This window comes from Eptesicus fuscus, chromosome 7 (genome assembly GCF_027574615.1).
Source record: "Eptesicus fuscus isolate TK198812 chromosome 7, DD_ASM_mEF_20220401, whole genome shotgun sequence".
Classification (NCBI taxonomy): domain Eukaryota; kingdom Metazoa; phylum Chordata; class Mammalia; order Chiroptera; family Vespertilionidae; genus Eptesicus; species Eptesicus fuscus.
Genome location: NC_072479.1, coordinates 55548299 through 55609246, shown reverse-complemented (window position 1 = coordinate 55609246; position 60948 = coordinate 55548299). Strand labels below are relative to the sequence as shown.

At 55.2% G+C, this 60948-nt stretch overlaps 2 protein-coding genes and 1 long non-coding RNA gene across 8 annotated transcripts in view; 1 reads left to right on the top strand and 2 right to left on the bottom strand.

Annotated features, from left to right (window-relative positions):
- Positions 1 to 570: 570 nt before the first annotated feature.
- ZNF385A (zinc finger protein 385A) lies at positions 571 to 21251 on the bottom strand. Of its 6 annotated transcripts, none has more exons than XM_054718992.1 (8): positions 21195 to 21251; positions 14882 to 15014; positions 6788 to 6898; positions 5007 to 5169; positions 2863 to 3105; positions 2330 to 2499; positions 2011 to 2106; positions 571 to 1872 (listed from the first exon to the last, which is right to left on the bottom strand). In XM_054718992.1, the coding sequence occupies exons 2-8, from the start codon at positions 14966 to 14968 to the stop codon at positions 1642 to 1644; spliced, it is 1101 nt and encodes a 366-aa protein (XP_054574967.1). In that variant the 5' UTR covers positions 14969 to 15014; positions 21195 to 21251; the 3' UTR covers positions 571 to 1641. The 6 variants fall into 6 exon arrangements, with proteins under 6 accessions (XP_054574967.1, XP_008139023.2, XP_028000342.2 ...); XM_008140801.3 differs by having other exon boundaries at positions 14882 to 15018; positions 21195 to 21250; XM_028144541.2 differs by lacking the exon at positions 6788 to 6898 and having other exon boundaries at positions 14882 to 15018; positions 21195 to 21250.
- A 3369-nt stretch (positions 21252 to 24620) lies between these two features.
- Positions 24621 to 47686, bottom strand: ITGA5 (integrin subunit alpha 5). Its single transcript, XM_008140803.3, has 30 exons — positions 47227 to 47686; positions 39957 to 40087; positions 38542 to 38654; positions 38280 to 38400; positions 38022 to 38083; positions 37887 to 37932; positions 37501 to 37626; positions 37223 to 37267; positions 37063 to 37106; positions 34699 to 34755; positions 34471 to 34523; positions 33757 to 33965; positions 33329 to 33520; positions 33058 to 33103; positions 32785 to 32886; positions 32536 to 32591; positions 32246 to 32400; positions 31821 to 31958; positions 31626 to 31693; positions 31148 to 31298; positions 30950 to 31042; positions 30722 to 30801; positions 30516 to 30596; positions 30295 to 30400; positions 29755 to 29907; positions 28373 to 28456; positions 28159 to 28272; positions 27447 to 27548; positions 26780 to 26902; positions 24621 to 26136 (listed from the first exon to the last, which is right to left on the bottom strand). Exons 1-30 carry the CDS (start codon positions 47598 to 47600, stop codon positions 26053 to 26055), a joined length of 3309 nt encoding a protein of 1102 aa, XP_008139025.3. The 5' UTR covers positions 47601 to 47686; the 3' UTR covers positions 24621 to 26052.
- Positions 47687 to 60459: 12773 nt separating this feature from the next.
- LOC129149754 (uncharacterized) overlaps positions 60460 to 60948 on the top strand; it is a 4235-nt gene continuing 3746 nt past the window's right edge. Inside the window, exon 1 of the long non-coding RNA XR_008556565.1 lies at positions 60460 to 60477. This is a non-coding gene — a long non-coding RNA (uncharacterized LOC129149754). The remainder of the gene's footprint in view (positions 60478 to 60948) is intronic.

Sequence of the window (60948 nt, the reverse complement as noted above, 5' to 3'; positions counted from 1 at the left end):
TGCAGTTAGGGAAATTGGGGTCCAGAGAGGGGAAGGACTAACACAAGGAAACGATTTATATGGGGCCAAGCAGAGCATAGAGCTCAGATTCCCATTCCCTGCCCCCATTTCTCATGCCTCGCGTGTCTCTGGCGTGGGTTTCTCACCAGAGGCACAAAATCTTGATTCTTTCCTTTGTCTGAGACTGGGTCTAGATCTGTCTCCCTAGATTCCTGAGACACACTGCAGGAGAGTCTTAGACTAGGGGAGACTCCTTTTTCATGTGGTTGGCGCCGCCTGGTGGAGCTGCAGAGAATTCGCAACAGCCGTGGCTGCAATCTGAGACCCGGGCTCAGAATGATTCCCCAAGACCAGGTTTACACTTGAGCTGGACCCAAGGGGGAGGAGGAGTGGGATGGGGAACCCCTGCTCGCTTTGCACAAGCCTCAGATCTTGCCTCCTTCCACCCCCATTTCCCGTCCTTCTGATCCCATTTCCTGTGTGCCAGTCTCCGTCACCTTACAGATACATATCCCGGTGTTGTTGCTCCCCAAAACAGCGGGCAAAGATTGAGAGTCTGAGTCTGGAGAACAGAGGGCAACGAATCCAGACTTTATTGTCAGGGAGAAGGAAAAGGGAAAGAAGACATGGGTGGGGGAGAGAGTTGCTACATTATCAAGCAGAAAGAGTTGAAGGCCAGTGGGGGGCCGTCCCCCTCCCGGGTCAGTGTTTGGACGGGCTGACAATACGGAAATCACAGGGGGTTGGGGGAGGCCACGCCCCCGCCCAAGTCGTACTGTGGTGCCTGGTGGGAGGGGACAGCTATTAGGTCTAGGGACTGGGGTGGGGGAGGCTACAGACTGCAAATCCTGCGGAGAGGGAGGGGGGCGGGGGCGAGGCTTCTATTGCTTTTTGCTCACAGTTTTGCGGAAGGCGAGGCGGGGGTGGGCTTGGACTGGACACCCCTTGCCCCCCTCAGTACCCCTTGGGCGATGGGTGCTGGTGAAAAGAATGGAACCCGGACTGGGGAGGAAGGCGAGGGAAGGGTCTATAGGGGCATCTACTTGGTCCCACCCAAGTGCCAGAGATGCCTCCAAGTGCTGCACCCTGCGACGGGCCCAGCTAGACCCGGGCGGGAGCACGGGCGGGCGGGCACAGTGAGGTTGCAGGCGGTAAAACCAAAGTGCTTATGAGGGATCCCGCCTATTCCCCTCCCCCTGTGGAGGACGAGGGTGTTCACGGAAGCGCTTCAATTTTGGGGTAGGGGGCCGGAGTCCCGGAGTCCGCTTATTGCCAAGAAAATCCATTTCTGCCCCCCGGACCCCGACCATGGCTTGTGAACCCCGTTTTGTGCTAGGTTTGGGGGGAAGGGCTGGATGGACATGGCTTTTGGGAGGGGGGGTGTCTCCAAGGGGGCTCCGGGTGAGACGGCCCCCCCTTTTCTAGGGGAGAGGGAAGGGCAGGGGGCGGGGTTCCCTGAGATCTGGGGTGTTCCCCCCCTTCTGAAGCCCCCCCTCCCCCACCACCCCTCCCCTTTCCTGGAACCCCGTACCTCGGGGTGGGGGGGGGAGGAGGAGAGAGATCATTCAGGGAGTGCCAGGAGGAGGCCTGGGTCCCGGCTGTAGGTGGGGGCATTGAGCGGGAGGGGGTTCAGGGTTCCGGTCAGTAGGGGGAGAACAGAATGGGTCCGTGCGCCGTTCGGATGGGCCCGGGGGCCGGGTGGAGCAAGGGGTGGGTGATGGGCGGTCCCTGGAGAAGAGGAGCTGCTGGAGCTGGGCGCAGGGACAGCGGGGAGCCTGCTGCCGCTGCCATTACCGCAGCCACCGCCAGGGGGCTGGGGAGCAGGCCGCCGGCCAGGGACTTGGGCAGCTCCTTGGAGAAAGTCAGCGTGCTCTGCAGGGGTGGGGGAGGAGGCGGGAAGAGAGGGAGAAGTCATTCTTTGGCCCAGTAAACCCCACCTTTCCCTGGGTGCCCCTTCTTCTCCCGGCACCGGTTCCCCAGTGCCGAATGTTGCAGCCCCCAGGGCCTTACCGCCAGCTCCGCGGCGCCCCTAGGCTTCTTGTGGCGGCTCAGTAGCGGGTTGGGCTTCCCGGCCACGCCATCTCGGTGCCGGCGGCTGGAAATGTGCTGCAGGGGTGAGTGGGTAGGGGGCAGTGAGCCCCCAGGAAAGGAGCAACTACCGAGAGGCAGGGCCATAAGACCCGTAGTCACAGCCCACGTGCCTGGCCCCGCCCCTTCTGCAGCACCCAGGGCAGACCCTGTACAGGAGCCCTCACTCAAATTCCCGATTCTCCCTTCCCTCTTAGAGGATGGAACTCCCCAGAATTCCTGGGAAGGGCCTTGGACCCACCTGTTTCAGTTGGACCTCCGAGTTGACCTTGACATTGCAGATCTCACAGTGGAAGGTTCGGTCCTGGGCAGGGGCCTCTGGTTCCCCAGGAGTGGTAGGGCCCAGTCGAGGGTAAGCTTTGATGGGGCCCAGCCCACTTCGGGCCTCCAGAATTGTCTTGTGCTTAGTACCTGAAACCCACAGAGAGCAGAAAGTAAGGAGCGAAGGGAAAGTTCTCTGGGACTCCTAGGCCTCAAATACCCACATTCCCAATACAATATGGGAGCATCAAGTGTACGTGGAGGGGTGGGGGGGCAACTCCCTTGGGATCCTCCTACCCAAGCAATCAAAGGGTGGGTCAGGGGAGAGTCGTAGGTGAAGGAAGTAAGGTGGGGAGGAGGACTGAGGAATGGTGGAGATGATTTGGGAGGGAGGGAGGGAGGCTGGTAGATCTTAGAGGGTACGTGGGTATTCAAAGCTAGGAGAGTTAGGATGTAGGGAGCGGGAGTGGGCTGCGGACAGGGGACCTGGGGTGGGGGCAGGGGAGTCCATACCTTTGTTATGTGCCTCAAGCTGGGACAGGGAGTTCACTGCCACCTTGCACAGAGCACAGTAGAGCAGCCGCTTGGCCTTTTCCTCCTCTTCCTTGCTGCCCCCAGGCAGGGAGGCTGAAGCTGGAGGCCCCGCTTCACCTTTGGTTGCACCCTGACCAGTCTCCGGAATGCTGGGAGGGGATGGGGAGCCAGGCTGTTTCTCTGGGGATCCTGGGGCTGGACCCTGTCCATTCTCCATGGAAACTGTTGTTGGGGGAGAGACATAGGGATCACTCCAGGTGGCTTTTGGAGAAGACTCTTTATGTGGAGGAGACCCACCCCATTTCCTGGAGGGCAAGAGCCCAGGAGTCCCCACCCTGTGACAACATGCATGCTCTCACGCCCTGGGCCAGAGCCAGATGTGGCCCAGCTGCTGCAGGCTGGGTGTGAGACTGTGAGGCCTGGCTCACTCTCCATAAGCTGGGAATCGTGGGGGGTCTAGCTCCACTGGTGTCCCCTTCAGGATGAAGCTGGTAGCCAGCCTCGCCAGGGGGAGAGGCATGGAACAAGGATTCACCCCTCAATGGCCTGCCAGCCAGCCTGGGCTTCCTGCCTGGCCAGTCCCCTTCCCAGAGTCCTGCCTGGTACCCAGGGAGGCATATGCCCAAGAACTCTAGGAAGGCACAGAGGCGGGATGAGCAAGGAGAGGTTGGGAGACAGACATAGACATAGCAAAAGGGAAACAGAAACAGCAGAACCGGAGAGGATAGAGACAAGGATGCGGGCTGCTCTATAATTCATGACTCGATTAAAGATGCACAGGCCTCGGCCTCAGCACTGGGTTCTGGCCTCGGTACAGGGGAAACTCTAGCACTCCCATTCTTGCTCCAGTAGCTGATCCAGTTTCCGGGTCACGAGGAGGCTGGCTCCTGAGGAGGCCGGCGATGGGGGTGGGAAGCTGATGGGAGGGGACCTCCTGACCCCTGCAGGTGTCCGTTTGCTAGTGCACAGTGTGGTATTTCCCTTTATTTCACTTATTCATTTCTGACATCCTTTATCTCAATCTCGATCCAAACAGCACATCTCAGTCTGGTTAGGACTTAATGGCTTACAAAAGCAGGGCAGGTATCCTGATCTCTTTAGAGAGATTACCATAGGAATTAAGTGAGGTAATATGCATAAAGCACCTAGAACAGTGCTATTGAAGAAATGTTACCTACCACCACCATCATCCCCACTTTACTGAGATGTTATCAAATTAACCCAAGATGATTAGGCTAAGAAGCAGCCAGAACATAGTTAAAACTCAGCTCACCTGCCCAACCCTATCTGTGCGTCCCCGAGGGGTGTGTATGTGTGTGCTCGCGCGTGAGCTTGCTGAGAGTGGGGGCCTGGTTCCCAAACTGGTGGTACAGATGCTTGTTTCTCATTCTGCTTAGTGGGGCAGGAAGGACAGGCAAGGAGAAGGAGGAAGTAGGCTGCTTGGTCTCTCTGGAGTTGGCCATGACTGACATCTGATGTGGTAATCCCAGGATGGGAGTGGCTCATATCATCCAGTCATGATATTCCTTCTTCCCAGTTTCTTGGCTGGGAATATGGTTGAAGATGGCCACTAGCCATGAGGGAGAAAGAATCTCAGAGTTGCCTTCTGTAAACCCAGAAAAGACTTCAAAGATCTTAATGTTTCACTCCCCTGTTTCCCAGGAAAGAAAACTCTGGCCCAGGGCGGTCAAAAGATCTACACAAGATCACCCATGAAGTTGCCTGGGGGTCCTGGACTTCCAGTCTTTCCCCTGAGGGCAGCCCTCGTGTGCAGGTGCTCAGATATCCTGACTCTCTCCCTGCCCCTCTTCCCAGGGCCTCTGATGGTTCCCTTTTCCTTGAGGAAGTTTGCTAGGTGGCCTCCCACTAGCCCCTCTCTGAGTCACTGGGCAGTGGGGAGGACAGACAGTGGGAACTCTGTTAGGAGGACCTGGGGTGAGGGGTGGGGTGACAGAATGGAAATTTTGCATCACTGTACTTGGCTCTAGGACTCACCTTGGGTGGGGGTGGGGGTGAGGTGGGGGCTGAGAAAGAGAGAGATGAAAGCAGAGGCGAGTTCTGGGAAGTGGGGAAAGAACAGGGGAGACAAGATCAGTTGAAGAATGCAGGAGAGTCAGACATACCTGGGCGGGGGGCTACACCCTCTCCATTTGGGGGGGTGCTGCCTGTGGGAGCTGTGTCGCCAGGTTCCCGGATGCCAGGCTCCCTGCCTCGGGTCTTGGCAGCCTCAATGCCTTTGACTCTTCGGGCGTGGCGATTACCCTTGTAGTGTGCCTCAGCCTGGCTCTGTAGGGATGGAGAAAGAAAATGGAAACTGAGATCACCTTTCATCTGACAATTCTCCCCACAGAGCTCTTTCAGGTCCTGGGGTGGTCTCAACAGGATGCAGGGAATCTCTCCCTACACCAGTGAGATATAAAGCCCCATGCCAAGGAGACCTGCTTACTCCTGGGGCTCTGACTAGCTTCTCAAGTTTGAGCTCAGACTCCACCCACTACCACACCCAGGGCCTGGTTGCTGATTCAAGCTTCCCACCTAGTCCTGAGGTGAGAGGGGAGGACATCACACCTACAGAATCCTAAATGGGAGGGGCCTAGCAATCAGGCCAGTTAGCATCCTCTTAGACCCTGGGCCTGTGTCCCCTGGTCCCAGGATCCAGCCTTTGCTGCTCCTACCCTCAGTCTGGGAATCCCAGAGGCTCTGGGGCCTGGGCTCTACACTGGCTACTGTCCCCTGGGTCTCATTTTCCCTGTAGCCTCTGCAGACACCCTGGAGGACCCTGGCCCCAAGCCCAGCTCTGGAGACAGAGAAAGCAGCAGAGACAGCTGTCAAAACAGAGCCTCTTGGTTGGGGAAGGATAGCGAGGGCAGAAAGAAGGGAGGGCTGCCTGCTATTGGCCCCCACCCCTCTGGTCTTTCACCTTCCACCAATGAGCGGAGCCTGCGTTGGGAGAGGGGATGCCTGGGGTTGAGGTGAAGCGGAGGCCTAAAGCTGGGTTGGTCCTGGCTCCCCCCACCCCCCTGTGTACCCCCTGCTAAGAGCACACAATCCTGGAGCTACAAGGTCACCCAGACAGGCATAAAGCAGAAATAAAAGGCGTGGATAGGCAGAAAAAAAGACCGACAGCCTAGGGGTGGGGCAGTGGTGTGCAGAGTCTGGCAGCATGGTGTGTACATGTGTGGGCTGGGTAGACAAACAGAATATGCTTTATTTCCCCAGACTCAGCAGAATGAGGCTCTGCTGTTTTTCTCCAAAAGCTCTTGGAACCTGCACCTCACAAAGCCCCCTCTAGACCCACCCAGAAGTCCCAAGGGAGCCTTGGAGGGAGGAAATCCGGGAGGCCAGACACCCCGGTTCTGAGTTCTTGGTGGCTTCTCCCCCTGGGAAAGTCCCATGGGAGGGAGTGGGGGCCAGGCTTTGTGTGTGATTTGGAGGGAGGAGGGGGAGAAAGGAGGAAGGAAGCCAGGAGGTTAGAGGGAAGTGGATGGGCCAGGGAAAGAGTTCAGCAGAGGCCAAGGAGGGCACAGGCTCGGCAGGGGAGCCAATAACCTAGCTCAGTTCTGCACCCAAGGACCAGTGGGCCAGAGGCCACATACCCACCCCGACACTGATGGCCACCTGTGTTCCAAGAAGTTCTGAGCCAGAGATACAGTAGTCCTCAAGGGAGGAGGGCTCAGCCTTAGCAGACTGCTCTACTTTATGTTGAACTATAGAGTCATCTCTGGGACATCTCAAGTGCCTTCTGTCATTTCATGCCCTCCTACAGTCCCCCATTCCCTGCTCTGTCCCTGAGAGCCCCTTAATCCCTGCCCCTTACCCACAGCTCCCAGCCTAGGTCCTCTCCCAAGATCCCCTGGCTGCTCCTGCTCCACCCATTGAGTGGGCAAGTGGCTGGGCTTCTTACCTGAGAATTGAAGCGGATCTGACAGACATTACAGGAAATGATGGGCCTCTTAGTCTTGAGCAAGGGTCCCCCAAAAGTGTGGGAAAGCACAGCCTTCTGTACAGGGTCCATCTGTGGAGGCAGGCTGGGGTGAGCCAGGAGCCCCAGCACAAGCTCATGTCCATCATCCCCCCAGTGGCAGGAGCTGGGTTGAACCAAAATCCCCAGGGCCTCTTCCTTATCCTTCAGTATCCCGGGGGTCTGAGTCTCAGTCCTCTGATGTCCTCCCAGCCCAATCTTCCCGGCACTGGAAGGGGCCTGAGGGATAGACTGGCCCAGGACTCCCATCTGACAAAAAGTGGAAGCAGTCTGCCTAAGGTCACACCATGAGTTAACAGGAGAGCTGGAACTTGAACCTGGACTCCTGTCTTGGTTCCTCATATGCTGAAGATCCAACTCTGTCACCCCGACCTCTCTCCTGCAGCTCGGCTGATCCGCCAGAGGCGCACGACAGGAAGTTTCAAAGCACCCCAGATCCTAGAGCCTTCGGTTAAGGCCCTTTTTACCTCCTCTCTGGGGCAAGACTGTCTACTAAGCTAAGCTCCTGGTGCCAGGAGACAGATGATCCCAGAGTCCATCTCTGGGCCCCAAGTTACCTTAACATACTCACTCCCTGGACCTCTTTAAGGCAACAGCTTCTAGAAGGAATAAACGCTCAGGAGAGAGTAGGGGGCTCTAGCAAATAATGGGGAATAAGTGGGGGACCCTAAGAAGCTGGGTTGGCCTGAGGCAGCCCACACATCTTCCGAACTCTCCCTGACCACAAGGCTCCTGGGGCAGGGCTGTGGGGCTGGGCGGGATTAGAAACAGGCTCTGCCCCCACCCTGGGTCAGCAGATGTCTTTGCAGTCTCCTGCCAACAGTTCACATGAGGAGGGGAGTTTCTCTCTGAGGCTTTCTGCTATCAGGGGATAAAGCCAGGGGCCTAGAGGCAAAAAACTGCCTCTCTGCACAGTCCTCCTCCCTTCGGGCCCCTGGCAGCCAGAGGAAGGGGAGACTGGAATGCAGCTGAGGCTGAGGAGGGCTGGGTGATCCTCTGGACTTCTCATAAAAAGGGAACCAAATTAGAGCTGAAACCTTATCTTCCAGGTGGAAGGATCAAGTGAAACACAGTTGCTGGGGACTTGGAAGGTCCTGAGCTCCTCAGCTGAGCCCCCCCTGGGGCCTAGGACTTCATGGTGCCAAGGAAGACACCAGAGAGAGGCAGGAATGTGAAGCCGAGGGAGGAAGGTGGTTCAAGTCTGGAAAGCCCACACATCCTGTCTTCCCTCTGCTCTCCCAGGAGTCTCCCCGGCTGTGTGGGTAATGTCAGGAAAGGGGCTCTAGCATCCCTGTGAAATGTGCTGCCCAGTTGGTAGTGGTAGAAGCAGGACCCTGACCAGGATCAGGCCACTGCTCTTACTGACAAGTGTCAATCTCTTGGCCTGCCTGCCATTGGCTGGAAGCAGCCTTTCGCACTGGCTCAGGTTCACCTCCTGAAAGCCCAGGAACAGCCAAATGGGAAGAATGTGTGTGTGTGTGTGTGTGTGTGTGTGTGTGTGTGTGTGTGTGTGTCTAGGCAGGCTGTGATCAATCTGTGCATGGGTGGAGTGTGAAGGAGTATCATGTGCTGTGTGTATATCATTTATGTATCAACATTCCTGTGTCGGGGGTTCTGCTGACGCCATGAGTGGCCAGGTTGTGTAATCTTCAGCTGGGCGTTTATCTGTGTGAACGTATGATGTGTTTGGCAGAAAGAAAGACAGACCAAACTGGAGATGGACTTTAATCAGAAAAAGGAGACAGATGACTGCGCTCAGCTCCCAGTCTCCAGGCTTCGGTCCTTCCTACCCAGAGACACCCCCTCCCCAACTCCGCCCCAGGGTTCTCCGTCCCTGGGCTTCCTCACATGCTGAGTGGGGAATGGAAGTCAGCCCAAACAGAAACCCAATCTGGGCTAGGAAACCTAAGTAGATTAAAATAATAGGGAGAGAGGAGTAGGATGGAGAGGGGAGAGGGGAGGCCCCTCGTTCTGTCTATGCCCCAACCCATCACCCCAGCCTGCTCCCCGGAGTGGCTGAGGACCCAGTGCCCTGAGGATGACTTGTGGGCTGATTATCCCAGCATCCATCCCCGGAGACTGGTGCCTGCCTTACTTGAGTCCTTCTTCCAGGGTCAGAGCCTTTTCTCTTGCACAACCCACTCCTCAGATACAAGTCCATAAATACCAGCTAGGGGTGGGCGCGGGCAGGGAAGAGGGCATCAACCAGTCAGGTGTGTCCTTGCCACCCTCTCCTCCAAGAACTGAGGAGACACCGGGCTGAAGATGAGGGCTGCTGGGCCCAATCCCTGTGCAGGTGGAATGTGAGCCACTGAAGTGCGGCTTCAGGCCAAGGTCAAGAGGCCTGGTGACCTAGATGAGGGCTCTCTGGGGAGGGGAGGAGGCCAACGTCTCCCAGAGCCCATTCCACTCCAGAGCCCCTTCCCTGGGATTTTGGCCCAGGAACTGCCCAGGAAGGTCCACAAAACGGTCCCCTCCCACCTGCCCTCCACCAGCTGGCATGAAGGGGAATTGCTCCCTGAAGCTGGGGCACAATGAATTGGGAAGGGCAAGGGGGAGGGGAGGGGGAAGCCAGATCAGGACACGAGGGGGGGCTGTGATTATATTTCCTTCCATTGCCCTTAATCGGCTGGTAACTGCTGCCCCTTGACTGACCACCCTACTTCCCCATCCCCCCCAGATAAAGGTGAAAAGGGAAGGGGGTGGAATCTTAGCGCTGGGAAGACCTGAGGGACAGGACAGATAGAAACAGGAAGGAGAAGGAGCTAGGGGGTGTCTGAAGAGCAGGTGGAAGCTGTGGGGGAGGGATGCGGGGAAGGAGAGACTGGATGGGGTCAGGCTGGGTAAGAGGGATCTGGATCTGAGCGGCATGGTAATTTTGGGGTAGGTGTAGGACCTGATGGGATGTTCGATGATCTGGGGGACTCCAAGGACCTGAAAAGCTGAGTCCGGGGTATCCAGGATGGTGGCAGCAGTCTGGGGGCACTAGCTGGGACCCAGAGATTGGTTGGGGCCGCGCCGCCGTTTGTGGGGGATGGGCCGGATAACCCGAGGACCAGGCGGAGGGAGAGGTAGCCAGCCCCGCAGGGGCGGGCGGGCGGGATGGGGTGGGGGTGGGGGGCGCTGCGGCAGCGGCGGGAGCCAGGGAGAGAGGAGGGGACGGGTGGCTTACCCTGCGGGACCCCGGGGGCCGCGGCTCCATGGCCCGGGGTGGCGGACCCGGGCGGGGGCCTCGAGCCGGGCCGGGCTGGGCAGCCCAGGGAAGCGGCTCTCGTTGCCCGGGTGGTTCGGGGCTGTGCGGCCGGGCGGGCCGGGAGAAGGGGAGGCGGCGCCGGTAGGGACCGGACCCGCCCCGGGGGCGGGGCCGAGGGCGGGCCGAGGGCGGGGCGGGAACTGGGAGTGTGAGAGGCATGAAGAGGGGCTGGGGCGGAGAGGAGGGAGAGTCCATGTGCTGACACTAATTCCAGAGAAGACCTAGTCGTGGTGTGAGGGGCCACTCGGCCTGGCGACGGGGCATTGGCCAGATGACCTTGGCTTTCCTCCACTGGGGACCCTTGCTGGGTCTAGTGTCCCCACCAGTCCCATGGACGACCCTGTGTCTCTAGCTCGGACATTTCTCCTTTTTTTTCATCCTATCCTCCCTGACCCTCTCCCCTCTGCTGACAGGCTCTCTTCCGAGTTCCCAGACGATCCTTCCTTGCTCCCCCTGCACAGGGGCCCTGTGCCCTTTTACATGCCACTTTCTCTGCTAGGGATGGGAAACGAGCCCAGGTGGCCAGGCGTCAGGCACTGCTCTCTCAGCGACTCCGAACGGCTGGAGCTGCGGGCACCCAGGGCAGGACCGGCCTCAGGCTGGGACCTCGGTCCTTACCTCTCCCTCCCTCCTTCCCTCGCCCGCCACCTGCTGGAGAACCAGGTTCCCTAAGAGTTTATGCTTCGTGCACTTGCTGCCCTCTGGCGGTCCAGTGGGGCAGCATTGGGTGTTGGGGGCGGGGGGGGGGCGGGGGTGTGTGTGGCAGGAGAAAGCAGCACACTCCCCTAGAAACCTCCTCATCCCCTCTGGACAGGTTCTAGGATTCCCTCTCTCACTTCTGGATCCCATTCCACCTAGGGCAGAGAGATTAGTGAAGCAGAGGACTGGAGAGAGAGAGAGAGAGAGAGAGAGAGAGAGAGAGAGAGAGAGAGAGAGAGAGAGAGAGAGAGAGAGAGAGAGGCTGTCTTTGGGAGACACGAGGGATGTCCAAGGGCAGAGGGACACATAATACAGGGAGGAGTCTAAGGGATAGGAACTGTCCAATTAGGAGATGGATCTGGAGGTATTAGTCCAGGAAGGGAGAGACTCTGCCATAAATAATAATAATTCCACTACCACCACCATCTGATGTTGGTTGAGCCCTTGGAATGTGCCAGCCTCTGTACTGTGAACTCTTTGCATGGATTATCTAATTTAATCTTCACAACCACTATTCTAAGTACTATTATTATCTTTATTTTACAGATGAGGGACCTGAGGTTAAATAATTTGCTCAAGGTCGTAAACTAGGAAGTGGCTGAACTGAGATTTGAATTTAAACCTGGGCAGCCTGACTGCAAAGCCATGTTCTTAACTGCTGCACAGAGCTGCCACAGGCCCGTCTGCAGCTCTTCTGCAGTCCTCGTTCCCTGCAGAAGCCGACACTATTGATGCAGCCCACCACACTCACTCTCTTGGCTTCTCCAACTCTACAGGAACCTGGTTCTCTCTCCACTCCACCCCCTTCAGTGGCTCCTCCATTTCTTTGGCTGTAGCCCCCTCCGGTTCCCACTACCTAATTCTGCTTATTCCCCAAGGCTGAGGCCTTGACCATACTATCTTTCTCTCTCTGATCCTCCCTTAAATAAAAAGAATAGCAATAACATAATAATCATAGCAGCTAATACTAATTGAATATTTACTTTGTGCTGGGCATTATGATTATATAATATGATCCTCACAACCTTGTGAGCTGGTACTATTACTATCTTATTTTACAGCTGGTAAAACTGAGGTTCAGAGTGGTTAAGTAATTTGCCTAAGGCCACACAGCCAGTGCTTTTATAACATCAATTCAAATCCTGCCAGTCAGATACAAAATACCCTGCTGCACTCTCCAAGCTCTGCTTCTGGCTTTATATTGCTATTCCTCACTCCCCACTAGAGGCAATGAAACTATGAGCCCTGAGAAGTCAGAAACTGGATTATTCACGGGAATCACTAAGTAGCTTTGTGATCTTGGACAAGTCATTTAACATCTCTTGATCATTATTTCCTTATCTATAAAATGGGAGAGCCCCGCCGGTGTGGTTCAGTGGTTGAGTGTCAACCTATGAACCAGGAGGTCACGGTTCAATTCCCAGTCAGGGAACATGCCACGGCTGCAGGCTCGATTCCCAGTGGGGGATGTGCTGGAGGCAGCTGATTAATGATTCACTCTCATCATTGATGTTTCTGTCTCTCTCTTCGTCTCCCTTCCTCTTTGAAATAAATAAAAATATATTAAAAAAATAAAATGGGGGAAATGATGGGTGATCTGAGGGTAAGTGAAAATCAGGTATTTACATGGGAGAAAGTATTCCCAGCACTTTCTGCTCTAATTACATACAATTGGTTGCACTTTCTCAAGTGCTCATTTCTAGACCTTGTTCATGCTATCTGCTTCTGTCTGAAATGTTCTCTGAGACTCCTGTTAAAATCCTACTACTAATTCTTCAAAGTTCAAATAATATGTCACCTGCTGCAAGTTTTTCCTCTTCTCTCTTTTTCTCCTGCTTAGCTCACGTTGGTCCCAGAGGGACCACCATAGCCAGCAAGTTTTTCTTGACACCCTCTTGGGCTAAATGCAAGCTAAATGCCTCTGGCACAGCTCTCCTCACACTATAGGGTAACTGTTAACTTGTTATCTTTCCTACTAAACTGTGAATCCCACAAGGGCGTGAACTGAGTCTTGTGTCCTCGACACCAGGCACAGTGCCTGGCACCTAGTAGATGCTCAAAATAAATTTATTTCTATAAACTTGGATTGTGAGTGTCTGTGTCATGATATTTATTAACGCTTCCTCTGGTTTGCATTGCAGATTGCTGCATTCATGTCTGTGTATCGCCGCTGAATATAAGCTCTTTCAAGATTGGACCATATCATTTCATCCTCATGTCTCCATCAAAACTAGAACATACCTTGCTTATAGTAATTACTCCGTTTTCTCATCTGTAAAATGAAAATAAAATCACAGCTACTCCTTAGGATTACTATCAAGATGGAGATATGAAAAACATTTTGTACACTTCAAAGTGCAATACAAATGTTGGTTTGGATTCTTTGGGAGAAGTTTGGAGGAGGCAGTTGGTATTAAGAGAACGCTATTTGGAGTCACAGGCTATGGGTTCAAATCATACCTTAGGCACATACTGTGTCAATTTAGAGAAATTACTAAACCCTTCTGAGCCATAGTTTCTGTTTTTCATATGTCTAACAGGAATAATAATGTCTACTTTGTTGGGTTGTGGTGAAGATTAAATGAGAGCATGTATAGAAACATCTACCACAGTGCCTGGTGCATAGTTGAAGCTCAATAGATGTTTATAGCTGAATATGGTTTGATGGTGGGTTATTTGAATTGAATAAAGCTGACTTCCCCTAAACCTTTAGCTCTAGCCCAGTCTCCAGGCCTCAAATTCTAAATGTTCGAATTTTTGGCTCCATGTCCTAAAGGGGGTCCAGCAGCCCCATGCGGGATCAGCTTCCTCCTTCAACCCCCTGCCCCTGTCAAGGTGAGTTCTTCCTCCCAATCACAGCGCCCCGAACCCTGGAGGCATTGTTGACTCATCCTCTCTCTTCTCCCCAATCCCCAAATACCAGTTGGTCACCATGGTCTGTCAATATTTCCTTGGAAATACCTTGCCCATCTCCCTCCCGCTCTCCTCACACTGCCACTGTCATTAAACACCCACTAGTCTGGCGCGCTAGGCTTCCCTGCAGGCCCACATTGCTGCGACAGCCTCCTAATCGGCCGTCCTCCTCTAGCCTTGCTCCCTTCCATCCAGCTGTTCCACTCACCTTCCTAAACACTGATCTTTATTGACAGACTAATTTGAGAGAGAGGGAGAGAGAGAGATTCATTGTTTCACTTATTTATGCATTCATTGATTGATTCTTGTATGTGCCCTGACAGGGGTTCCAACCCACAATCTTGGCGTATCAGGACGGCTGGGGCCTTAATCATTGCTCTTACCAAGTCATTCTCCTGCTCAACACTGGATAATGGCTGTTTCATATGGTATTAAATCTAGACAACTTAGCCAGCCCTCCAAGACCTACCCCACTGACCACACCCACCCAACTGTGGACTCCAGAGAGATGGAACTTACAAACAGGCGTGCTTTTGTCCCTGCTTATTTCCTCTTTCTGGATATTTCTGTCTTTATGGATAGCCTATCACCCCTCCCACCTCCTTGTAATCACTACCACCAATCTAAGTATTGATACTTCTCTAGATGGTAGACTAGATGAGATGAATCATATAAAACACCCCGCACAATGTCTGGCCCATAGCAAGACCTCAGCAAATATTAGCTATTAGTATAAATAATATACCAGATAGCCAACAATATTTGTAATAGACTAGAAGTAAGGGAGATGGGATCCTAATCCTCACCCAAGGATATTTTTTCCATTGCTTTTTAGAGAGAGTGGAAGAGAGAGGGAAAGACGGAGAGAAACATTGATATGAGAGAAACACATCAATGGGTTGCCCGGCCCTGGGAGGAGCCTGCAACCAAGGTATCTGTCCTTGACCAGAATCGAACCCGGAATCAAACCCGGGACCCTTCGGTCCATAGGCCAACACTCTATCCACTGAGCTAAACCGGCTAGGACAAGGGAGACGGGATTCTAAAAAGTTAAGGGATTGGATACAAGGGGAAGAAGAGAAAAGAGCAAGGGCGGGTGGAGGGAGAGCTGAGGTCACAGGAGCGTTGGGGGGCAGGCTGCTGCTACTCACGGTGCTGTAGTTGCCAAAGAGGCCCAGGGTGGGGGCCGGCTCCAGGGGGAAAGGCAGGATTTGCTTGAGGTCCAGCGGGGGCTGCATGATGGGGGTCTGCCGAAGCAGAGGGAGGGGCCCTGCCCGGCTCAGGCTGCCTGAAGGGCAGAGAAAACATTGTGTGAGGCGGGAAGATGGAAACCTGTCAGTCCCGCTCCCCAGCTGGGGCCCCCATACTCAGAAGTGTGACGCCCATGCACACACACTTCCCCTGCTTGCTGGCTCCAGAGCAATGGAGCACGGTCCCTGTGGGTCTGGGGGAGGGTGCAGACCAGTCCTTCCCTTCTGGGTGGTTTTCACTTCCCCTTTCTCTAGCCTCCCTCCTCCAAGACCATTCGGCATTGAACAGACCAGGGAGAGCACAGACCTGGGCAGACTGCCTGCTGGGCCAGCAAGCCTTGGGAACCCTGAGCCCCTGGCCACTCCCTTCTTCTGGTTTTGCTTTTCCCCAGGGAATCCCAAAAGCGAGTTTCACCTCAGGGAGAACAGTCCCGTGGGTGATTCATCCCACTGCCCAGAGGGGAATACTGAGGCCTAGATTTGGAGGAGGGCTACGGAATCTTTCCGGCGACCCAAACAGTTATGATTTTGTCCCAATCATAATTCTTAGTGAACTGTCGACACCCCCGGGGGGGATAGGTGCGTGGCATTGGCTCTGGGAGGTGGACCCCCTGGGGTCCTTCTCAGGGCCCCTTCTCCCAGCCGTCCTGTCTCCCCATGGCCCCCTGTCTAACCTGGAGTGTTCCGCTCCGCTCTGCAGGAGGAACTACAACCAGGCCTCTGGGAGGGGAATGCCTTGGTCTAACCCAAATGGGAAATGAAAGTCCAGGCCAGCCACTCCACTGGCCCCAGCCCCCACTCACACCTTCTCCTCCCTCCAGAGCCCTGGGAGGAACCCCGCCGGGCTCCAAAGGGGTGGCCCAAAGGCCCTCAGGACCCCTCTGGGCTTCCGCTGGCCCAGCTCCCTTCTTTGACCTCCCTGTCCACCAGTTGGGAAACTCCGGCTGCTCTTCGGTGCGTGAGCGAGCCCCTGTCAGCAGCAGGGGTTCCCAGCAACAAAGGCACACCCAGGAGGCTGCAAGCTTGGCCCTGTCCTCCCTTGACCTACGGGGCACAGGGTCCCTCAGATCCTTTCTTGCTCCCTCCATAGAGACTGCCCCTTTTCATACCTTCAGTTTCTGGTGCCCGCTGCCCCCAGGCAGTGGCCTGCCCCTGGCCCCCCAGGGGCCCGGGCCTGACAGCGTCCCCTTCACTTGGTTCTGCCCCCTGCCCTCTCCCTTGCCAGCACCCCCCCCAGTCCAGTCAGTAGAATCAGCCAATCAGAGTCCTGCAAAAGTGGGGCAGAGGGGAGGGCGGGGGAGCAGGGATTAGGGGAATCAGGAGGAAGAGAGGGAGGGGGTGGGGAGGGCTCAGGCACAGCTGGGGGCAGGGAGCTGGTCCAGAAAGGGCTGGAGGGGTCTGTCTTTCCACACACAGCTAGGACTGGGTAGCCATGGTGCCTGAGGCAGAGAGGGGTCAAGGCTGCGGGAAGCTTGGACTCCAGTGTCTAAAGGTTGAAGGAAAGGGCAGGATGCTTGGCTTTGGCCCTCGGGCATCTAGGGGTCTGTATACCCTGAGTCCATTTCCTCTTTTTCTCTACACCCTGTGTCCATTCCCTTGCAGTTGGGATGGGGTAGGAGGAGAGGAGGGAGGGAGAGAGGCAGACAGACATGAATGAGTAAGAGGGAATGGAAAAGACACAGAAGCAGGAATAAGTGACTGAGAAATGGAACATAGACACAGAAAAGGACCGAGAACAACGGAGAGATGGAAGAGAGGGAAATGAGAGAGAAAAACAGGGACACTGCTGGAAAGCTGGATACAGAGCTAGAGACCAGGAGAGAGAGACCGAAGAACAGAAAGCACAGCAAGACAGGGAGGGACAGACAGGGACAGACGGACTAATGGGGTAACTCAACCTTCTCCCCTTCCCAGTCTGTCCCCTCATAGCTTCTCTTCTCTATACCCCCCCTGCCTGGCACACAAGGCCAGGGCAGCCTTAACGAGCCCCGGGTGGCATCAGGAATGGTGAGAGAAACCTGAGCACTCCCAGAGTCCCAGCACCCAGCAGCCACCTTAGCAGCTGGGTTGGGGCTGGCACTTGCCCGCCCAGAGCACCAGCGGCAGCAGCTCAGCTCCTTGACCCTTTCTCCGGTTGAGTATTATCACATTGAGTCTCCGAGGGAGTGACAGTTCTGTAGAGGTAGTTGGTCCTATTTTTCCCGTTTTTCATAGGAGGTAACGGAGGATCAGAGAAGTTGAAAACTTGACTGATGTCACACAGCGTGTAAGTATCAGAGCTGGGATTTAAATCAAGATCTGTCGCGCTCTGTAAATTCTTTCCCTGCTACATAACCCCAAAGGACTTCGGTCTAACTCTGAGGCAGAGATCTGAGCGCTGCCTTCCATCTTGTTCAAGGAGAGGGAGGGGAGAGCCAATTCCATGCACTTGCTGGGATTGGAAGAAAACAGGTTGCAGCCACTCAGTTTCCTACAGCCGGCAACTCATCTTTCCCACTGACAAGAGCCCTGGGGGTAGGGAGTAGAGAGGGACGGGGAAGTGGGAGGAAGGGGTGAAATGAGGATGGAGTGAGGGAAGGACACAAGGTGGGCAGATGGCAGATGATAGGACGAACGGGCGGAAGCAGGGCCCTTGGTTTCAGGTAGTCCAAGACTCAGTTCCTCGCCCACCCCCTTTGGGAGAATAAGAATAGCTGCTTCTTTTGGAGGGACAGTGTTGCCACTTTATGCCTGACACTTTACGTATATAGTCTCTCTGTGATGGCGCCACTGCTCACTAGCTGGGTGACTAGCTAGTTTCTCGGACTCTCTTGGACTCATTTCTCATTTCTCAAATGAGAACAGCAGTACCTGCCTCATGGAGTTGTTGAGAGGATTGAACAAATTCATGTAAAGTACTGGCATGCCACAAGGGAGCTCAGTATATAAATGTTGGCTAAATCGATGAACCCTTATTTTGTAGATGATGACAAACAGCTCAGAGAAGGGGAGTTACTTGACTGAGGTCACACAGCTAGTGAGGGATTTGAATCTGTGTGTCTGGCTTTCAAGCACTACACATTTCTGGGTGGACTAGGGGTGGGAGGGGGGAAAGTAAGGACTGGGGAAGCAGGAAATGAGGTAGGAAATTTAGGTCTTCTGCTATTTGGCTAGGTGAGAGCTTCAGGCAGGTTTGGGGAAGGGGGTGGAGAGCAAATTGGTGTGTGTGTGTGTGTGTGTGTGTGTGTGTGTGTGTGTGTGTATGTGTCACACACCTCAGGCAGGGCAGGGAAGAACTGGGGCCTGGCTGGGGCAGGCCACTCCAGAGCCTCGCTCATTAGAGTACGTAATTACCTCCTGCGGATAGAGCCTCGCCCATCTCTGTGGGGAGCTGCCAAATGCCTTATTAAAGACAGTTCCCAATGAACTTTAGAGGGTGAACTCTCAGACCCTCGGACGGATGTCCATCTGTCCATTCCTGTGCCCTGCCTTGCCCTAGGCACTTGGATCCTGCTCAGGTATCCCCTCCAGCACCAAGCCACAGCTGACCCCTTCCGTCCCACTAAGGTCTCATCTTTTCCTTCCTCTGCTCCCCAGAAGTTCTGGCCTGGTCCGAGTCCCAGCGCCGTGGCTATCGTAGGTTGGGTCTGGGGCTTCAAGCCCTTGTGGTAAAGAATGGGAGTGTCCGCCCTGAGCTGGCGCAGGGAGTGGCTGCGTGGGAACAGGAGCCAGGAAGGCGCAGGGCCTGGGTTAGTGTTGGTCTGGAGAAGGGGCCAGGAGGAGACTCGGATTAGTCAGAGGCATCCGGGTTCCGGCTGCAGGTTGTGTTAGGGACCACGGTGGTGAAAAGCAGAGGAATTAGACGCTGGGGTCGAGGACAAGTTGGATTCGAGTCTGAATTAGGATTTTTTCTCTAATTCATCTCGTTTTCTCTCCAGGCCTTTTGGCCTCTTCTCCCTTCCCAGAAATGCCTAATATTGGGGATCGAGAGGAGAGCCTTGAAACCCTGGGTCTTGCCTTCTTGAGCAAGTCCCATGGAAATATCCCCCTTTGCCTCAATTTCCCCCACCTTGGCAAGAGGCAGGCTGAGGGCTGGAAAGGCTTTGAAGTTGAAGATGAAAGCAACAAGGGGATGGTTATGAACAATAACTCAAACATCAGCCCTAACAACCCCGGGGTAGATGTGGGTGGGGGCAGGGCCAAAGGGAGAAGGTGGCCGGGAAGGGAAGAGAGAAGAAACAACCCTGGGACATCCTCCCAATCGGACAGGAGAGGCCTCTTTCAATGGCGCCCCCTCTACCCCACGAGGGGCGCAGCTGGAGAGGACAGCGAGAGGGACCTGGACCAGGGAACTGAGCCCGGAACCACCACCTTAACCCTGGGCCCAGCAGGCCGGGCCTCAGCGGCTGCACTGACTCCACAGATCTCCGCACGCAGAACCTGCAAACCTCAGTACGGGCCCTGAGCCCAAGCCCCTTCTCTCCTCAAAGAGGGCGAAGATGCATGGGCCCAGGGCACCAGGCTTCCCGCCCCTCTGTGGGGTGGGCACAGGAGGGAGTTCATTACAGTGTGCTCCAGGGAGATGTGGGGGGGTCCCATCGGTGGGCCCAGGCATTCTTCCTGTGGTGGGCTCCTGTCCGGTTCGAGCAGGTCCCGGAAGCCCTCGTTAGGAACTATTGATCAGGGAGAGGATGGCTCACACTGGCCTGCTCTGGACAGACACCATGCTGCCCCTGGCCTCACACCTAGGGTGGGGCCCGCTGCCAGGGTGGGGCCAGGGCACAGGGATTGCACAGGACGGAGGAATGTGGAGCCTGTGCTCTGGGGACCTGAGTCCAGGCTGTGGTGGTGAGGGTCACTCCGGGGTAGTCTTCACAGATGGGTGGGACTCTCGTCCCCGCGGGGGACCCCCGAGGGAAGGAGGCAGGCAACCAGTCCACCGTGCCCTCTTTCCCTCGTTCATTTAATAGCATTTAATAGCCGCGACGGAGGGCCGGGGGGAGATGGTCAGACACAAAGTGGTGAGAGCGTGAGGAGATTCAGGAGGGGGCGAGAAAGAGATGGGGGAAGATGCAAAGCAGGAAATAAGGACAGTGAGTGGGAAGTCAACAGGGGTCAAATGAAAGAAGGAAAGCAAAGAGCCAAGGACACAAACAGCAGAGGGCTGAGGCCGAGCCTGGGGCACCAGCTTGGAGCCAGGTGTCCCCAGCGGCGGGCGGTGGGGCGACCACAGGTGTCTGGGCCTGGATAGTAGGGCTCCCACCCTCAGCAGGGCCCAGGAACTGCCTTAGCCAGGGCAGAGGGCAGAGGTCAGAGGTCGGAGGACAGAGCAGGCCTGCCGACTATTTGGAGGCAGGGGCCTGGAGCCCAGCTGATGAGGAGTCCAGCACACAGCTAGCTCATCCGCCCCTCTCCCCGCTCTCCGCCTCGGGGTTCCCTCCGATGTAGGTCATGAGGATGGGGTGGCTGTGGCTGAGGGCCGGCAGAGCCCCGCGGGAGCTCCCCTCCCCCATCCGTCCCCTTCCGTTGCCCCTTCCTCTCCGGGTCTCCCCAGCCCCCCGAGGCAGGTGCGGGTGGGGGTGGGGGAAGAGGGAAGAGGGAGCCGGGAGGGAAGGGCCCAGGCAGCCAGCGCAGGAGAGAGGGGGCAGGTCCTGGCGTGTTGGGGCAGGATGGCTGCGGAGGCAGGATCTGAACCGCAGGGGCCCCGGGATGGACAGTTTGCCGCCCCGTCTTCTCCCCGGCCCCCTGATCCCCACCGCCCACCACTCACACCTCGAAGCTACACCCACCATCTTCTCCCCTCGCCTGCCCCCTACTTCCTCCTTTTCCTCTAACCCTGGGCCCAGAAGGAGGCCGGAGGGCCAGGGCTGAGGGTGGGGGAGCCGGGTCAGAACCTTCCCTTCAACTCCCCCAGCGGGGCCCAGCCCCCTCCCCCAGCCGCCTGTAGACGGTCATATAATATTCATGAGCCTCATGAATACGCAATGTTTCATTATGGGGAGGGGTCTCACCTAACTGCCTGCTCCTTTCGCATTCCCTAGATTCCCGGGAGAAGCGGCAGCTTAGGGAAGAGGGGAAGAGGGGACCCCAGACATGGAGCCCGAAGAAGGGGGAGGGGGAGCCGGTCGCTGACGGGCGGCCGCAGTCACCGCGGTGCCGGGAGGTTGGGGGGGGGGGGGTGACCTACTGAGAGGGACCCAGGAGCCTGGAGCCTGGAGCTGCAGAGCCCACTCACCGAGGATCATGCTGGGGACCCAGGCGCCCGGGGTTCCGCGTCGCTCTGTCCCGGGGGCCGTTCTGGCCGGGCTGGGGGTACGGGGGGAGGAGTCGGGGGAGGAGCAGAGGCCGGTCTAGGCGGAGCGGGGGCGGAGCCCGCAGCAGGTGAAGACGGGAGGAGGGGGGATCCGGGCACCCAGGGCTCCGTGAGGGGGCGTCCTGGCGGCTCCTCTCTCCCTCCCGCTTTCCTTCCTATCTGCTGCCCCCGGGTCTCCTGGATTTGCGGTGTCACTGCAGCCAGGGCTGGGGAACAAGACATCTGGAAGGCGGGGTGAGGTGATGGAGGACGCTGGAAACGAAGATGCCCGAGTCCTTGGGAAGGGCTGAGTCGGAGGGCGGGAAGTGTGGTCACGGGGCTGCCCTGCGGTGGAGGATGGCTAAGTTCTCTGGGGAGGCACGGGCCCCGAGTTGGGTGGGTCACCTTGATCCTCTCCGAAATGATGGGCTGGGCGGGGGTGGGGGTGGGGCACAGAGAACCTTTGGGTCCTACTTGTTTCTCTCACCTCAGAGCAGGGTGCCTGGGCGCTGGGTCTCAGGTGAACTGTGGGGTTGAAGATGGTTGCCAAGTTGATCTGTGACTGGAATCCAAATGCCTAGGTCCTTAGGGAAGGTTCCAGTGAACAGACTGTAATCAATGGATCCAAAAAGGTGGACATAGAAGCTGGCAACTGAGATCATTAGGGAACCAGAAGATCCAGAACTGAGGCTCAGCCTTGTGGAGATGACATGGGTTGGGGTGGGGATAGGAGTATCTATCCAGGGCCTGAACTCGGGGCCCTCCCACTAAGGTGAATTGGATGGCAGACGACTGGTGGGAGGTGTTTGGTGAGGTGGAGGGGAGGATGGAGGATAGGACAGAATGTATGGGCTGGGGACACTGTCCAGGGAGGCGGGGCGGAGTATGGGACCCTGAATGTACCCTAAAGACCAACAAAGGGACTTGGCCGAAGGCAGACAACTGGGACGCCATCGTAAGACTGGAGTCTGTGAGTCTGTGAGGTGTCTGGGGAAGATGCAGCTGCTGCAGCCTGGACCTGTCTGTACCTGCCCCAAGAAGGAGGGTGCCAGGAGGCCTTCCCACAATGCCAAGCAGCCAGCATCAGGCCAACCCCAGACGGAGGGAAGGGAGGTGTGCCTGGGAATCGGAACACGTAAGGTTTAGGGAGGGTGGCAGCAGGAAGGAATAGGTCGGTGGGAAGGTGGGGGGACTGGAATCTTAGAAGACTGTAGCAAGGGAAGGAGAATGGGGACCAGCATTCCTGGGTTCTGCAGGGAAGCTGGGACTAGATGGCTAATTAAAGTACAGGAAGTTCAAGTTCCTGTTTCTGAGCCTTAGCAGTCTCGCGCCCTCACTGCGCTGATCTGGTTGGTTTGAAGGAAAGAGGTTTCTGCACCTGCCAAGATGCTCCAACTCAAGGGCACGAGAATACTGGGGTTGCCAATGCCTTGAGCTTGTTCTGATCTAGAGGCCAGAGGCCTTAGGGTACTGTGGCCCTGCTGCTCAAGGCGGCCTTGGGGGAGAATGTGGGGTCTCTGAGCCCATCAGAGGAGGTCCTCTTGCTCTGGATCTGACCTCCCACTATGCCATCCAACCCTAGCATCACAAAGCCTGCTTCTCACCCCCCACATCTACCCCTCCTTGTCCCTTCCCACTCTTTCTCCTCCTGCGTGGACGCCTAGAACCAGGCGTGGCTGATTGGTGATAGAGACCCCTTTGCCTTGTCCACCTTCCCACTGTCCTAGGGACTCTGAGTTAGGGAGGTCTCTGTGGGGTGGGGGTGGGGGGTGGCTTAGCTTACCAAGGGCAGGCAGCTGGTAAAGGGCGGGGTGACCTTGCAGGCAGCTGGGGGTTGGGGGGGGGGTGTAGTGTGTGGGGTGAATTCATTATTGATGAGCCCTGCACCCCGGGCTACTAATGAGCCCAGGCCGGCTGCTCTAATTGATGTCAAGAAACTTGAGACCCCCAGATCAGCTTCCCGCCTGCCAGCTGCCTCTCCTGGGCCCCTCCCCCTCCCTGCACCCCCAGCTGCTCTGTTCCCTTCCCAGGGCCTCCTTCCCATCTCTACCAACAGACAAGGAAAGGACTCAGGCCTCCCAGTCCCCCACCCTGGTCCCTCTGGATCACTCAAGTCTCAACGGTGGGAGGCAGACAGAGCTGGAGGGGCTGGGGGATTGGGAGGCGGAAGCCGACCAGAGCCTGAGAATGACAGTCCAGGGACAGAGAGGCTGGTGCTCGATTACATCTGCAGCGTTTCTGAGCCTGAGGAATCGCTTTCTTATATTGTGAGAGACCTTGTCATTCTCTGAGACTCCAAGCTACAGGCACGGCACAGACACACCCAAGACACCAACCCAAAACTCAAAGCCCATTTCCCCTCCTCATTTCCTTCTCACAACAGTGGAAGAAGTCTCAGATCTCGCCCATGAGGTTTGGCTGATGCCACTCCCACCCCTCCCCCAGGAGCGGGGAGCACGGGATTTCTTTCCTTGAGGATTCCCAGGGCCTTGCTATGCCACAGCTGCTATTCTTGGAAATGCTGGGTGGCTCTACTTCATCAGGGCTCTTCTTCCCCATTAGTCCCTCTTCATTTATGGGCTCTGGGAAGAAGTTCCTGAGGTACAGAATTATCGAGAAGTCACAGATCGGAGTGTGGAGCAGCCTTGGTCTTTCAGGAGAGGGATTATGAGGTGATGCTGCCATTGCTAGGCAGGAGCCCAAGGTAATAAGACTAATTCCTGGCCCTGGCCAGGTAGCTCTGTTGATGAGAGCCTTGTCCCAGTACACCAAGGTTATGGGTTAGATTTCCGGTCAGGGCACATACAAGAAGCCAATGAATGCATAAATTAGTGGAACAACAAATCGATGTTTCTCCCTCTCCCTTACAAAGAAGAGTCCTGGTGGTGCAGGACGGGGGTGAGATGGACCTCAGCCTCCCCCAAATCTCCATAAATTTGTAGCCTTGCTGCCCTCTGGTGGCTGAATTCTGGTGTAGCATGACATGGACAATCCCATTAGTTTTTAGCACCCCCCTCTCCTGTCTCTTGCTGCATGTTAGCACAGGCCTTAAGGAGACAGAGGACCTTGAGGGGGCTCCCTCACTTTCATTTCTCTTCAGAGACCTGAGCCTCATGGCATGCTGGCTAAGGAGGGGGGCTTTCACAGTCAGACAAGGCTACATTGGACTCTGCTCTGGCACTGTGTGAGCTGGGCAAGTTACATAACCTCTCTGGACCTCAATCTCCTCTTGTGTAAATGGGGTTAATTGTACCTACTTCACAGGATTATTTACAGAAATTAAAGGGATAATGTAGAATATTTTACACCCCCGCCCTCTACCCACCACCATACAATAAGCAATAAAAAAAAACAAAACAAAACCCTAGCTGATTTCTTCTGGTTTAGTTTTGTGGTTTTTCCCCTCAACCCATTTCATTATTCTGATTTAGGGAAGCCCACGTGAGTCTTCTGGACCATCTTCTCCCAGGGGGAGGTCCAGGTTGAACCTCCCCCTTTGCATTCTTCCCTAACCCTCAAGGAGAAGGGGTTTCTTTCCTTCTCTCTTGGAGGTGTTAGGGACCAGGTCTGTGGGGCTGAGAGATGGGCAGGGGTCAAGTCTTCCTTCCAGTCCTTCCATCATTTCTTTCACCTCAGAGAAGGGAACCCCAAAACAAGTTCCCCAGTTCCTGGGGGTTATAATCCTGGCCCCCAGGGGAAAGAAGCTGTGAGAAACACAGGCTTTTCCTACCCACCAAGCTGTCTGGGTCCAGGATGGGTTTGGAAAAAGTGTAAAAGAGATTCCAGCTCTGGTCAGTGGGGGCACCGGGCCGGGTTTATTGCACTGCAACAGAGTTTAAATAAGTCCCGGGTGTCCCGAGCCGAGGGGAGGGGTGGGGAGGGGTGGGCAAAGAGAGGAAGGGCAGCGTCAGTGCAGCTGGCGGGCAGAACCCAAATCCTGCAGGCCCGAGAGAGTGGGCTCCCTTTCTCTGGGGGACTGGGAGGGCCTGCCTTGGCCAGGCTGAGGTTCCAGATCTGTTGCCATCATGGCCCCTTCAGAGTCCTGGGCAATTCCTGACTTCTCCCGAGTCAGAGGTGGACCGGGCCTCCGGGCCCAGGTGTCCGGTGCAGGTTCAAATGTTGTCCTGAATCTGCCTGGTTAGGTTATCAATGGCTGAGTCTGGGTCCCAGATCAACCCCAGGCCCCAGGTTCAATCTGGCCCCATTAGAGCTCTGATTCTCCTTGCAGCGGGTTCTGGGCCAGCCTTGATCCTCGTTTGGGATCTGTCCTGAGCTGGTCCTGGGCACCATCCACAGTTAGTGTTCCTAATTTGCCCACCGAGGTGGGGGCTGTCCAGAGCTGCCAGGTCTCACTCCCCAGGTTCCAGGTTCTTAGCCGGGGCCTCCTGTGGAACTCTGGCAAGGCTGAGGACAGATCTCTGCAGGCTGGAGCTGGACAGAGAGTCCTGGTGGCAAGTCTGGCCCAGAGAACTGGGATTGGATTCCCCAGTTCTGGTTCCAAGTTGTTTTCAGGAAACTCTCTCCAAAATGCAAAGGCTGCAGGGAGGCTCGGCCTCTGTCCCTGGATCGAAGTTCCCCCATCCATGGGGAGGGCATGTGTAAACGAGGGTCCTTCACAGTGCATGGGGGGTGGGGATCCTCAGCTCCTCACCTCCCGGCTCTGGCCCTTCAAGTATGTCTCTGGGCTGGGAGAGGCGCGTCTCCCTGGCCCTCAGCACCTTCAGGAAGCACCCAGCCCCCTCCCCGTCAGTAGACAGGGTGGGGGGACTGAGCCTTCAGGATTGGAGTCTGGGATTAGGCGTCAGGCATCTGAGGTGGCTGGAGGCTTGAGCTGAGCTTTTTCCATGGCGGTGCCATAAGGGAGGGAGCGTTTGAAGAATCCGAGCTAATGATGGGGAAAGGAGAGGGAGGAGTTTAGATACTGTGGCTTCCCATTTCTCCCCAGATCTTAAGCCAAGGGGGAATGAAGAGGGCTCTCTAGTGCTTCCAGTCTCCCTATCTTGCAAAAGTGGCCTCAATTCAGGCTGTCATGCCTACCTCTCCAAGAGGTCCAATGGGCCAGGCGGGCTAAAGCCGGGGGTGCTTTGGTATAAAGGGATCTTTCATCAGTGCCGTAAACGTGCCCCCAGGGGAGGCAGGAATAGCAGATAGGTTTGAATTCAAGTTCCAAGTCTGACTGCCTAGCATTGGCCGCCTCTGGAGGAGGATTCTGAGGCCACTGCTAGGGTCTGACCAATTGGCGATAGCTGCCATGGGTCTTTGGAGGAAGTGACAGCACAAATGCCACATTTGCCACCTGCGAGCAACACTGATTTTGCAAGCAGAGGCAAACTTATCAGGTTGATTCAAGAGACTCTTTCTAAGATAGGGGCTGTAGATTGAAGGACCCTACAGGCAGGGTCAGGACGGGAGGCCTGTGGCCAGCGCACAGGTGGGGGCATGTGGCTAGAGAACTGGTTTGGAGGTAGATGCTTGGGATTGTGCTGGGTCAAGGGCAGAACCTGGTGAGAGGGTAGGATGTGTCGGACCTTGTAGAGGATGTAGATGAGCAGACCGAGGAGCAGGAGGCCAATGAGGATGGCGAGGATAATAATCCACAGTGGGACCCCGTGGCCGCCTTCTGCCTTGGTCCATTGCACAGCTGTGGCCACCTAGGGAGCCAGGCAGGAGAGGTCACTGGAAAGCCATTAGCCCTTCCCACCTACACTTGGTTCCCATTGGACCTAGGCCCACCTCTCACCTCCCATCTTGGGCTAACAGAATTCTGAACTTGAAAATTTAAATTCTTAAAAAGTGCGTTATTGTCGCTGACTTTTGGGCCTTCGCACTTGCTAGTTTCCTCTCTCCAGAGAACATTCCTTTCCCGAGCAGTTAGCCTGGCCGTTCAGGCCTCAGCTGAAACATCACTTCTTTCGGGAAGCCTTTCCGGACCCTGCAAGACTGTGTTCGCGTGTCCCTACGGTGCGCTCCCTAAGATCCTGGCACTCACACACTGTATTCTTGGTGCCCACGAGGCCGTGAACTCTAGGAGTGAAGCTGCCCTGACCACCTGGCTTACCATTACATCCCTGGGACAGGACACAGTAGATGCTCAATAAATATTTGTCACAATCATAAGGCCACCCCCCACCGATGTCCCAGGCCCAGCACTCTGAGCCCATCTTCCTTGGCCCAGACCTCTGGCCCGGGACCCACCAGAAGTTCCTTTCGGGGAAGCTGCCGAGGCGGGATTCGGTAGGGCATCTTCAGAGCTTCGTACACAGCTTCGCACTGCAGGCTAAAGGGCTGGTGCTCTCGCTGTGGGTGGAGGAAAGGTGTCAGGGCAGTCCCCACACCCCTGTCCTTGGGATGTAGGGGACATACGGCTCCCCACGGGCTGGTTCAGGTCTGATCTTGCTCTATTTTGGGCTCATTCTCTCCTGAATCTCTGTGTCCCTTATGTGAGATAATAAATGCGTAATTGAATAGTTATAACGAAATAATACATAATTAGATGACGGAGTGTAAAAAAGAATTTTTAAAAATCATTATTCATGTGGGTTAAGCACTTAGGACAATACCTGGCCCCTAGTGTGCACTTCATAAATGACTGCTCTTTATGTACTACTCTTACATCTGCTTGTCTCGCCACTAGAGATTCATCTTCCGTCTCTGTTTTTCTACGTTCTCTGCACACGGATCACCCTCCAGCCCTACCACCTTCTTTGAACGGGCCAGGAAAGGGAAGCTGTGACTCTTCTCAGTGTGGCCACTAGGTGGCGCCAAGGACACAGCTCTGTTTAAACAAGGGCAGGAGGGGAGGGGAAGAGCGGGGGAGGGGAAGAGCGGGGGCGGGGGGGGGGGGGGGGCCTTTCCCAAAGGCTGTAGCTAGGACAGTGGGGTCAGGGCTGAGGTAAAGCTCCCTTACCTGCAGGAAGGTCTGGGCCCGGACTCGGAAATGCAGTTGCAGACTTCGGCTTTCTTGCCGGTGGAGTGGCCCAAGCTCACAGCGCAGCCTGAAACACTCCGCCTCTGGACATTTCTGGGAAGAACGAGGAAGCCTGAACCTGGAATTCTGCCCTTTGAGAACTCAAACAGGTGCTCAGCGCTTGGGCCCAGACCTCATTCCCAGGGCGACTTACCAGGATCTGAGGCCCAGAGGCAGGGCTCTGGCCTGGAGCTTCGCGTCTTTGCAGCCTGTGGTTCTGGGAGCCCTCGGGATCCAGCTGGGAGAGGAAAGAGACTGTTAGCTGCCTCTCCCACCTCATTACAGCATCTAGGTCAGCCTGCACCCGGGCCCAGAACAGCTTCACTTGTTCTTTTATCCATTCCACTGACCACCTCCGGTGGCAAATCACCAAGCTCAGCTCAGTGGGAAACATGGAAATGAACGTGGTCCTTGGAGTTTACAGGGAAGAGATGTGTAAATACATACTTAGGTCCCTGTCCCTGCCTTCGGGCCTTTGCATTGGCTGTTCCTTCCTGGAATGCCCTTCCCCAAAGTCTTCACAAGTAGGTTCATCCTTATCTTTCAGGCCTCCAGGTGTTTTTCCTGATGGGTCAGTCTCCAGTTCGCTTCCCACTCAGAATGTTAGCCCGGCGCTTTTATCGCGTTTCAATACCGGTTAAACTCTCTCTCTAATTTTTATTGTTTAGTGCCCTCCACTAAAATGTAAGCTCCGTGGGAGGGGAGACCTTGTTAATTTTGTTCAGTGCGATATTTCCTGAGCCTATAACAGGGTTCACTGAAGGCACTCCATTAATTAAATATTGTTAACTAGAGGCCCATTGCACGATATTCGTGCAAGAATAGGCCCCTGGCTTCACTCCCAGCCGCCCAGGAGCCGGCAAGTTCCCGCTCCCCAGCCTCCCGGGAGCTGGCAAGTCTCTGCTCGCTGGCCGCCCAGAACCAGCAAGTCCCCACTTCCTGCTCTAGGCCGCCCGGAGCCTGCACGTCCTCACTTCTGTCTGAAGCACCACTCCAGTAGCTCCCTCCGCCACACCCCCTTTCCCCTCATAGCAGGCTTCACTCCGCTCTGTGCCTGCGTATGCAAATTAACCGCCATCTTTGTTTGGTTAATTTGCATACTTGCTCTGATTGGCTGTGGGCATAGAGAAGGTACGGTCAATTAGCATTTCCTCTTTTATTAGGTAAGATGAGTAAACATAAGGCTCCCCATGGTCTGGTTCAGGTTCTGATCCAGGAGGACAGGGAGGCTGTTCCTCTGGGGCCCAAGGAACAGAACTGGAAGGCCTCCCAGAGGAGGCGGCATGGAGCCAGGTTCTCAGAGCGTGCCAGGGCTGAACTAAGGGGGGAGATTTCAGGCAGAAGGACAGAAGTGCGGTGCATAACAGAGTCTTCTTCCTGCCTAGGGCCTCGAGGTGTCTGTGGCCTTTGGACGCCCTTCCCAAGGCCTCAGTCCTAGCTTCAGGCACATCCTCATCCCGCTCTTCCAGGCCCCTGTGACCTTCCCCAAACCTCTCAGCCTTGGTTCCCCACCCCCCACCTGTCTCCAGGCCTCACCTCCAGGTGCTCCGAGTTGGGGAGGTGGCTGGAGGTACAGTTGCTGAGCCCTGTGAACCTGGTCATGTAGAGGAGCTGCTGGCCTTCCAGGCTCTGGGGACAGCTGAGCTCCAGCACGCCCCGGCTAATGGAGCTGGGGCCCCAGTTGACGAGCTGAGGGGAGGAGAGCACAGTCATCGCGAGAAGGAAGGGAACAACCCTGCTCCGTCGAGACCCTGGCTCACCGCGGCCCCACACCTGCTGCGAGTCTCCAGTCTCCAGAGTTGAAGAGGAAAGCAGTGGGCAGAGACGAAATCCTCTCCAACCAATACCCTTCGAGGTGGCTCCAAAATCCCTCCCATGTCACTCAACTGGCCTGTCCCTCCTCTGTCTCCCCAGCTGACCCTGCCCAGGCCTTACACTCCTCCTCCCTCCACGTACCTTTCCGCCCCTCATTCTGCTCCCAGCCATCTGTCACTCATCCCAGCTCCCCCTTCCCGACCATGCACTGTGGCCCCACCCCTCCTGGTCCTAGTCTTCCCTGCCTCTATCCCTCCTCACCTCATAAACATGGTGGACAGCAGGGCCCAGGTCCCCCTCCTTCTGAGGCTGGTCTGGGGGATGCCAGTCGCTCACTGGGAACAGCACTGCTTCAGGTTTGGAGACACTAAGAAGGCAGGTGGTTTTTAGAGGACAGTGGAAGGGACGCTACATGCATACTTCATACTTTCCTAGAAGTCTCCCCACTCCCAGTGAGGCCCCCTCCCCCCCGGGGCACTGACCCGTTAAGGGAGACCTGGGCTTGAGCCTCCACCGATAGCCGGAAGGAAACCACTTCGCTCTGCGAGTTGTTGAGGTTCTTGCTGTGGGATGGAGAGACTGAGTTGGTGCTGGAGCCCAGCCAGAGAGGAGTCCGCTGGCACAGGCCCTGTTCCCAACACGGCTGCAGCCTGCGCCCCCCGCCCCCCGCCCTGACCCAGCACCCTACCTGAGGATCTGGAAGTCAAACTGGATCGTTTTCTTCGTGTCCCGGAGGTGAGGAACTGTGAACCGAAGGCCACTCCAGAGCTGCGGGACAGGCAGGAGGACAGCGAGGCTGTTAGATCGGGCCTTTGCCTTATCCCAATCCCAGCCCTCCTTCCCTGCCCCACGGCACTGCTCCGAGCGGGCTGGCCACTGCCCCCTCAGGCCCTCCCCTCTCTCCTGCCCGACTTACACTGGCTCCTGCCTTCATGGGGTTGCCCAGGTCACACACCAGTAGGCGGCTCTGGTTCACGGCAAAGTAGTCACAGCTCAGGCTGGAGAAGTTCTGGAGCGGGGGCGGGTGCGCAGGTAAGGCTTTGGTGCCCCTCTGGCAGGGCTGCTCCCCAACCCCCCCCCCCCCCGAGTCCCGAGTCCCGAGTCCCGTTCATACCCCTGGGTGTCTGACGAGTCCTGAGTACTCAGCCTCCGGAGGAGCCGTGACCCGAAGCTCCGCCTCATAGGCGCCACCCTCGCCCACATTCTGGGCGTGGAAAGTTAGGTTCAGGGCGTTCTTGTCACCCAGGTACACGTGGTTCTGCTCCCTGGAGGGGGCACACAAGGGACACGGGAATTCATCTCCAAACCAGGACAAGGATATGATATAATAACAGACACCATTTACTGAGTTCCAGCTCTATGGCAGGCACTAGGCTAGCTGCTTTCTGTAAATTGTTTCATTTACTTCTTCCATTTACTACACAGATGAAGAAGCGGAAACTCAGAGGATCTGAGTAGCTTCCCAAGGTCACACAGCTAGCTAGCATGTCCCTGCTGTGCTTGTTAAGGTGCCAGGGCCTTCCAGGTTCCATGTGTCCCGCTTCCAGACCGTGGCATCTGGAACCCCCAGCCCGATGTTCGTCTTCACTCACCCAAACACTTCCAGCTGCAGGTCTGGCACACAGATGTTGTCTTCTCCACAGTCCAGTAAGATCTGAGCCTGGGAAGCAGGGAGGCCATCAGAGAGGGAGTTTAGCTCTCCTGGGCTGTAGGTCGGCTCCCCCACGCGGTCCTGCCGAAGGTGCCCAGGCCCCTCTCCTCCTGGCTTCCCCCCACCCCGTCCTCACCTTGTCCTCGATGCGGCTCTTGCTCTGGTAATGTAAGACTGGCCGGAGGCCGTGGCTGTCCACGGGGGCTTGGGGGTCCAGGGAGAAGTTGAGGGCAATGTGAATCGGGGAGAGTTTGTCTCGGAACTCTGACTCGTTCTGGGGCAGGGGAGAGGGTTCACAAAGTCAGGGGACAGCGCTTCTCACGTTTCCTTCTGTCCGCGCAGGGCCTTCGAGAATTCAGGGGTCCCAACGTGACCATCCTCATTGCTCGAGCGGCCCTGGCAGCCTGGCCCCCAGCTCTGACAGAGGGTCCCCCTCTGCAGCTCCACCCAAGTCCGGAGCCTTTGCCTGGGAACCTCCCAATCTCTCTCCCTTCAGGAGAGGCCCCAGTTCTCCGTGGCCACCCTCCCCGGGCCCGTCCAGACCTGCCCTGGAGGCCGTACCCTGAGGTAGATCTTCATCTCGCTGCAGTCCTCCCGGGCCCCATTCTGGATGAGCAGGGTCTGGGTCAGGGTCGCCTGCCTGGAGGCCAGGAACAGCGCGCGCCGCACTCCTCCCTTCTGCTTCTGCCAGTCCAGCTGGAGCTCCACCGTGAAGCCTGCAGCCGGGGGGTGGGGGATGTTAGGAGATGCTGCCTCTCCCTCTCCATCTATTCAGAGAGAAGGGCAGTGCCCACGTCCCCAGTCCCTCCATCCCCTCCCAGTGCCCGAGAGATTCAGGGAGTCTCCTTTACCGATGGAATCAGGAACGTGCTTTCCAGAGGCGTTGAGGCAGAAGCTAAGGTTGATGCTGGAGGAAGACCGAGGGGAGAGCTGATGTACCCACCGGACAGGGATCCCGTGTCCTCTGCCTATCTCCCAGACAGACCCAGACTAGGACACCCCCACTTGCCCCCTGCTGCAGACCTGGCCTCCCTGCCTTCCTCCAAGGCACGGACCGAGGTCACCCAGACTGGCCCCTGCGATCCTGGGCCCCAGCTCACCAGGCCACAGGGTTCCCCTCCAAGCTGCAGCTGCGCTCCTCTGGGTTGAACATGGCAGGGAAGATGGTGAGGGAGGCACTGGCAGACACGATGGGGCGACCCCTGCCAAGAGTGGACGTGGGGACAATAGAACTAAGACCCTGGGGAACCTGGGCGAGACGCTGATGCTCAAGCCCCGGGATCCCCGTCCTTTGTACGCTTTCCCAACCTCAGCCCTATGGAGGAACGCCCCAGTTCCCACTTCTCCCAGGCTGCCCACCCTGGAGTTCATACCTGTATACCACAGCCTTGTCCACACCAAAGGACCCCACAATCAGATCTGCAAGAAGTAAGAAACTACCCTTCACAGCAAGCCCCAAATTAGGATCCTTCTTTTCTAACCCTTCTAGTTTCATTGCTCGAGGAGGCCGAAGTGAGGGAACATCGCCACCTGGTGGCAGCATCCCAGAACTGCACCCAAGGACCTCAGGAAAGTGCAGAGAGGGGTGAAGGGGGCCCGCGACCAGGGAATTGTAAGTGGAACAGGGCTTAGGGAACAACTCACCAGGGTATCCGTTGCCATCCAGGTCTCGGCCTCCTCGAAGGGCAGAGCCAAAGAAGTCTGGAGTGTGGCCAGTTGCCCAGAGGGGCAAGAGCACCTGGGAAGGCTTAGAGCCCAGCCCCACTGGGCTCCCAGGGAATACAAACACCACGCCCTGCTGGGTCTCCCCACCAAAGGGAGCCCCGATGGCCACATCTGCAAGACACACAACACACACCAGTCAGCAGGCCTAGATCCAAGAGTTCAAATCTTTACCACCAAAACCCAGGACCCAGGATCCTATTTTTCCCAGCTGTCATCCCCAATATTCTAATTTCTTCAAAGCCCCAAGACCTACACATCGTGGGAAGACACTGGGGGTCTGGTATCTTAGCCACTCTCTTTCTAAACCCCTTCTGACTCTTGACTCCTCCTCAGCTCTTTGTACTTACCATTGTAGCCATCTTGGTCCAGGTCCCCCAGGGGGGTCAAGGAGCTTCCAAATCGGCCAAACTCATCATGGCCAGTGAGGGTGAGGGTGGGCGTGGGCTCCATGCCGGCTGGCTGCTGCAGGTAGATGTAGACCCTGCCTACCTCCTGGAGCCGCCCATCGGCTGTCCGCTCCATGAGCAGCGGTGCTCCCACCAGCAAGTCATCCAGCCTGGGGGCAGGGGAACAATCTAGGCCTCCTGACACCCTGCCTGGCCACCTCCCCTCCCCAGTCCAGTGCCAGGAACTTCCAGGCATCCTGGACCCCAGGCTCCCTCCCACCCGAGCGAGAAGAGCTGAGGTCTTCTGGTCTTAGTGCTCAGCTCTCTCCTTGCCCGAGGCCAGTGATGGGCAACCTTTTGAGCTTGGTGTGTCAAACTTCGCCAAAAAACTGAGCATAACTCGGGTGGTGTGTCACTTTGAGGAAAAAACATTATTTCGCAAATGTTTCATCCTCGGCATGCGGCCGCCTCAGTGGCCGCGTGTCATCAGAAATGGCTACGCGTGTCAGTGCTGACCCGCGTGTCAAAGGTCCGCCATCACTGGTCTAGGCAAAGGGATGTGGGGACGGCGAGGAGAACTCAGGGGAGAAGCCTGGAGAAAACGCTCCTTGTGTTTTCTGTCCCCGTTCTTCCTTCCCGGGAGGGGCATCGTGTGTGCCTCTTCCCACTACTCACCCGTCCCCATTGATGTCCGTGGCAGCCACTGCATAGCCATAGTAGGAGGCCATCTGGGAGGACAGAGGAGCAGCTCTGGGTCAGAACTAGGGGCTCAATCAACAGAATCCACAGGGGCTATGGAGGGAGGGCAGAGACTCCAGGGAGAAGGGGGCTGAGCTTGTTGGGTCAGAGCTGGGGCTTGGTGGGCAGAGGGCCAAACTGGGTTGGGGTTGGGGGTGTCCTCACCTGTTCCCCTGAGAAGTTGTAGAGGGATCGGATGTCTGAGCCATTAAGGATGGTGACCTAGGAACGAGGAGAGATGCCCATTGGCCCTGGACTCGCAGCCCCGGGACGGAGGGCAGATACGTACAGACGCCCCAAAGGCAGGCGTTCCTTGGAGACACGACTACTTGTCCCCCCTACTTCCCTCCGGAGCTTTGCCCGCCCCTCCCTGTTTCTATGCCCGTAGCTCAGTCCCACACAACATTGCTCTTCTCCGTATCACTTGTCAACGACTGTCAGGTCGAATATTTATCTGTCTATTGCCCATGTCTACCCACTAGAGCGGAAGATCAATGCAGGCAGGAGCTTGGTTTTGTTCTTGGCTTTCTCCCCAGAGCCTAAAGTAGCAGACGCTCAATCATTATTAACTGAATGACCACACTCATTCTTCATCCTCCAGCCCTCCCAAACCACACTCACACCTTCCCGCCGGCCCCCTGAGTGGCTGGCCCTGTCAGTCACCGTCTTTTGACTCCTTGCTCTCTGCCCCGCTCTCTGCGGAGAGTCCTCTCACAGGACTGCTGGGGAGCCTCCTGCCCGCCTCCCTGCCTCAGGCGGTCTCTTCCTCTCAGCACCCTCTCCCGCTGCGGCAGAACCTAGGAGGGACCCCCCGTCCCCCCGGCTTGAAAACCCACAGTAGTGTCCTGGCCGGTGGCTCAGTTGGTTGGAGCATCGTCCCATACACCAAAAGGTAGTGGGTTTGATCCCCAGTCCAGGCAACTGACTGATGTTTCTCTCTCTCTCTCTCTCCCCCCACTCCTTCCTCTCTCTTTAAAAATCAATAAACACATATCCTTGGGTGAGGGTTAAAATAACACACACCTAAAAACCAACCCACAATGGTTCCCTGCAGCCACTATCCAAGGCTCAACTTCTTCGCTGGTTCTGTGAGGCTCTGGATAGCTGGCCCCAGCCTGTCTGCTTCTGCTCAACCCTTCCTCCTTCTCCTCATCCTCAGCCCACGAGCCTGCTAAACAGGCCTGATTTTTCCCCTTTCCCCCATGCCTTTCTTCATGCTCCGCATAGGATACTCTCTCGCCTCATCTCCACTGACCCTTCACAGAACCTTCTCTGATCCACCCCTGCCTGGAAAGGAGGCTATTCCTCTCCCTAAACTGGTAACCATCGCACCCACTCCTGAAATTGACCGTAGTGCAAGAACGCCAACTGTGGAATAAGACAGACCTGCTTTTAAATCTCTATCCAGCCACTTACTCACCGTGTGACCTTAAACAACTTATGGTAACATCTACCCCCACCGGCTTGAATGGAAATCATGAGTGGACTGTGCCTGACACACGGAGGGGCTGCTGAACAGTAGCTGTGCCTTAGGTTGTAATTATATGTGTCTTATCTTACATAGTTGATCAGAGGCACCTTATGAGATGAGGTGTGATGTCTTATTCATCTTCTTATCTCTTACCTTGCTTTAATAAATGTTAATTGAACAAACTCCTACGGCACTCTTATCTGTAACCTTTTTAAAGCACTTGTCACGGTCTAATAATAACAGCTACCAGTTGTACACTGCTCAACAGTTCACTAAGCACTTTCACATGCATTACCTCATTTCATCCTTACAAGAGCCCTGAAGTCAGAACTATTATTATCCCATTCTGCAGAGAAGAATGAGGCTCAGAGAGGGTAAGCAGGCTCAAAGATTTACAGAATGAAGTAGAATATGAATAAATAAAAATAACAGAAGGATGCATCTAGAGTAAGTGCCAGAACTTGAACCCAGGTCTGACCCCAGAGCCCGTGTTCTGATCCACTTTCGGAATTCTCACAAACTGCCCTGCATGTTTTTTTGGTTGTTTTTTTAAACCTTCACCCGAGGATATTTTCCCATTGATTTTTAGAGAGAGTGGAAGGGAGGGGGAGAAAGAGAGAGAGAGAAACTTCATTGTGAGACACATTGATTGCTTGCCTCCCGCATGCTCCCGGATCAGCGCCAGAATGGAACCCGGGACCCTTTAGTATGGGGCCCACGCTCTATACACTGAGCAAACCATCTAGGGCAGTGGTCGGCAAACTACGGCTCACAAGCCACATGAGGCTCTTTGGCCCCTTGAGTGTGGCTCTTCCACAAAATACCACATGTGGGCGCACACGTACAGTGCGATTGAAACTTCGTGGCCCATGCGCAGAAGTCGGTTTTCGGCTCTCAAAAGAAATTTCAATCGTTGTACTGTTGATATTTGGCTCTGTTGACTAATGAGTTTGCCGACCACTGATCTAGGGCACATGTTTTTTTGTGATCAGCCGGTTGGAGGCCCCCGGGGGGCGGGGGGGGTGAGGAAAGGAAGGGAGTGTCAGGCAGGGTCTTACATAACCGTAGGTGAGGTTCCCTTTTGGCACGCCAGCAACAAAGTCTGCAAAGAGAAGAGAAAGTTGTGGACTAAGGGTGGGAAGCAAGGAGTCACAAGAATGTGTTTCAGTTCCTGGGTCTCCATCCACCCCCTTGGCCCTAGCCTGGGGACACACTCACCTTCTGTGTCATCACCACTGAATTCACCCACAGCCACAGAGTAACCTGGGGGACAGGGTGGGTGGGTATTAGTATTCTTGCTTCGGGGACCCATCTGCCCAGGCCCATCTCCAATCCGTCCCCCACCCCTGCAGGCCTTCACAGTCAGCCGGCACATGACAAGCATGACAGCGGGGCTGGGGATGCCCGAGTGGGAAAAGAGGAGGCAGGGGAGTGTGTGAGGACAGGACAGGAGCGCCTGAGGTTGCCCCCTCGTTTCCTCCCACCTGCTCACTCACCCAGATAGCTGTCATCGTAGGAGGAACTGGCCTGGCGCGTCTGCAGCTGCCCCTGAACCAGGTTGATGAGGTACTCAGGGTAATAGGACCCTGCAATCTGCTCCTGGGTGGCCGACAGGATCTGGCCTGGGAAGGGGATGAGGAGGAGATGGACGGAGGAGGACGGGCAGGGAGGAGAGAACTGGGGGTGAGTGTGACTGGGTAGGATTTCAGAAGTCTGGTTCAAGGAAGGCAAGCTTGTGCAGGGCGGTGGAGGAGGACACGTAAGTCTCAACAAAGGGAGAGGAGAGCTGGGATGGCCAACAGGAGGGGAGATGGTGACCTCAGGCTGGGAGCGGGCGGGCAGGCCTGTGCCGGGGCCTGGGAGTCAGCACAGCAGGACTTACCTTGCCAGAAATAGCTCCCTGGTCCACCCAGGACCACACGCCCAGTCTGTGGGGGGAAGGAGGCGAGTCTACCTGTGGTCCTGATCCCCCCGTGTCCACCCCTCACAGCCACGTCCCTCCAGGTCACCCGCTCACCTTGGTGAACTCAGCACTGAAGCCACCTTGGCAGTAGCCCTGGCCTGCTGCCCAGCTGAAATCTGTGAGGGAGAAGGCGGTGGGAAGGAGGCCACGCCGATGGGCCGAGCAGGAAAGGAGAGAGATTGGGGAAGGCGGGGGAGAGGACCCTGAGGAAGGGCCGCCCGGAATCGGACAGTGAGCACAAGACGAATAAGGGGCGGGTTCAGCGACTCAGACAGAGAAGGCAGACAAGGCGCAGGCGCGCTCTTGCCCTACCTGAGCGGCAAGGGGCGTACTCCAGCACCCGGGTGAAGTTGTCTGTGGAGAGGTAGCAGGTGCCCACGGGATCGCTCAGTGGCTCCTTCTCTGTGCGCCAGCTGTACAGCGGAGCACAGGCCTGGGGAGGCCCGGGAGGAGGGAGCCTTAGGTTTAGACCAACAGAAACCCTCTCCGCCCTCCAGGCCTGTGTTCCTTTGTGCCCGACCACACCCTTACCCTGGCCACCCCCCCCCCCCCCCCCAGCCTGCTGGCCCCTCACCAAGATGGAGGAGCCATGGGCTCGCACTGTGGCTCCGAACCACTGAAAGGACTTGTACTCCACAGGCTCCTCTCCCTCTGGGTTGGAGAGTGAGGACTCCAGGATCCGAGAGCCTGGGGGAAGGGAGAAAGGGAGTCGTGCGGGTCGTGGGCAACCGAGCCCAGCACAGCCCCTACCCTCACTGGGGGGCGCCCGAGCACTTGCAAGCCTAAAGCCCAGGACTCACTGGGAGGGGAAGGACAAAGGGTCTTCAGACTCGACATGGTGTAGCCTGACTCACCCCTCCTCTGTGCGCACACCTGGGGTTCTGGAGTTGCCTCGCTCTGGTCCAGCGGGGCCGAGGATGCTTGCAGTGAGGTCGGGGCAGGAGGTAGTGGGGGAAGAATGGGAACCCTCTGGCTGCACTTCTCTGTCTGTACCTGGGCCGTATCGCTAAGCACCTTGTTCTTTTCTTGATCTTTCTCACATCTCTGGATTGCTGCCCCATGGACCCCTTCTATCCACCGCCTTCCCGCCTTCCCCACCCCATTGTCTGTGTCCATGGGGTAAGGATATATACATCATACAGGACATCCTTTTTTATTCCTCTGACTCTTACCTGTCTTTCAGGTTAAAAAAACAAAACACCCATCTGTTTCATGATCTTATCTCCCACCCCCCACCGTCTCCATCTGTTTATGCACTAGCTCCTCTTTTTGTCCCCTCACCCCCGTCTTTATCTCTGAAGCCAGATATAGCTCAGCATGCATATCCTTACTCCACCATTTACTAGTTGTGTGACCTTGAGCAAGTTACTTAACCTCTATTTCCTCAGCTATAAAATGGGGATAATAATATCTCATACAGTTGTTGAAAGGATTAAGTGAGTTAATATTTATAAAGTGCTTATAGCAGTGCTGGGCACAGAGCAAGGGCTCTTGAAGTGTTAGCTGTTATTACTGTTTATCTCTGGCCTCTGTCTGTCTCCCCCTCCCTATCCCTGCATCTGCCCTGGGCCTGGAGCTCTTGGAGGGCAGTGGCTAAATCATGCTTCGACCCCCCGCAGCCCCAGCACAGTGCCTGGCAAGCGCTATCACTTAGTCAGTGCTCAGTTAACTGGATCAGATCGCCTGTGTGACTCTCCCCGTCTTTGTCTGCGTTACTGGCCTCCCTGAGTTGTGGGTGATTCAGGGGAAATGAGAGCCACATGTTTCTGAATCATGCCCGCCCTCCTTGGGCTGGGCTGGGCTGGGAACGTGGTGTGAGTGCCACGGGGAGCCGCTGCTCGCTGCACAGAGCCGGAGCCACCACCATCAGAGCTGGGAGGGCACGTGGCCAGGGAACTGGGCAGGCTCTCCCCTTCACTCCGGGCCCCACCCGGGCCCCACCCCCAGGCCCCCCTTGACCTTCCCAGGCCTACCAAGGGGGTTGGTTACCTTTGCTGTCAAACTCAATAGGGGTGCACTGGGCCAGGCTGGTGCCCCAGGGACAGAGGTAGACAGCACCGCCCTGCAGCACTCCTGGCTGGCTGGTGTTAGCCTTGGGCGCTCCCACCAGCACGCTGACCCTGTGAGGGGAATGGAGAAGCCGTTCAGGGAGGCTCCTAGCCCTTCTTCAGTTTCCCAAGGCAGGAAGGACCCAGGCCTCTGGGCCAGGGGCTGGCTGGGGGTGGGGTGGATGCCCCCTGAGTTGTATTTATATCTCAAAAGATGCCACAGATGCCAGAGGCACAGGCTGGAGTCAGGCGGTCCCCATGTGCCGCTGTCACTAACACAACCCCTCCCCTCCTCCCATCACTCTCTTTCCTCTCCTACCTTCTTCCCCTGTTATTAAAGAGAGGGGGAGCCAGAGTCAGTCCTGGGAAGGGAAAGAGGGGCCAGAGGTTCTGGCCTCAGCGTCTCCATCCCTCTGTGGACCGGCCAAGGTTGGGTGTGCAGCCTCCGGAAGCCAGGGTCCTCTCACCTAGCCCGTACCCTCTTGTCCCAAGCCAAAGCCTTTCTCTGGGCCAAGACCCAGGCATCCGGCTGCCCTGCTGTCCAGCCGCCCAGCCCTGGGGCGTGTAGGAGGAAAATGTGAGTCTTGGAACTCGGGCAGTAGAAGTGGAGAGAAGAGCTGGATGGTGGTGAAAACAGAGCGTTCCCCTGGGTTTGGGCCTGCCTTCTCCTTGGGCTCTGGTGTGGACCTCCCCACTGGGGCTGGGGCTTTATCTCAGCCCCTGAACCCGTCTCCACACACCATCTCTAGGAGTCTGAATGCAGACCCTGCTGTACTGGAGTCTTAGTTCCAGACACCGTCCCTCAGTGCCCCCTGAAACCACGAGGAGAAGATTGCCTTTGCTGGGGGGTCTATGTAATGGGGTGGTCATAGTTAAGGTCCTGGATAATCTTCCCGTCTTTGGCTCTGTCTCTGCCATTTCTTGGTCCCTTGCCTCTGAGGCTTCTGCACAGCAGTCAGTCTTCTTGGCTTTCTCCTCCAGGACCCTCCATGAGGGCTGCATCTGACAACCAGGGCTGGCCTTGGCCTCTGCTCTCCTCCACACCTGCCTCTGTTCCTGCTTCTCCACCTCTGATCCTCTGCCCCAGGACTGCTTGCTCTCTTGGTTTCAATGTTTGAGTTTTCTCTCTCTTGATCTCAGATCTTAGGCTTCTCCATATCTGTTGGTTCCTGTCCCCTTTCGGCCTCAGCATTCCCAGTACCCACTCCTTCCTGGTATTAGGATACCTTCTTCAGCCTTTCTCACCCGGAAAGAGCATCCAAGTGGGGGATTATGTTAGAGGTCACAAACGCTGGGTTTGCCTTCCAAGAGGGCCGGGTGGGGAAGGAGTGAAAGGGGTGGGGTCCAAGAGAAATAGGGGATGGCAACCACAGAGGAAACAGCTCCAAGGGACTGGAGTGGGGAGTGAGCAGCCCAGAGGATGAGAATGGAGGGAGAGGCCAGGGTCCAGGGGAATGGGGGGGTGCTGAGAGTGAGAGAGTTCCTGGAGTGATGGGGGGTGGGGTGCCAGCCTTAGTTACTCTGGGGACAGGAAATGTTTACTGCCTGTGGCTTCCTGTCTGTTTCCAACCTCTCACTTCTCCGTTTGTCTCCCACCAGCTGGGCCCCACCCTTTTCACTCAGGCACTGCATACAGCTGGGGGGTGGGCGATGGACGGTGACCTAGTCAGTTACCAGGCCCAGGAGGTAAGGTTGGTAGTGGGGTGAGGTTGCATTGTCCTAGGGCTGGGTGAGGAGAGAGGGGTACAACCCTCCCCTAGCCGGGGAAGCCCCAGAAAAGTTGTGGTACAGGAGGCAGTGAAAAGAGCACTGGATGGCTTGGCTGGTGTGGTTTAGTGGTTGAGTATCGACCTATGAACCAGGAGGCCACAGTTTGATTCCTGGTCAGGGCACATGCCCGGGTTACAGGCTCCATCCTGTGTGAGGTGTTCAGGAGGCAGGAGATCAGTGATTCTCTCTCATCATTGATGTTTCTATCTCTCTTCTCTCTCTCTCTCCCTTCTTCTCTGAAATCAATAAAAAATTTTTTTAAAGAAAAGAGCACTGGACCAGGAGTCAGCACTGGATGAGGGGCAGGCACTAGCTCAGTGTGGCTTGGGCCATACTCTTCCCCTCTCTCTGGGAGCAGCGGTTATGTCAAAGTCTCGGGGGGCTCTGATAGTCTATTTCCAGGAGAACAATGGCTGTGGCTAAGGGACCCAGTTCTCACTCTCAATTTTTTAAAAAAAAATATATTTTTTATTGATTTCAGAGAGGAAAGGACAGGGAGAGAGAGAGATAGAAACATCAATGATGAGAGAGAATCATTGATTGGCTGCCTCCTGCACGCCCCCCACTGGGGATCGACCCTGCAACCCCAGCATGTGCCCTTGACCAGAATCGAACCTGGGACCCTTCAGTCCACAGGCCGATGCTCTATCCATTGAGCCAAACCGGCTAGGGCCCACTCCCAATTTTTACAACACGCCCAGCTCTGGAGGAGGAGCTGAGCCTGAGTTCTCCTGGGATGGCCCGAGGAAGAAGCCTGGAGTTTGTCTGACAGGGTTGGAAGGTGAGAGAGAGACCTTACAAAGATTGTAAAGCCCACGAGCTCATGGGCCAGGGGCATGTGCGTGGCTGTATGAAGGTTTAGCAGATCCGGCATTGCAGGTAAGGGACACAGACTCCGATCCAGACCTGCCTCCGCCACCCATGGCTTAACCCCAAGGGTTCAGTGGCCCTTCTAACCCAGTGCCTCCGAGTCAGTCTAATAATTACTGCCCCTGCCTATGTGCCAAGGGAGGCACCTGGTGTCAGGGATGGCACTTCACAGAGCTTATCCTTATTCTGCTTCCTAAATCCTGGAGCAGTTGGGGCCCCTTAGGGGTCCAAGAAGGTAACAATGGAAGGTCCTTGGGCTATTTTCTTTATCTTTTTAAAACCTCACCAAAGGAGCTCCAGTGGCGCAATCGGTGTGGTACTTATAAAAACCTCACTAAAGGCCCTAACCGGTTTGGCTCAGTGGATAGAGCCTTGGCCTTCGGACTCAAGGGTCCCAGGTTCAATTCCGGTCAAGGGCATGTACCTTGGTTGCGGGCACATCCCCAGTAGGGGGTGTGCAAGAGGCAGCTGATCGATGTTTCTCTCTCATCGATGTTAAAAAAAAAAAGAAAGAAAAAAACACACAAAACCTCACCAAAGGATATTTTTCCCATTGCTTTTCAGAAAGAGTGGAAGCGAGAGAGGGGAAGAGGGAGACAGAGAAACATTGATGTGAGAGAGACACATCGGTTGGTTGCCTCTAGCATGCGCCCCAACCAGGGCCAGGGATCAAACCTGCAACCCAGGGACATGCTCTTGACCGGGAATCGAACCCAAGACCCTTCGGTGCGTGGGCCGGTGCCCTGTAACCACTGATCCACACTGGCCAGGGACTCTGGGTTATTTTCAATTTTTCAGAAAGCCTAATTGAAACAGGCATTTACCTGATAAGGCAGCCCAGGCTAATTAAAACCTCAAGTATATTTACTTTCAGCTGGAATTATATCAACTCACGTAGAGAGCCTGACTATCTCACATTGGTCACAAGCTCTGATTGGCAGCTATAGATGTCTTCTTGTTCTCACTTCTAGCTGATAAAAATGAGAAAAAGGAATTAATTATTTCTTACTAAATGCAGTTGGGCAGATAATCCCTTCTAAAATATAGAGTTCAAGGGAAGAAATAATTGCCATCATTTATTTTGAAGCCTTAGAACCCTGAAACTCTGGAGTTGGTTCTTGGAGGCACAGCTGCCACCGCTGGAAGGCACGGCAGAGGGCACCCGCTGGTGCGAGGACTTTCTTGTAGATGCCTCAGGGCTGCCACGTGGAGTTAGGAGCTAGTTTGGTCCTGACACTCCTCCTCTTCCTTCAGGGCAACCTCTTTCCCCTTTTTCTATAGAATGTCCTGGTAAGATATCATTTGAGTTTTTAAAAAAGGAAAAAGAAAAAAACTTTAATTAAAAATACCTGCTGACTGAGTCCCATGGGAAAACTAAGTCCCACAAAAGTGAAGTAACATGTCCAGGGTCACTCTGAATCCTTCTCCACATAAGAACCAGAAGCCAGGAATCCTGATTCCTAGGCCAGGGTTCTGGCTTACCCTGTTGCCAACTTATCTCCTCTTCTCTCCACTATCTCCCCAGCCAGGCTTCTGATTAACCAAGATCCTGTTCAATAGATGGTTACTGTTTGACTCTGTTGGCCTGACAAGGTCGGGGGCGGACAGAAGCAAGTGGACCAGGGCCCAGTCCCTGCAGGTCCTACAGCAGCCCTGGCCAGGCCAGAGGAGGACGCCTAGTTCTGGGTCCTACAGTAGAGTTGCCTCTACCTATGCCAACTAAGGGAATAAAGAGCTGGACTGAGGCTAATGCACCTTTTAAGTCTGTGTCCTAGGCCAAGTCACTTTCCCTCTCCAAGCCTTGGATCCTCTACCCATAAAGTGATGGGTTGCCCTTGAATGGTCCCTAAAACAAATTCTAGTTCTAAACTTCTATAACTCCTGAAGCTTCAGTATATATATGTATGTGTGTATATATATATATAAAATAAAATGGAGCAATAATGCCTCCTCTGCCTAATACAAAGATCTTGTAATGATCCAGTGGAAAAACTGATATGAAAGTGCTAAGGAATGTGAGGGACTATTATTACTAAAACTGCTACAAGCAAATATTAAATGCAAGTAAGAAATGGGGGAAAACTTGGAAATAGAACTAGGTGGTATCTAGGGAGGAGAGAAGCAGAGGCAGAAAAACAGCTACCTCATACAAATCATGCCTGCCAGGTATTGATCACCCTCCATGGGCCAGGTGCCTTTTATCTATATCGTCTCATTTAGTCCTCAGAACAGCCTCCTAAGTTAGGTGTCTGATTTTCATAAGAACACCAGGCTCGAAGACCTTGAGTACCAGGCCCCAGGTCACACCCAGAGCAAGGGGCCAGGGCACACACCCCGTTCTGCCTGACTTGAGGCTGGGCCCTTGCCTACCATGCAAACTCTCTTGTGTTCACCCTGCCCTTTGATGCTGTTTTGATGTCCAGGGTGAGAGGTGATGCAGAGGGACCAAGAACACAGAGGCCCTCCCTCTCCAGCCATGGCCCCAGGCGAGGGCTATGCTGGTCCCCTGGGTGGAGGAGGGGGTTGAAGGTCCCGCTGCAGTGGAAGGAGGTCACTGGGGAGGTGGGATGTTCAGAGTGCCCCTCTAAGAGGGTATTGTAAAGAGAAAGTGAGAGGGGGCGTGCAAGTGAGACACCTGGCTCTCTTGGAAGGAAAGAAGGCGGGAAGGGGGAGGGGGAGGGATGAGAATGCTGGGTCCTGTTTTAGAAGGGGGCTTCAGGGACTGCGGGATCGGGCCAGGGGCCACACAGACTGGTCAGGAGGCAGGAGATCTTTTAAAAACCTCACCAAAGGATATTCTTCCCGTTGCTTTTTGTGAACCAGAAGTATGTGCAAGTCAGATGTCCAGATGTTGGAGAGGACTCTTTTAAAAGGGAGATGACACTCTTGTTAGGTGTGGGGCAGGGTAAGAGGAAGGTTACCCAGATATGGGGGCGGATCCCCATCTCTCCCTCCCTTCCTCTTCTTGACTTGGTCAGGGTTGTGGTAAGCAGCAGTTTAAGGGGGCCCTGGGGGAGGCCAGGTCTGGCAGAGGTTCCAGGCCAGGGTGATGCAATGGGGTTTGGGCAAGAGGCCAGGGGGGTGGGGTGGGGGCTGGGTGGGGACCTTGAATAGCCCAGAACCAACAGCTAGGGCCTAACTATCTTTTTTCCATTCCCACGTCCTTTAGACAATAGAGAAACTTACCCCGTCCCCCCCCCCCCAACACACAACTGAAATAGCTAGATTAATTCCTTTTCTCCAAAAATTAAAGAAAATGAGTAGAGATCAGTTAGCTGTATCAGGTGTAAAACCAGCTCCCCTCCGGCAGAGGTCCTATCAAACCCCGAGTGTGGTGGTGGGGGGCCGTGGGAAGCTCAGAGCCCAGAGAGGCAGGGGAAAGAGGATCATTGTGGAGGATCAGGAATCTGGCATCTGGGAGTCCCTGGATGCTGCCCAGGAACAGCTACCTTCCCTCTTCCCAACCCCGGACATTTAAATGAAAACCCTCGGTCCAGTGTTGCCTCAGCTCCAACTTCGGCTTCCCCACGCCTCCCCATTTTCCAGGCACTCCGGGTGCGGTGTGACGGTCGCCCCGCTGAGCTGGGGATGAGGGTCCTCCTCTGAGCCTTCCCCCATCTCTGACGCCCGGAGCCTGCCGCTCCTGGGCCCCGCGAGCCCGCGCCTCCCCAGCTTCCGACCCCAGCCCCAGAATTCCGGTCTCCGTTCAGCTCCAGCCCACAAGCTACAGGAAACCAGCTTTTCTCTTCCTCCCCAGAGCCGGAGGAAGAGGGAAACCGCCCACCCCCCTCAGGCGCGCACACACACCCCTCCCGACCCATCCGAGCACCCGCCCTCGGCGGGGCCCACCCCCAGCCCCGGCGCCCCCAGTGCCAGGGTTCCGGCACTCTCCCCGAGTCCCAGGATCCCCTCGTCAGCACCGAGACGGGGGGTGGAGGCGGAGTAGGAGACCGAGGAGAAAGGGAAGAGAGCCGCCGTCCCCTCCCGGGTCTTTCCCAGTCTGGGCTGAGGGGGGAGGGGAAGATGGGGCTGGCCCCCAAGTAACCTCTGGGCCCTCTCCGTCTCCGACTCCCCTCTCACTGCACACAGTTCATTCTGCTTCGACCGGTTTTCTCTCCGCACAACGGCCCTCGGGGACCCGAGGTCCCCCCAGCGCTCCAAAAAGCCCTTCCCGGCCTCCGCGCCCCCTTTGCGCCCGCATCCGCCGGGGTCCCGGCGGCTCCCAGGTCTCAGCCGGAGACCCTCTGCTCTCCGTCCACGCGCCCGCCTCTCCCTTGGCCCCGAGTCCCCTGCCCAGACTTCTCCAGGCTCCAGCTCCGTGTCCTCTCCCCACCCCACACATGTCTCCCCACTGATCTCTAACTCCAGGCCCCCCTCCACGCCGGCCCCTGTCTCCTCCCTAGTCCCGCGCAGGCCCCCAACTTTAGCGTGGGCCCCCAACTCCAGCGCCAGTCCTTCCAAACTCCGCCTCTCCAACTCAAGCCTTGGTCCCCTCCAGACTTCAGCCGCGCCCCCACTTTCCAGGCGTGCCCCCCCGCGCCCCCATCCCGCCGCCAACTCTCCTTACTCACCCGTCTGTTCCCGGCCGGTAAAACTCCACGGAGAAGCCGAAGAAGGAACCGGGGGGCCCGGAGAGCACAGCTGGGGCCTCCGAGTCTAAGTTGAAGCCCCCGACCCGGGGTGTCGGCGGCAGCAGCAGCAGCAGGGGCAGCAGCAGCGGCAGCGGCGCGGATCGGTGCCGGGGGCCCCAGCGTGGCTGCACGGCGTGGAGAGGGGACCCTGGCGTCCGGCTCCCCATAGCGCCCGCTCTCCCCTGTCCTGGGGCCACCGACCCGGAGCCGCTTCCTAAACCTCCCAGAGGCGAATGACTCAACGCGGGGAGGAGTTTGCCAAACTCCCGGCTGAGCCCTCCCCCCGCCCGCCGAGGGGGTGGGCGGGGGGGCATTCCTGGGTCCTTGGAACGCTGAACCCGAGCCCCCCACCCCGAAGGGGCGTGGGGGGGCTGCACCTCTCCACTCCCCTCTCCCAGCCCCAGCTGGAGGCCGGTAGTTTGTACTGGGTCAGACTGGGCGGGATTGGGCTCTTCACCCTCCTCTCCCGGCTTCCCCCTCCTTCCTCCCCCCTCCTTTCCAGATGTACAACGTAAACGCTCGGAAAAGGAGTCGGAAAAAGGGAGCCGAGAATTTCCTAATGAGGAAAAGAATCACCTCTGGAGGGCGGAGGGAGCCTGTGTATGTGTGTGGGGTCGCCCTCACTTCTTCAGGGAGGAGGCTTTTGGGTCGAAAGAGACAGGAGACACCTCTGGCATCCGGCCAGCTGGGATTCCCCCTTGCTTTCCGGGGCCACCGGGTGCCTGGGTGCCTGCCAGCTGGATTTGGGACTCAGGAGTTGAGGGACAGAGTGCTCCCGATCTGATAGGGGGCCTCCACAGGCTCCCCGAATTCTGCTGCCCCTCACTCCAAGGAGTTTGGGGTCACTCACCAGGAGGGTTCTGCTCCGGGTCACAGCCTTCTGGGTTGTAGGGTACGGAGACCTCTGTTGAGCTCCGTCCTAGAATCTGGCAGTTGACCAAGAGCCTGGGAGTGATAGGGAGGGTGGTGTTATGGCCCCTCGGTGTCTTCTTGATAAAACCCACGTGACTCCTATAAACCTGGAGAATTGTAGCATGGGGTGGGGGCAGTGGGGGGGTGTTATCTTGCAAAGGGGCCACCCCATTCTTCCCAGATCTCCTGGGGATGTAGAGGAAGGAACTCCGCAGCAAGGGAAGGCAGTGACCCCCTGCCCACCCCTTCCTCCAACCCTGGCTCTGTGGAATGAGATCACCTTTCAGGATTCTAGTCTTTATCTTAGTCTGGGGGAGGGGGACCTAGGGGCCTAGATTCTCTCCTAACCTCTTCTCCTTTCCAGCCCCGTCCTGCCTTCTCCCTCCAGGACTTCTTTCCCTCCAGAACAATAATTCTCTGAATCAAGCCCTGCTCCCTCTGTTCCCCAGGCCCCTGCCCCACTCGGCCTCAGGGACTCAGAATAAAAGTGCCCATAATCAATGCTTTTTCTTTCGCTTTGAGTTTCGTTCTGCTACTCTACTTGCTGTCCCAAATCACCCAGCTTTCCCCCCCGCCCACCCCCCACCCCCCTTTTTTTAAAATCCCGTCTCTAGAGCCAGCTGCAGCCCAAGGGAGAAGCCAGCTGGTTAGACTGTGGGATGATGCTGGCCCCCAGCCCACTCTCACATCTGCAGGTCCTGATGTTTTCTTAGGTGAGGAACGCAAGCAACCTCTGGGGCAGGATCTTAAGCACAGCCCTACCACAAAGATAACCTCTAGGCAAAAACTACTCAAGCCGAGGGTTGAGAACCCCCTCTGGGAGGAGAGGGGCTGAGGCCCGACTGCTGTATAGTCCAGCAAAGCGCATGCGTGTGAACCCAGTTCTCTTCCTTTTCAGCCTAGGCACCAGCTCTTTAGAGTTTCCCAGGATTTAGGAGCTTGGGGCAGAGGGGGGAGGGGTGCAAGGAGGGAGGTGTGTGACTCAGCCCCTCCCAGGAGCCTTGGTGGGGGACAGGGGACATAGCGTCCTACTCCAGTCCTCTTCCCAACTCCACCGCCCCCCAGCCTTGGCCAACTCAAACAGGCCCCCTCCCTGTCCATTCCTTGCTCCTGTTTACACGGGTAGCCCCTTAGTCATTCTCTGGCTGGCTTTTCCACTCTCTCCAATATCCCTCCTCTCTTGGCTCTCTCTGCCCTTATAAGTCCTCTCCCAGTTGCCCCAACACCTCTTGCCTTCCCTCTCACCATGCCTGCTCCAGGCCAGGCCTGAACTTGGGGTTTCCTCCTAGTTGGAGCTGCTTCGGCATAGCCCTCCAGGTCTGGAAGCTGGCCTGGGAACATCAGCCAGGAGGGTCCCTAGAGGTCACCAGCCCAGCTTCAGAAGGAGGAAGTGGCTGTAGAAAGTTTAAGTGACTTGTCCAAGGTCACATGGCTAGCCAGTTAGTGGCGAGTCTAGAACCTAAGCGTTTTGACTCAGCCCCAAAGCCTTCTCCTCTCAGCTCATTGCCCTCGAAATGCTCCATCTTCTCTCAGTTTTTGCTCTCTTGTGTATCTCTCAGCTTGTCTCTGACCCAGCCTGTGTGTCTCCAAGTGTCTCTGTTTTCTTTCTAGGACATGACCTCTTTGATACCCTCCGTCTCTTCATCTCTCAGTAGGAATGATTTGCTGTGATGACAGACTATTATTAATCATGGTCTGCTTGACAGAGGAGCAGAAGGGGTGAAGGGCAAGGGCGGGACACTCACCAGGCTCCTGCTGTCACCAGCCTGCCTGCCCAGAAGGCTGGAGCTTTAGAACCAGAAGAGTGAATTTCCATAGACATTTCCATAGAGGTGCAAATTCTAAAGCCAGGAGCCATGCTGAGTTTCAACAGGGTGGGGGTATTAATAATGTTATTTAGCATATGCCATATGCCTGGCTCTGGCCTTAACAGGTAACCTGCCTTTATCTCATTTAATCTTCCCAACTATCTGGCACTAACGATATTATGATCTTCATTTTACCGTGAGGAAACTGAGTCCCAGAGAATGAAGTGACCAGCCAAGATCAACAGAAGTAAAGGGGCAGAGGTGGAATCCAAATTCACTCCCAGTCGCTTCCAAAGCCTGTTGCTTTTCCCAATGCACTTAGTTGAGTCCCCTAAACCAGGCTGGGTTTCTACAGCGGGGAGATTGTGGAGCAGAGATGTTTAACCTTTTGCACTCGGGTGTCGAGTGTGACTCGACACGGTTAGCATTAGAATAAAGGAATCGAGAAAAAAAGCAAGCGAGTGCAAAGGGTTAACCCAGGTCCATTATTCCCGGTGCGGGGTGGAGGGAAGATTGGGTGCACAATCCACTCATCCTCTGAAACTGGATGGGAATGTGTGCGTGTATGTACGTGATTTCTCTGGAGTGAGACTCGATTGCTTCTTTTAGATTCTCAAATGCCTGGAAATTCTAAGGCTGGATGTCTTGATCTCAGGAATAGGCTTGAGCCTTGTTGAGCCTGTAAAAAGCCTGGCTGGGTGGCATTAGCTGAATGAAATCTTCATGAAATTAAACCTCCCAACTGGGGTGTAGTAGCTACACAAATAGGGTGTAGGTGTGCTGAGATCACGTCAATCCCCTCAGTCCCTGCAGCCGGCCAAAGACCCTGGGCTGGTGGCTTCTGGCCAGAGCGACCGCTCTTGCTTATTCCAGAGGACTGTACAAATATAACGTCAATATGATATGACGCAAAAAAGACTGGGAAGAGTTCGCTGGACAAAGGGGCCAGAGGGGCTTGTTGGCGTGTGGCTCCTGGCTTTGGGCCTGGGGTCCCACTCCTGCCCTGTGGTGGGGTGATGAATGGGAAGAGGGAAGGAGGGAGGGCTACTAATGGAAGATTATAGAGCTGCAAGGGGATTCCTGGAAGGAGAACAAGAGCCCAGTTATCCCAGGAGTCTGGGTCCAGAGCCAGCTAAAGCTGGGGCAGTGCTGTGTGTGTGTGTGTGTGTGTGTGTGTGTGTGTGTGTGTGTGTGTGTCTAAGAGAGAGAAATTGGGAAGTACAGAGTGGGTCATTTGAACCCTGGGGCTCTGTTGCTGCCTTGACTCAAGGTCTCAGTCTAGGGAAACTGATGGCTCCATCATATGTGAGTCACCACCCAGAACTTAAACTTCCTGTCTGACCCCATGTCCCAGACCTAAAATAAACCCAAACTCCCTCCCCTTTCCACCCCCACTTTGCTCAGAGCACAGGAGGGATGGATGAAGGATGTTTGCCGGGGTGACAAGATCAGGCCTGGGGGTGAGATGCTTGGGTTCCCTTGGCGCTCCCGGACTCCGATATCTCTCTAAGGACCAAACTGGGAGTTCTCCAGGCCGGGCCAGGCTAGGGAGGGACGGAAGGACAGGGATCAGGGGAAGGGCACTGACTGGAGCGGGGCAGGGCTAAGGGGACTCTGGGGTAAAAAAAATATAAGATCCAGGGGTCCAAAGCAAGCAGATCAATGAGAAGGAGTTTCCCCTACTCCAGCTAGTGTCTGCTCTTCCAAACCCTCTTCAGTTTTTCTATTTTTCTTTTTTTTGGCAATAGAATTCAGCAATAGAATGTAACAACCCCAGATAGGAAGTTAAAAGGGAAATAGGATTCTCTGGGGTGTCCTAACGCTGACATCATTTGATTTGCTCGTCCACCCCACCCCCATTACTTTCTGTTCTTTTTCTCCGCTTGGCGGCCATGTACCTGCCTTTGGAGAGGAAAGGAGTGCCTGAAGCTTCTGGGCTCAAGGGCCTGGACACCGGAGGAGAGATCTTCCGGGGTGGGAGCTGTGGGCCGGAGCATCAGTTTCCTGGGATGGTCTTCACAGATGTAAGCACATCTGGAGCCCATCAGGGAGGGACCTGGAGCATCAGGATTCTCAATACACATCTGATCGAGGCTGTGAGGCTCTGAGGATGAGACAGGCAGTCCCACTCACCCCCACAAATTTGCCTGCCATTTCTAGTCCTCTCTTAGGAAGGATTACCAATCCTAGACAGGAAGTTAGGGCATTGGAAAGGGCCAGGAGGACGGCAAGAGGGCCAGGGATTGCACCCAAATCCAGACATACTTTTTCACTAGCTTCATCTCTTTCTGAATATAGAAGTGACGGCATCTCTGATCAGGTGGGGACCAGGGTGTGTGTGTGTGTGTGTGTGTGTGTGTGTGTGTGTGTGTGTGTGCGTGCGTGTACAGCTTAAGCGTGCCATTTGTCCTTAACACAATGATATATTTGCTATGGTTGGGGATGGGAACCAGCAAGTCCCCCCTTGCTTTTCATGAAAAGGCCTAAGTCCTCCCGATGAGTTCCCATGAGTTCTCTCGACCTCTGGCACTTCTCACCCTTCCACCCACAAACAAACACACATACTCCTTCTTCAGCTGCAAATTCCTCCCTGTCCATCAGCGCCTTGTAATGAGCACTTCGTTTTCCAGGATCATGCACAGGGCTAAGAATAGGTCCATCCTCTTGCCCTTCCCTCAGGGAGATTGAGCCATTTGGAGTGCAGAATTAGGAGGAAAGTGGGGGTACAGTGACCTCTGCAAGGGATCCAGGGATCCCTAGCAGCCAGCCCCTCAGGGTAAAATGGAAAGTCTCTGGGGCTGAGATTCAGGCTTACTGATATGGAGCACTCTTGAGGAGCAAACCTCTCTCTTTCTTCCACAGCTTTGGCTTGAGGAGGTGGGGAACCAAGCCTTAAAAGAGTCATACACACACACACACACACACACACACACACACACACACACACACACACAGTATATATATATATTTTTCCCATTGACTTCAGAGAGGAAGGGAGAGGGAGAGAGAGACAGAAACATCAATGATGAGAAAGAATTATCAATTGGTTGCCTCCTGCATGCCCCCTACTGGGAATGGAACCTGCAACCCAGGAATGTACCCTGATCCCAAATTGAACTGTGACCTCCTGGTTCATAGGTAGATGTTCAACCACTGAGCTACACTGGGTGGGCACAAGTGTTTTATTTCTGGGTCTAATTTACCAAAATTGGGTTTCCTGCCTCACCTGTGAAAGTTTAATGGCTATGCCTTTTGAGCCTCCATCTCTTGTCATTTCTGGCCTCAATCCTTGATTGAATTTCAAAAACCCCAAGGGGAGGAGATTTCCGACCTTCTGGCTCAGAGCCTTTTCAATAGCTGTCCAGCAGCTCAGAGACCAGAGACCTCTGTGTCCCAGTCTCTGATACAGGTTTGGCTAGAGGGTCCCAGCTGACAGAATTGTAGGGCTGGGGCCTTCAGGTCTCTAAGATAGAGGAGAAACGTGTGGTAGAGATTGGCCTGGGAAGTTTGGGGTTTGGGTAGAGAGCTGAGTGGCTGGAGGAGGGAAAGGTGGGATGGAGCTCTAAACCCTTACTACCAGCTCAGCCCTTTCTGTAGGCCACACCCTCACACCCAGCCTGCATTGGGAAGAGCTCTCAACCCTACCCGCCAAGCCGATTGCTTATGATGTTCTGAGGAAAGGGGTGGGGGCTGAAAGGAGAAGGGAGATAGGGGGTACAGGGAAGAAAACCTGAAGGAAGGAGGGGGAGATTCATGGAAGGGTGGTCAGGTGGCAAGCCTGTGCAGATGAAGAGTGGGAGGGAGATAAACAGTTGGAGAGGAATGCCCAGCTGGTGTGGCCCAGCCAAGGAGCGCGGACCTATGAACCAGGAGGTCATGGTTCCATTCCTGGTCAGGGCACATGTCCAAGTTTCGGGCTCGATCCCCAGTATAGGGCGTGCAGGAGGCAGCCGATCAATGATTCTCTCATCATTGATGTTTCTCTCTCCCTTTCCCTCTCCCTTCCTCTCTCTGAAATCAATAAAAAATGTGTTTTTAAAAAAACCCCACACCGTTGGAGAGGGCGAGAAGAAATGAAAAAGAGGGTTTGCTTTCTCTGTAATTCACCCTACTCAGTGCAGGCAAATTCATCCTAAACCAAGGCTCTGATGATGTTCTCAGCTCAAAACCTTCCATGGCGCCAACCTTTTTAACCAATAAAGTTCTATCTACTCCAAAGTGCCTAGACCTGCACAAGGCACATAATCAGTGCCATTGACCCAGTTCAGTGGGGGATGGGGAGGAGGTGTGGAGAGAGAGAGGCAGGCAGGGGTGTGGGGTCATGGAGTGTGGGAGATGGATAGAAATGGGCCGGGGGCAATCTTTTCTTCCTGGGAACTCTTTGCTGGCCAGTGAGAGGCAGTTTGAAGTGAGCAGGAAGCCTGTAGGCCACTGGGTCTGCTCCCCACCCCCTTCCCATTTAGGACCCAGCTTTCGGTGCCCTTTGCCATTTTTTGGGTCCTTGAATTGCCTCTCTTCCTTCTCTGGTTCCCTGCCCTCCCTTGCTTCACCTCTTGTGTACAGATTTCTGAAGGCAACTTCCTCCTCACTCATCACACTGCAGACCCGTCTCCCTGGTCCCTCTTCCCCAGGTTTCTTTCCCTGTATTGGGGGCATGGGGATGAAACAGAGTGGAGGTGTTCCCAGCTCTGGTTTGCTCTCAACTCAGAGTCTCTCTTCCTCCACCACACTGGTCCAGGGCTGAGATGTTTGTGTCTGAAGTCCCTTTGGCCTCTTTCCTGCTCCTGAATCCCAGGGGTGGTATTTGAGGGTGGGAGGAGGGGTAAGGTCCGAGGTGGAAAGTCTGACGCTGAGTCCAGGCCCCCAGCCCCTCGCAGACTGGCTGAGCTCATCTCTCCAAGCAACCACAGCTGGACATTTTCCATGTGATCACCTCAGGGAGGGCCGGGCTCCAGGAACTCAGACAGAGCTGACCAGTTTCACAACAAGGAGGCTCAGGCTCGGGACGGAGCCCTCAGGTGCTGTCACGCACCTCTGCTGTGCTCTGCAGGGAAGCCCTGCACAGAGGAGACGCAGGCTGGAGAAGAGCCAAAGCTGGGATGGCTTTTGGGCCCAAGTTGGCACAGGTTTCCCTATCCCTGCACATGAATGTTCAACATTGTGCTGGCCAGGCTGGGAACAGATACTGTGTGATGTGAATGTTTATGTGAGGTGAAAACACATGTGTTTGTGTGTGGTCCGAACATCTGAACATGCTTCTGACGGTGTGCATGCATGCGTGGGTGGGGCATCTATGTCCAGGTGGTCAATAGGTCAAAGTTGTGTGTGTGTGTGTGTGTGTGGGGGGGGGGAGAGAGAGAGAGAGAGAGAGAGAAAGAGAGAGAAATTGCCTTGCTCTCTTCCAGGTGCAGGGGAGGTGAGACAGCTGCCTGCTCTCCCCGCCACTCCATCACTTCTCTAACCCATGGCCTTCTCTCAACCGCAGATAAGAGGAGGGCCAGAGAAAGCGCCACAGAGCAGAGAGAGGAAGGGGGCACTATCCTCTCCAGAAGAAATTGGGATGAGGGGCTAGTTGGACGGGCTGAGATGAGAGTCCCCTCCTCCCCCAGGAATGGCTGCAGGGGCTGCAGTGAGAGTGGCCTGTGGCCCCCTGTCACGAGGGCCACTGAACTAGAAGCATGAGAGGGTGTCCAGCATGGGTCTCTGCACCCCTTTTTCCCTCTCCCCCAGACCCTGAGATCTTGGGACAGACTGGAGGAGCTTGGTAGGGAGTGTTCGGTGGGGAGGCAGGGAACGGGTGGGCAGGAAGCGTTGGCTGTTTGTTCCCTCTCTTTCCTGTCGACTCCTTTGTGGCGGCAGACTGGCTTCCTTCCTCCCTGCGGTACCTTGGCTCCCAGCTCATTTCCACTCTTTGCCCCTTAGCACAGCTCCTGTCTGGCATGGAGGAGTTTTTCCAAGCTGGCTCTTCTGGGAAAGGAGAGCCCTGCATGAGTGGGAATAGGGGCTGAGGAAGCAAATGAGAGGCCAGTCTGCCCTTCCATCCCATTCAAGGTCAGCAGCCCAGGCCTGAATGAACTCTGGAGTGGCTCAGCGATGGGAGGTGCTCTGAACGACGCAGGGACTCAGGTGCTTGGTTACCTGGGGACTCCTCTCCTTCAGCCTGGATGTGGAGAGAACAGGCTGGAGAGGCACCCCCCCTCACCCTGGCCTCACTTCCCTCTCTGTGTCCCTACTTGGCTGTCCTTGCCTCAGTCTGCCCCTGCCCCACCTCCCACCTCCATCCACTGCCCTACAAGTCAAGGAATGTAAGTTTCCTCTCTCACTCTCTCATTGATTAGTCATGGGCACCCCGATCCCCAAGGGAACCGTTACTCACCCCTGGGCCCCCCCTCACCAGCAGTCGTCTCCCCAGAACTGGCTGAATTCCTGTAGGAGGAGCTCACAGAGTTGGACGTGGGTGGGGAGGTGGTGGGGGGTGTGGGGGGTGGACAGTGTCTTAGAGAGAGCCAAAGCAGCAGCCCCTCCCGCTCCCCAATACACATGCACAAGGAGGTCATACTCCTGGCTGTAGCTACTTGAATGGCCACAGAGGTTTGGGCAAAAGGGCTGGGGTTGAGGTAGAGGAGTGTGTGGAGAAGGACCCAAAACGACGGAGCATCTAGTCTCTTCACCGGTGCTGGCTCTGGGGCCAGGATGAGGGCCTGGGGCCTGCTCTTTGGACTTGGCTGAGTGCCCAGGCCTGGCCTCTGTCTCACAGAATCAGACAGGGGCCTTTCCCAATAAGGAGCCTCCCAACTCTGGGTCTACTCCCCTGCTGCCCCCACCCCCTCTCCCCTCAACGGCTCCTCTGCCCTAAAATGGCCACATTTTCCTTCTTCCCTTCCTCCTTTCGTACCCCACACCTAGGTTTGGGCCCCCGGGGAGAGAAGGGGGCTGGGTGAGGGTAGGACTGCACAGGGGCCAGATGGGAAGGTTTAGAGAAGGGTAATGGGATCTCAGGAAGAGAGGGGAATAAGGCCACATGTAGGTATATAGGGGTGGGGATGGAGGCATGGCTTCCTGGAGTTATTGTTTTTTGCATAATAATAATAATATGGCACATATCCTATTATACATATTATTATACATATACATGTTATTACACAGATTATAATACATGCTATGTATTCTAAGAGCTTTACATGTGTATTAACTCATTTAATTGGCACTGCCACTCTATGCGGGAGGTGCTGTTGACCTATCTGGTAAGATGAGGAAACTGAGGCACAGAGACTCAGTTAAGAAACTTGCTCAGGGCAAGTGGAAAAGCTGGACTCAAACCCAAGCAATCTGGCTTCACTTTAGGAGAAATCAACCCGCTTGCTTTGTCTATGGAATACTTGAGCCTCACTGTCGGAGGCGTAGGAATGCCCAAGTGGCTTATGAGGTGGTGATGCTCACAGAAGCTGCCACTCAAATGTGACCCACTATGGACCCTTGGGTGTTTGCATGGATTCAGACTAAACACTCCCAGAGAGCCATTGACCCATGTTTAAAAAAACAAAAACAAATCTATTGTTGAGTGACATGCAAATGATATGTAGGCTAGCACAGAAGCCAAATAAGTGAGACTGGTGGGGAAGGGTGGGAGGGATGCAAGAAGAGGCCAAAATAAGAGTTTAGGGAAGAGCTGGGAGAATGAAGAAAAAACGACAGGAGTGTGTGGAGGGACTTCCGTGGGCCCTTTTCCAGCCTTTTCTTATGTTCCAGGCAGTTAAAAATAGTGATTTATTCTCCCCAGTGAGGGGGAGAAAGGAAGAAGGGCTGAGAATTCTTCTAGCCCTACGGCAGACAGGGACCTCCTGGGATGGATCTAGGTACTTGACTTGGAAGTTCCAGCTTAAGGGAGACTGCCCTTTTCTGACCCTCAATTTTGTCTTTCCTAAACTGAAGGAATTGAACTAGACGCCCCCTGAGGTTCCATCTCCAACACATTTAGCTTCCTACATAGGAACACAGTGGGGAAAACCAGAGTGGGGGTTGGAGTCCTTGTGTGGGGCCAGGACTAAACAAACACTTGGTAACTAGGATGAGCTCAGGGCTCCTGGGAAAGGCTCTGAAGCGGGTGATGGGAAGGAAGCCAGGCCAGGCAAGGCCCAACCCCAGAAAAGTGAATGGACAAAACTCATTCATTCACTCATTCAACTCTTCGTTCAGAAATTAAAATCTAGGAACCTGAACTTCCCATTCAGGGAATAATGAGAGTATGAGTTGTAGGTGTCTAGGAAAGGCAAACTCTCAGGTCCCTTCCCTAATTTTTGAAGTTTTATGAGAAAAATTAGCATTTGAAGATATGCATCAAGGTCACCTGACAAGTACCAGGTACAGATCTAAGCATTTTACATATATTACCTCATTTAACCTCAAAATAATCCTATGAGGCAGCATGTTACACATCTTTCACCAATTTACCTATTTGATCTTCACAACAACCCTCTAAAGTTCATAAGGGGAAGATCTTTTCTGGCTCTGGGTTCAGAATCGGCTTAGCTGAAGGGAGGGTTGGTGTGCTGGCCTTCCAGCTCTTGACAGCTGGGAGATGAAGATGTACTAACGTCACTGACTGCTACCAGTCAGAAGAAAATGGCAATCTGATATCTTGGAGAATGTTTCTGAGATGTCTTTGGATAGGAACCTTAAATCAGCAAAAGGATCTTGAAAGGCCAGAGGCAAAATTCTGATTCAGCTAGCTACCTTTGTTTCCACCAACAGCAGGAGATAAGGAAATTAAATACATAGTGGGGCTTCCCTATTGTTTGGGGCTGATGGGAGGATTTTAAGTCCTTCAGTGATTGTCAAGTAAAGGCATTCACTAGGCGGGAGGTGGAGGTGTGAGTGTTAGTGATGGTGGAGGAGGGGATGGTAGTGGAGATGGTTCCCCTGGTTGACCTCTGACCAGCTAGAAGAGCCTGAGATTTCTGAGGAAATTTGCCAAAAGGGCACTTGGGGGGGAGGGTCCATGTGTTTGGGCTCCAGCCGGGGGTGAAGTCAGAGACATAAATCATGCCTCCCAACTGCCCATTTCCTCTTTGAGCTCAGTTCCCAGCCAAAAAGCCCAGCTATCCTGCCAGAGGAGTGAGTGTGGAGATGGGGGAGGGACCAAGATGCTGGAAGCGGGTGGTTGGAAACTGGAATTAGTGGGAATTAGCTGGGACTATAAATCTGGTCTCATTGGTGTCACGAAATGGGCTCAGGGCCAGGGCTGGTAGGACAAGGAGCTGGGTTGTAGATCCCTCATTCCCTTGGGACACACCCACAGCCACACCCAGTCTGCTGAGTTCTCCTCTGCTACAAACAAAACCGCTGAGACATGCCTAGAGGCACAGACATCTACACAGACACACTTCCTACTCTTCCCTCATCCAACTGTTGCTCACTTTTGCCAGAAACCCCCATATCTTCTGGAGCAGCAATCTGCACTAGGAAAAAGGAGTGGGGATTGAAAGGGATAGGTATCCTGGATTTTCATTAAGAAACATCCTCCTGCCGAAACCGGTTTGGCTCAGTGGATAGAGTGTCGGCCTGCGGACTGAAGGGTCCCAGGTTCGATTCCGGTCAAGGGCACGTACCTTGGTTGTGGGCACATCCCCAGTAGGGGGTGTGTAGGAGGCAGCTGATCGACGTTTCTAAGTATCTATCCCTTTCCCTTCCTCTCTGTATAAAAATCAATGAAATATAAAAAAATAAAAGAAAAGAAACATCCTCCTCCTCCTAGCCAGTTTGGCTCAGTGGACAGGGTCCTGGGTTTGATCCAGGTAAAGGGCATATACCTTGGTTGCAGGTTGCATGTGGGAGGCAACCAATCGATGTGTCTCTCTCACACGGATGTTTCTCTCTGTCTCTCTCCTCTTACCTTCCACTCTCTCTAAAAATCAATGGGAAAATATCCTTGGTTGAAGATTAACAAAAAACAAAACAAACAAATTAACAAAAACAGAAACATACTGCTCCAGTGATCTAATCGGCCTGCACTATGTCATCTCTTTTGCCCTTACCCCTGGGGACAGGTCTGGATGACCTTCCCCTGCACTTCAGGAGAAAGTGGTCTATTGTCCTCCTGGTGTGCAGTTCCTCTGAACCGGTGGCGGAGGAGGCAGGAGATGGAGTATGCACGTTGGGTGGGGTATCGAGGGCAGGAAGTTGAGAAAGCTACTCCATGAGGTTTTCCATTGGCTTCGGTCCAGGCTGCTGGGTCTTGTCTGACCCTTGGTCAGCTTCACACTCAGTGCTCGTTTTGGGGGTAACACAGGAGAGAAAGGGCTGCTCTGGAGGAAAGGTACCCCTTCTGTCAGCCCTTTTCCAGGTGACTGTTCTGGATTGACTACAGGGACTTGGAGGCCTGAGTAACTTCATCAGCCTGGGACCATCCCACCCCCGCCCAGTGTTCTCTCCTCCGTGGAAAGGAGTTGCCATGGCCCCATATGGTAGAACTGTAAGTACTTTGACGTCTAATAGGAACCATGATGCTTTTCTTTTGGGCTAAGTTTGCCCCATTCTGTTCTCTGAATTGTCTGCTTACATCCCCGTTAGACTGGAAGCTTTAATGGAACAAGAATTGTGCGTGTGTCAGTTGGCACAACCCCAGACAAGCATTAGGAAAGTAATACAGGGAGGGGCAAAAGTAGGTTTACAGTTGTTCGTATAGAAAATAATACAATAATTAATAAATAATAATACAAGAATAAACTCTGTCTCCCATATTCACAACTATAAGCCTACTTTGGCCTCACTTGTACACTTTTAAAAAAATATATATATTTTTTATTTCAGAGAGGAAGGGAGAGGGAGAGAGAATCATTGATCAGTTGCCTCCTGTACGCCCCCCTACTGGGGATTGAGCCTGCAACCTGAGCATGTGCCCTTGACTGGAATTGAACCCCAGATCCTTCAGTCCGAAAAAGAT

Bases quoted from the DNA above. Each gene is read 5' to 3' on its own strand.
- ZNF385A (XM_008140801.3), bottom strand. The intron at 3,106-5,006 runs GTATGTCTGACT...CCCCAACAACAG, and splicing joins GGGTGTAGCCCCCCGCCCAG to TTTCCATGGAGAATGGACAG. The intron at 1,873-2,010 runs GTAAGGCCCTGG...CCACCCCTGCAG, and splicing joins GGGGCGCCGCGGAGCTGGCG to AGCACGCTGACTTTCTCCAA.
- ITGA5 (XM_008140803.3), bottom strand. From the start codon at position 47,600: ATGCCCCCCCGCCCACCCCCTCGGCGGGCGGGGGGAGGGCTCAGCCGG. The intron at 32,592-32,784 runs GTGAGCTGGGGC...GTCTTCCTCCAG, and splicing joins GAGGGGAACCCTGTGGCCTG to CATCAACCTTAGCTTCTGCC. The intron at 32,401-32,535 runs GTAAAGGAGACT...CCCCGGCTGCAG, and splicing joins GCACGTTCCTGATTCCATCG to GCTTCACGGTGGAGCTCCAG.